At 41.2% G+C, this 72,089-nt stretch overlaps 1 protein-coding gene across 2 annotated transcripts; it reads right to left on the reverse strand.

Moving 5' to 3' along the window:
* Window positions 1-4,904: 4,904 nt before the first annotated feature.
* On the reverse strand, window positions 4,905-39,238 carry LOC309662492 (cyclin-Y-like protein 1; the record flags this gene model as incomplete). 2 transcript variants are annotated; one of them, XM_082465248.1, is made up of 10 exons in its annotated part: window positions 4,905-5,825; window positions 7,385-7,547; window positions 10,829-10,995; window positions 14,821-14,940; window positions 15,913-15,964; window positions 18,166-18,201; window positions 21,749-21,849; window positions 27,906-27,940; window positions 29,826-29,900; window positions 39,013-39,238. In XM_082465248.1, 10 exons carry the CDS (start codon window positions 39,236-39,238, stop codon window positions 5,709-5,711), a joined length of 1,092 nt encoding a protein of 363 aa, XP_082321374.1. In that variant the 3' UTR covers window positions 4,905-5,708. The 2 variants fall into 2 exon arrangements, with proteins under 2 accessions (XP_082321374.1, XP_082321375.1); XM_082465249.1 differs by lacking the exons at window positions 15,913-15,964; window positions 21,749-21,849.
* Between the last annotated feature and the right edge of the window lie 32,851 nt (window positions 39,239-72,089).

Here is a 72,089-nt window from a genome sequence, read left to right on the forward strand (position 1 = left end):
CTTCAGCTCCAGGAATTGAGATGAATTTGGGATCCAAGAATTAGGTCTTTTTGTTCTGTTTTAGTAAACTTTTAGAATGATTTTAGGTTTACAGAAAAGTTGCAAAGATATATCCGTTTTGCCCTAATATTAACATATTATCATAGCACATTTGTTAAACTAAGAAGTCAACATTAACGCACTACTGTTAACTCCAGACTTCATTTGGATTTCACCAGATTTTCCACTGATGTTCTTTATCTGTTCTAGGATTCCGCGTTGCATTTAGAGAAGCTTCATTTCTTACAGGGACTTTCAGCCCATGAGAGGCAGGTGGTCTGGAGACCACATCTTGAGAAACACTAGGACATGTCAAGGGCTGAGGAAGGTCAAATTGCCCCATCCTCACCACCATCCTGGTGGTGGGGGTGTTGGATATAGAAATTTGATTTGAAGAGTTGGGATGGAATCCTCTCCCTTAGATGAGAGGGGTTACCTTAAGAAGTGAGGCATCTATTCCTAATGCCAGATGAAATGAGTTTTGGAGTTTGGAAGGTGGGGTTGCTGCCTAGCCTGAGGAGATACATCTAGGGATGTGGGCAGATCAGGGGAGTGAGTGCAGCAAATTGGGAACAACTACTTTGTGGGAACACAGGAGGGCTCAAGTAGTTGATTAAAGGGGATTACAAGGGGCCAGTTAGCCCGTGAGCCATAGAAATCCTGTATTTCCTGGAACCTGGTGATAGTGTTTTAGAAATGGCTCATAGTAGTAACCAACATCAAGCACTGCCACATTGGACACGAGCAGAGAGTCAAAGGGTGAAGCTGAGATGACCTTGTTGAGAGAGGGCAGTGGGAGGTGGACAAAACACTGATGCCCTGCGTTTGGAAGAGTCGGTTCCCACAGTGAGGAGATAAAGGGCCACCATCTGGGGAGCTAGAAGTAAAGGTCAGTAGAATTGAGAACGGTAAGATGAAGGAATAGATGTTGTAAGAAAAAGCTAGCAGAGTAATTTGAGGTCTTGAAGTAGAGATCGACATATTCTTGAGGACCTTAGGTTCTGAGGCTGTCACTGACTTTCTCTAATCACATTCAAATTATTTAGCTGCCCTCACAGCAGTTAAGTAATCACCTAACCTGTTCCTTTTTTTTTTTTTTTTTTTTTCTTTAAAGAACATTCACCTCTTTTCATTTGACTCTGGATTTCTCTTAATTTCTATACTACTTCACTTTCCTGGTTCTTTCTGCATGTTAGCGATCCTAAACCATAAACTGGTATTCATAACATTTCTTTCACATGAAGTACATGTTATCTCATCTGCCAAACCCATTTAAAACGGACTAGTGGAAATTGCCTCAGAAGCCAAACAGATTGCACCTGTGTACAAGGGACCAGGTGTCTCTGAAGGGCTCCTAGATCTTTTGTATTCTTGCTGGCAGGGTGTCAGGCTGGCCAGGCTGGTGAGTGGCTAACAGTTAAGATTTTAGGTGATCTAATCCTTAACTTGATAGATGCTGGGTGTAATCTACAGATTCTGCATAGAAATTAGCACTTACCCCTGGGAGAGCCCCTACCAGCTGTCAAGTGCTTTACCAAATAGCTCTATACTCAAGAATGCGGCTTCTGGGTGAGGGAACAGTCGTAGTCATTTTACATGTGGTTAGAGAGAAGTCTTGGGTGATGAAAGATTTTAGCTAACCTACACGCTATAGGTAAACATTTCCAAAAACATTGCATAACCTGAATACAGAGTGAATTGTTTTCCAGTAAATACTGGCTTCAGCATTTTTCAAAAGTCAAGGAATGGTATATTTTATAGAATGGGAAAACTAAGAAATGAAATTTGACCTGTTGTAAAACTAGGATTTAGTGCTGTTGAATTTCAAGAATGGGCATACAGGGTACATTAGGAGTAAATGTGAAAGCATAGGGTCATGATGGAATCTGATACAGGGTGGAAAAAATTTCTCTTAACCAGAAACACTGGGCCCTAAGAAGTTGTCTTAGGGTCAACCACATGAATTTAACATACAAAAATGGCAATTTAATTTGGTTCAAACATACATTTCAAACTTTTGTCTTTTCCTTGTAAAGAATAAAGTTCAGTTCACGGTATACCAGAGTTAAAATTGCACAGATGTCAGTATTCCAATAGAGAAAAATAATTTTTCTTAAAAAGCGAAAAAATAAAATTTGAGTTCAGGTAGTCAGATATTCTTTTATAGTCTTACTACTTTAGGGAACAAACCCTTCCTCGGTATAAAAATCTGGAAAAACATGCCATAGTTGCCACCCTATTAATAACTAGTTTCCATGCCCCATATTTGTTGGAGAACCTACTTTGTGATGTTTAAATTTTTACCTTAAGTTGCCTCAATTTCCCATTTATTAAAATGGCTGTATTGCCTCTAGAATTAAAGCTGAAGGGGAAAAGCAATTTTTAGCGATTCCCCTTATTCTACCAACTTGTTCTTGAAGCTACAGTCATGCCCAATGTTCCTACCCCCAATTTTTTTTTTTTCAAACCTTCGACCACTCGAGATATGTCAGCATTTCTGCTTAGTAACTGGCATATTACTACGCGGTGCAAACTATTGATATAAACAGTGACTTGTGATCGATTTTTTTTCCCTTCTGTACTAAATCAGATCATTTCTCCTCATCAGCAACTTAACAAGAACAAAGTTAAAGATGTGACCTTAGGAAGGTAACTAAGGTGGAGGAAATACTACGGCAATACTATCAGGACTGATGGAATATTGCTCAAGTGCAGTGGCTAGGGTCTAAAAGAAACTTTAGAGATCTGGTATATTTCCAACTGAATGTTAAGTGAAATAGCATGTTAAAGTCAAATTACGTGGCTTGTTTAAAAGTCACCCTCTTAACAGCAACCACAATTCTACTGCTTCCTGTTCTTCCATTTTCTTTCCTGTTCAATTGCTTGAAACCCTCAAACAACAAGTTCTGATTCTACAGTATTCCTGTAATTCCTTTCTCCGTGGATTTACCTACTTTTATCTTTCAATGTGCATTTCCATCTTGGCACCATAACAAACAATTCAAAAATGCCATCTAATGCATTATGCCACTGAGCACTGTAGCCAGTGATTTTAAGTGGACTAGATTATCTTCAGGTTGAAAAGAGCGTAAGCTGAAGAAATAAATGTCTACATCTTAACTAAAGGCAGGGGTCAAAACAACTTATGAATGGTTAGTTGGAAAATGCTTTAAGGCCCGACTATCAGAGCTGACTGAAAACATTTGAGTTAGGCAGAGTTGTAATGTTATGTGAACAGTGAGAAGTGTTACAAACACAGTAGCCATATATTTTAATTAAAACAGAGTTTATTAGCTTTTCTTTTAATATAAACATGAGGAAGAAAAACCACATAAGTTGTAGCATTCTTTTCAAAATAAAACTGCAATCAGTACTTGAATTTCCAAGCTCCAAACTCCATAAACAATATTTTTTGAGGTGGTAGATTGTAGTATTTTATATACCATAATTTATCATTTATGTCTCTGTCCCTTAAAAATGATGGAACCTGCAGCACTCAGTATAATGTGAAGCCTTGCTATAAAGAGAGAAAGTACTTCTGGCCCAGAAATGCTTTGTTTACAGGCAAAATTCCTAGGATTACATTTGAGAAGGTAGGAGGAGAAAGATTTCACATAGTTGAGAACACTTTTTTTTTTTTTTTTTTTAATATTTCAAGTTTAGGTGACATCGTTACCAATCTCCAAAAAGACTGATTACTGGACCTCCCTGCCTTTTAAAGCCTGAGGTAAGGGTTCCTAAGGTTTATATGTTTCCTCTTACATAGAACTTGAAGTGAGACACCTACAGCCAGGTTAACACACAGGATAGAAAAGCTGTTTCGTATCACTTACTCTCCTGTCACTACTACTAGGGTCCAGTTCTTTTCAATTTATTACATGTGAATTAACACTGTTGTTCATAATTCCTTCACCAAATCTAGAAAAAAGAAACTTAGGTGATCAAGCAGGTAAGCAGCCCAGCCTTGCAAAGGACTATTTTAAAAAGAGGAGGGGAGGTATCCCCTCAAGTCTTAGTGCAATTTTAAGCTTTGATACTTGTAGAAGTATAAATGCCACAAACTTACGAAACATCATTTGAAAGTTTAATCGAATTTCTTCTAAACTCATTTAGTTTTGTAAATTTTAAACGTTAAGCGTTTATTGTTTTATTTTTTATTTTTTAAAATTTATGTATTTATTTATTTATGGCTGTGTTGGGTCTTCGTTTCTGTGCGAGGGCTTTCTCTAGTTGTGGCAAGCGGGGGCCACTCTTCATCGCGGTGCGCGGGCCTCTCATTATCGCGGCCTCTCTTGTTGCGGAGCACAGGCTCCAGACGCGCAGGCTCAGTAATTGTGGCTCACGGGCCTTCCCAAGCCAGGGCTCGAACCTGTGTCCCCAACAAGAGAGCCTGCGACAGTGAGAGGCCCGCGCACCGCGATGAAGAGTGGCCCCCGCTTGCCACAACTAGAGAAAGCCCTCACACAGAAACGACCCAACACGCCATTAAATAAATTAATTCATTTAAAAAAATAAAAAATAAAAAAATAAAAGCTTAATGTTTAAAATGTACAAAAGTAAATGAGTTTAGAAGAAATTCGATTAAAGTTTCAAGTGATGTTTTGCCAGTCTAGCATTTATACTTCTGCGACACTGTTCTGGAGTATCCAAGCACACTATATTAAAGCTTAAAATTGTTTTAAGACTTTTGGGACACCTTCTATTTCATCACCGGCTTGTTAATTACTGGACCACCATGTTGGCTGGAATTATGAAAATATCCTTTAACACAAGTACATAACAAAGAGGAAAATCATCACAAAATCAGAAGCACCATTATAGTTAACAAGAAATGCAGCACGGACCCAATAGAAGGAAATAACCTACTTTCTCTGTTTATGATCGCAAACATGCTAATATGCTAATAAGTACTGCCTGCAAAGAATTTGGATGACATGTGTTATTCAGCAGCTTTTTGGTTTAAATTGATTGCCAATAATGACTAGCAGCTTCAATGATATAGTAGGGAGGAAGAACCCTGCAAAACCTAACGATGCTACAACAGTCTGTTCCGAAGTTTGGCTTTATGAGTTGTTAGGAGTCCCATGTTTTTTTTTTGGTTTTTTTTTTGTGTTTTTTTTTCTTTTTTGTTTTTTTTTGTTTTTTTTTCTTTTTTGTTTTTTTTTTGTTTTTTTGGTTTTTTTTCTTTTTTTGTTTTTTTACTTTTTTTTTTTTTTGGAGTCCCATTTTTTGATGGTAATACTGCACTGATTCTAAAGGAATATGCAGCAGTATGGGACAGTGAGGTAAGAAAAACATAGAAGTTATATAGCTAGTGTCTTTAAAGTCTAAAAATTTAAACTATTAATTAAAAAACCTCACATAGCTCACAGCTATCAGATATCTGTGCGTGGATTGGGAGCAGATATCTGTGCGTGGATTGGGAGCTTTTAGCTTTGGAGTGGTTTTTGTAACTCTGTTTACAATAAAAAGGACAGAAGAGCGTGTTACATTGACGAGGTCCCGTTCTCTCCTATGAGCATAATCTTCGCTTGTCCATGAGTCTCTTGAATTCAATGTCTTTCTTTAAGGTGAAAATACTAACTTTGCTGGTTTCTGAGCAGGAGAGGTGATATTTCTCCAGTCTTTGTTTCGAGGGGTTTATGATGTTACAACCCCTCACTTCTCCCTTAAGAGAGGATGGCATTGGAGCGCCGAATACCAATGAAATGATCAGCGCTGAAAGACCTTCTCATAGCAGCTCTACACACGTCTTTGTATTTGTCGTCACACAATCTGGAAATGGCCTAGGAAAGTCAATCAGGTAGAACATAGGTATAATTAGGGGGGAAAAAAATGTTCGGACCTTAAAAAAACAAAAAAAGCATCATTGATAAGCCACACATCTCCATTCGTTTAGATAAGTTCATAGTTACTGCTACTTTGGATAGCTGATATCTACACTAACTGACAGTTCCCTAAGGTAATAACCTTTAAGGGCTATGATTAGATTGCTGGGGCAAGGGGTAACTTGCCCTAATAACTTAGAGTTACTTAAAAATTGGGTTCCTAATGATAGGCTCCTAATAGCAATATCATCTGTTACCTACACACGTGATCCTTAAACGTAATGGACATACACTTGGGCAAAATCAGTGTTTACTCAGCTATTCAACTTCTCTTCAGTTTTCATTAGTTATTACATACTCTAAGAAAATTTTAATCAGGTAGGTATGTGCTGAAGGTAGGAGAGGTCTAATGACAAGCGCTGAAAGGTGCTATTTCACTTGCACATAAATTATGGTAGAAAAACATCTTATTCTAAAGTACCACCAAGGTACCACAGAAAGTATCAATTTTAAATGTGTTCATTTCAGTTGTGAATTTTGCTGTATACCCACCAAAAATCATAAGCCATAAGTATTACGTTGTTCCATGTACGTTACCATTTATATTAAAAACTCATGTACTTTCTACATCCAGTATCTGAATCCACATTATACCTTCCAAGTATAGGTCTCTCAGGTTAGCCACGGATGCTTTGTCTAATAAACTCATGGGACTGAACTGTGATACACACACACACACACACACACACACATACACACACACACACACACACACACGAACTGCAAGCTGAGTAAAAAACAGTTAAGAGGGAATTCCCTGGTGGCGCAGTGGTTAAGAATCCGCCTGCCAATGCAGGGGACACGGATTTGGGCCCTGGTCCGGGAAGATCCCACATGCCGAGGAGCAACTAAGCCCGTGCGCCACAACTACTGACCCTGCGCTCTAGAGCCCGTGCTCTGCAACAAGGGCAGCCACTGCAATGAGAAGCCTGCGCACCGCAATGAAGAGCAGCCCCCGCCCGCCGCAGCTAGAGAAAGCCCGCGTGCAGCAGCGAAGACCCAATGCAGCCATAAATAAATAAATACATTTATTTATTTATTAAAAATATCAAGACAGTAGAAATAGTCCAAAACATCAATTATTAAAAAAAAAACAGACAGTTAAGAGTGGTAAGTAGATTCTGTAGGTACATCTGATTAGGGATACAATTTTAAGAAATTATTCATGTACGGTTATATGTAAGTGTAGAGGTTCAAATGGAAAACCATTAAGAACAGATTAAATATGATTGAAAGTATTCTGAATTATGGTTACAGAAGAGACAATTTTTTTTTTTATAATGTGGGATCCCTGTATAAACCATAAAAGACACAGGAAATATGATGCCAACGGGTCAATAAGCTCTTCAAACTGTTAACAGCTTTCCATTTTCCTAATCACTGCTTAATATAATTTAGCTACAGGTGTGGCTTCGGTGGCTGACAGAAAACCCCAGTTAGTGATTTCACAGCCTTACCTCTAAGTTCTGTGCTCTTTCTTTGCTAAGAGGAGTGAATAGAACATTCAGGTTGTTGTCATCTGCTAAGGAGCGAAGGTCAAAGTAGTATTTGGCATACACACTGAAAGGAACATTAATATTAAACTGAAGTAGCTCCACGAAGTGCCTTTCCATCTCATTCCTGGGGGAGGAGGAGAAGACAAAACCAACACAGGACAATTTTAGTCAACTGGGCTATCTTCAAAAATACCATTCTGAGCTACTAGGATGGCTCTAAATACTGTTTTGAAACCAATAATGGCTACCCAGCTGGATTAATACCCTAATGTGCAAACAAGGTACAGCTATTTGTGGTCCTTTCTGCGTCCCAGCACTTTGAGTCTGGGACAAGGGGGAAGAGGTCATGGCCCTCTTATGCACTCATGCTGCTGACTCAGGGGCTCATTCTTCAGAGTTCCATTAGTGCAGCTGTACGATTCATGCTCCACACTCACTCACGAGGCCCCGCTCTAGTGATCAGTTGAAAGGAATGATGTATGCTGTTTATTAGCTCTGAAGAACTTGCAGACATTTTCACCGGGCTGGTGACAGGAAGGGGCTTACTGAAGTAGAGACGAGCCAACAAAAGGAGTGGGCACATCACCACGGCAACAAATGGATCCATCGAGAGCCACTGCTATTATCTCTGAGGGGGGAAAACTCTTGAGGCAACAAGGATTCATCTCAAGTAAATAAATAAATAAGCTACATTCGATGGGAAAGGGAATCCCCCCACCCCCACCCCCACCCCGTGCATGGGGCTGTGTCAAAGGGCATAATGCAAGTTTCTGTTCACCTTAAAACCTTACTAGGGTGAGTTGTCGTCACCATGACAGGACAGGATGCACTTTTTAAGCTTAGGAAGGCAGTAAGATTATGTCTCAGCTAGACTAAACCCACTTTACGATACGACCTCTGATAGAGCAGTTGTTGCCCCCGGTGTTAGGAGAGCAGCCCAGAATGTTCAGACCTACCGCCCCTTGCCAGGACAGACTGCACACGCCCACAGAGGGCGAATTCAATGAAGTGGGAAAGTAGAGTGCTGGGAGCAGGCTTCTGCTATATGACCATATCCAGCCATTTGCTTGCCAAATGTTTAAGTAAATAAATATAAAGTTAGAGTAAATCTTACCACTTTTCACAGCAATCACTTTAGAGAGTTGATTAGATAAAAATGATAAATACCCAAACAAACATGCAAGTGGCTTATTTTACAATACATTTGGTTTCTTGGTTTTCAAGTGTTAATATTTTATCCATTGGATAAATCAACAAATGCTCCATGTTCTCCTGTATGGAGAGCAGAGTATGAGCAGAAATGAGGTTTCTCATTTGTTGAACTTTAAACCTAACTGAACCTACTTCCAAAATTAATTTCCTGTTCATACGGCCAGAAGTCTATAGAAATGTAAATCAGATAATGTTTTGATAATCAGCTAATCAGGACTTAATTTACTACAGGAATAAATGCACTTCACTATCCCTTTTATATTTTCTCCACTAATACATTTTAATTGTGTGGAAATACAGTACTTCATAGGATTAACATGTCTATTAATAGAGCTTTAATCACTGAAGAAAAGCATTATGCCTACAGAATATGCATCTTCTGTGTTTTTTGCTGTTTGTAAATGGCTAGGTGGCTGAAGAGCCTACCACTTACAGGCGCAGCAAACTGTCTGAACAGCAGCTGCTCAGTTTAACTTACTCTTTTGAAGGGAAATATATATTTAACAAGACACAGAGATGTTAGAAAGTTTTAAGGAAAAGCTGATAGACAGCAATTTTTCAATTCAGACTCAAAATGAGACCATTACAAATAGTAGTCAACAGCAGAGGGATGAAACAAATGTGTATTAAACACTTTGTTGTAATGCTTTCCAACTCCCAAAGATCATAAACAAAAGCAGCCTATTATAAACATAACTCCTGGTGATTCTCCGTTCTACACAGAAAAGCGTTGTTTAGAATTAGTTTCTTCATAGCTGGACAGTGCCGCCAATGCTCCTGGGCTCAATGTCTATGAACACCCACACGTTTCCCTGCATGTTCTCGGATGTTGTACCTGGAACCAGAGCCCCAGTCAGCTCAGCTGCAGATTCTGAGAAAATTTCAGCTGCCATCATGGCAGGGATGGTGTTCACGATTACAAATTTTCCTTCCTTCAAGGGACCAGTTCAAAGACTGATGATAGTGTTGGTCAACGTCACTTTAGTTTCTGCAACTTCCAAAAGTACTTCTATTCATTTCAAATTCATTATCTGCTGTTCCACTGTTTGCTAAGATTGCTACCAGCAATATCACCACGACCACCTGGTTTACATGATCACCAAAGTGGGCATTTTCACCAAAAGCCACTTTGACAGCTACTGACAGTCACTGGTCCCTTCTCTTAGTCACAGCTTTCCTCGCTTCAGCTGTAAATATGCACTTTGGTAATTGTGAATTATCTAGGGTAAGGGGCAAAGGTAACAAAAACAAACTCTTGCCCCTGCCTGCCATCTTGATCGGCCGCTGCTGTCCAATATAATCAAGAGGTGTCCTTTCACATTTTCCTGAATGCCACCCACAAAGACAGGTTCACTGTCAAGCGGGCACTTCGAGAGTCTGCTGGAATTACCTCTCTGGCTCATCCTGCTTCCCACCCTTGGGGCCCTTCACCAGAGCCAGATTGGAAGCCTGGCGTTTCATGCCAATGTGAGCGTGCCATCTGTGAGGAGAACCTGCCTAGTTAACTCAAGGCCCCACAAAGTGCCGCTGTGTTTGCTGAGTGCCCTGGGTGAGGCCCCAGGGATGCTTCCCGGACAACCTGAGAGGTAGGTGTTTCCTAGCTCAGCAGACTTTAGGGGAGGAGACAGGAACACAGGGATCTGAAACCTTTATATGTGGCTACCTGTACATCATAGTTTCTGTAACAACAGAACCTCAGATAAAAAGGAGAAAAAGACCAGCAAAAGCAAATACACAATGTGTGACTCAGGTTGAAATTATAACCTGTCAGTAGTCTAGAGGCCCTAAGACCTTAACAGTGGCCACTTGCTTCAAAGACCAGGCATGTGCCCCTTAAAAATGGACTGGACCTGGTAGACAGCTTTAAGAAAGCTGTCAAGTTACTTACTGTACCATGTTGCTCTGGTAGTGAGCTTGTAAAATGTTTGGCAAAAACCACCAGAAAAATAATTTCAATTTCTCAAGCAGAATATTACAACAATAACACATCAAGACCTACCAATGAATGAGGGGAAATACAAATTGTTATACTACAGCTAGATAGAAAGAAGGCTGTAATTTTATGTCTATTTCAGCTCTCTGCACAAGGTAACCTTTCTTAAAATGTAACATTTCGTAAAAATGTAAACTTTATGAGAGCAAATGAGGTATTGGAAAATGGTTAGAAAGTTCACGGTAACCTTACAAACTCACATGTCCTCAACTGTAACGTCCTTGAGGATCTGGCAGTCGTCCACATTCCATACAGCCCGATCGTCCCAAAACTCGGAGGCAAGAAGAATGGCTCCCAAAACAATTCTTTTCCAGTTAGTGGGGCAAATGTCGATCTCAGCATAAGTTAAAAGCCTTTCTAAGTAAACCTGCAAAAGTAGAGCACTGATCTTTGATTTTCGTTCAGTTTAAGTGCTGTGATAAGAATTGTTAGGAATGACAGATTTCATCTCTTTTTGACACCCCTTTTATTCCTAGGTTCTACAAAGACTTTGCTCAGCCAAGCCAAGGCCAGAGGCCAGGTCACAGTTGTAAGTCAGATATTTCTGTGAGTCTGATATTTCTACTCTGCCCGTGTGAATTTCCAACCCAATTTTGGTCACAGGAATGAAAGGACATCTCAGCAAAGGGCATTCTAAAGACACGCATTGTATTATTACCTTCCCACTTGTCAAGGGCAGCACATACAGCCCAGTGTCGACTTCAACTGTTCAGTAAATGCTTGAGTGCCTATCACGTGCAATGTTAACTACAAGACTGGTGGTGGTTGCATGGCGATTTTACATAACGCTTGAGTGTGTAAAATTCTGGTAAGACTGAGCACATCTTTACCTTCTCTTCAGAGTCAGTCACCAGTCCTTTTGTGGCATGAACTTGAAGATAAAAACTGGTGGTCAAGAGAGCCTCCCAGTGGCTGCTGCGTGGCACAGCAGGACAGGCAGTACAAAGGGGCTTTACAACTGTCAAGTATTCCCATATTTTAGTGCCTTTTGAAGGAACACACATGCATACAAAGGGTAGTCCTTTTCATAGCCCCAATTTTTCACATCTCCATTATCATTTCATTATTCATTTCTGTCTTACATAATCTGCAGCTTAGTCAATTCTTTTGGTTTTAAGGTGGGAAGACCTGCCTGTGTCTGTATCCCTGGGGCTCCTCTAAACCTGCCGGTTTGTGAGATGATTTCACGGTTTCTTTTACATGTATCAAATGTCTACCCTACAAAGAACTGGATGGAGTTAACAGCTGAGCAAAGATTAGAGAGGTAAGCTGTGATTTGTTGTTACCTCTGTAGAAGAGTGTATATGCCATTTGACAAAAAGAAAAATGTCCAGTTTGAAAGAGTCTGTTTACTCTCTGAAGGGTTATCAGATTGACAGCTCAGATTCGCCCATGCCCTCCAAACTCTACTGTGTTTTCAAACACGGGTATTGAGATTATATGTTCTTAGTGAAATTCGGCTCCCATTCCCCAAAGAACTCAGCACTCTCTAGTACCCTAAGAACGACTCTCCCCGCAAGGTTCAACTCTCTACTTTATGGGACTCATCAGAGGCACTGAAACGACACTGGCAATCTCTCAACTTCCTCTCACCTTTGTACTGGCAAACTTGGTACACGTGCTGATATTCATTTATCCCACTTGCCCTCCTGTCTCGGAGGAAGCGAGATTTCTTTCTTTTCACTGAAGCTAACTCTCCTATGAATGAAGTTGATCCCACCTCACTTCTGCAGAGCACTGTGCCCACAGTTAGTCTCCTTTTGAACAACTTCTCCCTCTCTGTCAGAGGCTTCCTCCAGTGTGAATGCTTCCATGTCCCCAGCCTGTCCCCCACTGCCCCTAGACGGCGTCCTCAGGCCTGAGGCCAGCTCCTCATCTCCCATCCTCTCCTTAACCCACTTCAGTCAGCCTCCTGCTGCTACCACTCTACAGAGACTACTCTTGCCGTGGTCACCGGTGCCTTCACACAAACAACCCAGAGCTCTTCGTCCCAGAGCTCCACTCCCCAGGCCTTCCCTCATAAATGAAAGAGCACTGCCACACGCCCAGTCGCTGAGACCAAAAACCTGCACTTGAGTGTATCCTGCTCCAATCTGTTAGGACTTCTTGTTATCTCTACCTTCACTGGTACCCTGACCGCTTTTCTGTCTGTCACTTCTGACTTGTATCGCTGCCACTGCCTAACTTCTCTGCCTCCCAACAGACTACAGTCTGTTCTCCCCAAAGCAGCCAGGAGAGCCTCTTCAATTAAGAGTACTTTATGCGCCTGCTCCAGATCTGCCAGAGGCTTCCCATCAAACAAATACCTTCTTCCCGTGGCCTGCAAGTTACGAGGCCCTGTGCGGTACGGCCTTGTCCTTCCGTGACCTCATCACCTATGCTCTTTCCCTCATTCCCCGCTCGGATCACAATGGCCACCTTGCTTTTCCTTGAACACACAGAACAAGTTCCTGTCTCAGAGCCTTGCACTTGTCCCCTCTGCCCGTAATGCCAGCGTACCTGATCTTCCTCAGTTCAGCCAGGTCCTGGGTTCAAACATTACCTCTTTAAAGAGGCTCTTCCTGAGCTTTCTAGTAAGCCCCTCTAATCACTTTATCCCTTTACCTTGCTTTCTCTTCATGGTTTTTACCACCACTTGAAATAGTCATCTTTTAAAAAACACTCATTAAAAAAAAACACTTATACTTTGCTATACACCTGAAACTAACACAACACTGTAAATCAACTGTACTCCGATAAAAAAAAAAAAAAAAAAAAAAATTTACGTCTTCCACACTTGCTCCATAAAGGCGAGAACTTTATTTATCCAACTTGTTCTCTCCTCCACCCCCCACATGTAGAAAAGTGACACAGAGTAGGTATTCAGTGACATGGTATTTATGACATGAGCAACTTCTTGGTAGCATTTAGCGTTTGGACCATACTCTCCTTCTTGAACCTCTCCTGGTGTCTCTTAGGGTTCTCTGCTGGGTTTCCTACCACTGTAGCCACTCCTCTGGGGATCTGTCCCTTAAGTGCTGACAGTCTCTAGTAGGATCTATCTTCTACCCACTTTTTATTTTACATACTTTCTCTGCATTTGAACAGCTACACTTAATTCCCTCCCTCTAGCTCAGATTCATGCTCCAATCCCATATATTCAAATGATTACTAGACACTGCCATTCTGCTGTCTCGCAGGTACATCAAGCTTAACTTGGCTACAAAGAAATGCCCCTCTTCCAACCCAAATACTCTCCTTCCTGCATTTCCTAGCTCTCCATATGCAAGCACCATTCCTGCCTCTCTCAAGCATGTGCTAAGCACTCCAAGTGGCCCGTAGCGCCAAGAAAAGGCCTGTGTCTGATCCAGTACCCACTGAGGGGTCTCTTTTCAAAAGGACAAGCCTCCTGTCCTAAATTCTGCCTTGATAGGAGCAGGCAGTGAGTGGCCTAAGTATTCCTTCCCTGCAGACCACGCAGCTGACTTTCCCCCCTACAGGTTTGCTATAGGGAGGAGTAAAACAATCCCAACTACCTCTCACTTGAATATGATTTATTATTCAAATGATAAAATCTTACCATAGGAATTAGGAATGGATGACAAAAAGGTCCTTACACAGCTGTAGCTTAGCAGGCTAACTAGAGTAAAGCCTTCTGAAGTCCTACTGGCACCCTAGTCCTGGGCAACTTCACATGCAGGCAATAAGAGGACAGCAGGGATGGTTAACACCATTATCCATTATCCAAGGAACAGAGAACTGAGGGCAGTAGTTCTCAGTCAGGACACACATCAGAACTGCCTAGGCAGTGCAGTCTGGGACTCAGCTTCAAACTGCCCGGAACCTGTTTCTGCCTGTGGACCAGAGCGCTCAGTGATTGCCCCGCCCCATCACCACCACACGCGTCGTCTGTGTGTGCGTGTGTGCACTGTGCGTGCGTGTGTCCCCTCAGGTGTGGAAGGAGAAACCAGAAATCTCTCCTGCTGCCTTTAATAGCAATTGTTTTGTGATGAGAAAAGCAATGGCAACGTTTTAAATCATAATGATGATTAAAGCTCAAATGTGTATACTTTACTTTCTTTTGATAGGTTTCTCTTAATAAAGTTCTAATGATCGTTTCAGGAACCTACTTTCATTTGGGAAAAACAGGACCATACCATGTGTACAAGACAGAAATTTCTACAGATGCTTTATGAAAGAAAAAATATCTTACCAAAGTTACTACTGCACCTTCAGCAGTTAGCTGTGCGGCACTAGAAAGAGTATGAACAAATCCGTAAATGAATTTGTGTTCAGGATCATGCTCGAAGTATTCCTCTGGAATCTTTTCTCGCTGAAGGGAGAAAAAATGCAATTTAAGTATCCACGGAAGAAAAATACTTAAAAGTACCCTTAAGATAGCAGTCTTCACACTTGGGCCCACGTGCCCCTTAAAATAATTCTGATTGGGTGACATGTCTTGTAGTCTTTTAAATCTAAACAATGGGATCCTAAAATACCACAGTGATCCAGTACTCACCACCATTCATTAAAGAAAAATACAGGCACAACCGCAGAAAATTTATGTATTTCCACGTTCCTCCCCACAGAATTCTAACCAAATGTAAACTATTGGGTTGGCCAAAAAGTTCATTTGGTTTTAAGTAAAAATAAAAGACACAGTTTTCATTTTCACCAAGCATTTTATTGAACAATATATTCACTAACCAAACAAACTTTTTGGCCAACCCAATACTTTTAGGCTCAAAAGTCTTGCTGATCACCATATGTCATACTTTTCTGTAGTCAACTTTGAAAACACATTTCCAGTGTCCTGTAACCATAAGGCTCTAAGAATGTGCTGTCCTGTACAGCAGTCGCCAGCCACGTGTGGCCACAGAGCACCCGGAGAAGTGAATTTTAAAACTTTGTCATTTTAATTCGTTTAAAATGTAAACAGTTTTCTAATTTTCTTCTTAGAGGCCTTATCATATTAGGTTTATTTACAAATATTTATATTGTTTGATGCTATGGAACATCATCCTTTAAAAAGATACATTTTCTGTTACTTGGGTATGTTTACTTACCTGCTCACTATTCACACAAAGTGCAACTCGGTTCATATCCATCAACCCCTTATACAACACGCCTTCGGGAAAATGACTAGACACAACATGGCGTGGGGAAGAAGACTTAAAGGAAGATGAATTTGACTTCGAGCTGGAGGAAGTAATTTTCTTCTAGTAATTAATTTCAAAGCAAATCAGCATGAAATAAACACAACTGTATAAGAGAAAAATACCACTTCAATAAAACTGACACTTACTGTGAGTGGATGTAATCTCTCATCAAAAATATCCAAGGATCTATCTGCAACTCTATAAAATAAGAATGTGCATTTAAAAAATTAATTCAGGACTTACTATCTTAGTAAAATATCGGCTAGGAGTAGAGAGAGGGGTAGAGGAAGCTTAACCTTCAACGAAGCAAACAGTTTTATAAATTCTTCTCCTGGATTCCACCCTTAGAAAGGTTTCCTGACCTATTTTTACTCAGCACATCAAGTTCTGTGAAACCTTTTCTACAACAACCAGCCAGAGTTGCCTCTATAAGCACTGACCCTCCCTAACAGGCAATGCTAGTAAACCAATATATTTTCACCCCTCTAACCTCACACTGGAATATGCAAGAACATTTTATGAAGCAGTGGTGGTGGGCAATAAATTCTTCTCACTTCAATCAATGTGAATATGAGATTCATGGTTTTTTCCCGTTTTTTTCTCTTTAGTTCTTTATATCCTTATTGTGTATTTCTTCTTGTCTCTTTTAAATAGTTTGAGTTAAAAATGTAATTGTCTTTTTATTTTAAAAGAAACCAGGCTTTTTAATTTAAAATTTCACCACACTAATACACTGCGCTCATTTGAACAGCGGTTCTCTAAATGTGGTCTGCAGGCCTCTGGGATTCTCCCCTATCCCCTCCTTCAGGAGGCCCAAGAGGTCAAAACTGCTTTTATAAGAATACTAAGACACTACCTGCCCTTCACATTGTGTGACATTTGCTATGGATGTATAAAAGCAAAAGTGGGTAAAACTGCTGGTTTCTGAGCATGAATCAAGGCAGTGGTACCAAACTGAATTAGAAGTCATTCAATTATTCACTGCCACTTGCAGTTAAAAAATCTGCTTGAAGAACATCCTTGATAAAAGAGTAAAAATTAATAGTGTTCTTAAACCTTGGTCCTTCTTTTTAATATTCTGAATAAGTGGAAAGTATGCATTAAGCACTTTTACATACTGAAATATGGCTGTGTTAAGGAAAAGCACTTGTGACTTGGCGGTAAGTCATTTTTTTCATAGAACACCATCTTTATTTGAAACACTTTTTTCATCGAACACCATCGTTATTTGAAGGTACAACTGACACAGTCATTCTTTCAAAAATGAACAAAGTGAGCCTGTCACTTCAAGGAAAATAACTCTAAAGTTATTTGTTGCCAATGATAAAATTCAAGCCATCAAGCTAAAAATATCAGGAGTTTTGGAAAACTTCTACCTTCGATTGTGAACTTGACAACTTCTCAACACTTAAAAGACTTTTCTGGTAAGACTGGTGGTGATACTAACAAAAGTGAGTTTTTGACACTGTCTAAAGAAATGTGAACCAATACTTTCCAAATGACCAATGTATAATATTATAAAGTCAGGTACAGGTAAAAAGATCTACTCAGTATGCATGACAGATCAATGGGTATTAATTTAACATAGTATTTATTACAAGTTCATTGATATGATTTAGAATTCCATTTTAACTAATTTAAGAAACTAGCACATGCAGACTTTTGGTACAGTATCAAAGAATATACCAAATTATCTGAAGGCTTTAAAAATACACCTTTTTCCAACTATATATCTGCAAGCGGCTGGATCTTCTTCATATTGTTTCTTCAAAACAAATGACTGAAGACAGAATAGATATGAGAATCAGCTGTCTTCTATTGAGGAGATACTTTTCTCTCAATATTTTTTGTTGTGGAAAATAGTTATTTTTCATTAAAAAAAATGATTTATGTTGAACACTGGGGTTCCCAATCAGGGGTGATTTCGTCCCCCAGGGGACTTCTGGCCATGGCTGGAGACAGTTTTGGTTGTCGTAATGTGGAGGGAAGAAGGTGCTACTGGCATCTAGTGAGTAGAGGCCAAGGGTGCTGCTATATATCCTATAACACACAGGACGACACCCCACAACAAAGCATTATCTAGCTCAAAATTTCAGTAGTGCTAAGGCACACCCTGTTTTAATATACAATGAATTTAATTTTTTAAATTCTCAATTTCAATTTCTAATACAGTAAATTATCAATATAACCCATATAAACAAATACTCTTTGGGATGCTCAGTAACCTAAGAATTAAGGGTCCTAAGAGAAAAATAAATGATTCACTTCTATATTGTAATAAAAGCACTCTAATAATAAAAGCTTATGCCAGTAACATCTATAGTTATTACCTAACACTAAACTTGATACCTTGTAAATTAATTAGCTGGAATAACAAGATAGGTTTCAAAAGAGCTCACCTGTTCTTGATGTGGTAATATATTGCTAAGGTCATACTGTGGAGGAAAAAAAATACATTGTCATCACTGATTTTTATCATATCAGGCCTGAAGACATTTTTAAAAAGGGGTTAGCAAGGAGGGAAGACCTTCCAGAGGCCCAGTGGCCCCGAAATCCTCGAATTCAGAACAGTACCACATGGGTGCTTTCCCCCTTGTTTTAGGTTCTTCAGCTTTTAGCAAAATTAGGAGACCCAAAATGCTAGATATGCTGTTAGAAGGCATGTTTTGGTTGATTATTATAATATATAAATTATTACATATGTCCCCTGTCATTTGTCCTTCTACCCACAAAACCTTCTGTCCTGTACAAGTTATATCTATCTATACACATGCTTAAATTTAAGCCATATAGTAGTTTGTGTGTGGGGGTGTGTGTGTGTGTGTGTGGTTGTTTTGTTAGCCCCTGCATTTCAGTTGATTTAGTTCGCTATCCACCTACCCATCCGTTTTCCATTATTTCCCTAAAAGTAAATAATAAAAGTGCTCTATACCAAAATGATTTCAAATCACTTTTACATAATTATTAGAAAATTTAATAGCAAAATTTTATAGCCACAAAACTGATGATAGGTCTAGCTATCCTGAAATAAGCAGTGCTAATAAGACAGCATAATACTACACAGTATCCTATTAATGACAGGTATTTCCAAATTATTTTAAATAAAGTATTAACGAACAGATAGATACAAGTCCTTAGGTAGTCTTTTTTAAGTTACTATATTCCTAAGTTATTCACAGATGTTGTATATTAGGCAACAAAGGGGTTCTCTGGTTAAGTTATATGCTCCCCTTTGTTCTCAGTGTCTAAAATGAAACTCAAAATAATTGAGGGAAGGCAAATCTGAATTTTAGAATAGGTCTATAGAATCTTAGCACTTGTATAAAGGCCTGTAACACCGTTAGCATCAAAGATGGATACTTCTATAGTGCTTCCAAGTTTCATCTTCAAATTGATTTTAAAATCACAGCATTAGAAGTTTTATGATGGAAAGGACCACTGAACCGTAGATGACATTTAATTAAACCACCCATTTTACAGATAAGGGAACCAAGGCTTAAAACTGACTTACCTAAGGTCCCACTAATTATCAGAAGCAGTTCTCTTTCTCCTGCCCTCTAACCAAATAGTGGCTCCCAAGCTCAGCTGCACACTGGGATCATCTGAGAAGCTTTAAAAACTGCCTGGCTTCTGCTTCAAGATGTTCTGATTTAACCGGCACTGGGTATGACTTGGGCATCAGGACTGTTTTTAAAGATCCCCAGATGACTGCAGCGTGCAGCAAAGTTTAGGGATGAATGAGTTAGGGTTAAGATCGGAGAATCACTCGGGATGCTTTTGTCCATATAATCATGCTTCACATCATTCCCCATCTTGTCAACAGGTGTGTGTGCGTGGGTGAGAGAGAGACAGACAGACAGACAGACACACAGACACTGTGTCTTGGAGGCGGGGGCAGGCGGGTGGACTTTGTGCATCCAGAAACATATATCTTGAAAAGTTGCATAAGTGATTCTAATAAGGCTCACCTACCCCACTGAGAACAGCTACCCCACTGAAAACTAACCCCATGATAAACATTTTCAAAATCATTCCTAAAAGCCAATTGGCCCTATTAATTTTCTCAGTAAACCTTTATTTCACCAATAATGAATGTGATGAATGATCATTTCTAAAACTTCATGAGAGCAAATTAAAATTTACTGTACTTCCAAAAATTAGACTAGGTCGGGAAAAAAAAGGATGAAACCTTCTTGTCTGAGCAAGGTAAATCTTTTTTTTTTTTTTAATTTTATTTAATTTTACTTAATTTGGGATGCATGGGGTCTTTGTTACTGCGCGCGGGCTTTCTCTAGTTGCCAAGAGCGGGGGCTGCTCTTTGTCGTGGTGCGCGGCCTTCTCACTGTGGTGGCTTCTCTTGTTGCACGGCACGGGCTCTAGGTGCGTGGGCTTCAGTAGTTGCACACGGGCTCAGTAGTTGTGGCTCGCGGGCTCTACGGCACAGGCTCAGTAGTTGTGGCGCACGGGTTTAATTGCTCTGCGGCATGTGGGATCTTCCCAGACCAGGGCTCGAACCTGTGTCACCTGCGTTGGCAGGCAGATTCTTAAACCACTACACCACCAGGGAAGTCCCTGAGCAAGGTTTACTTTCAAAGTACTTTTGAATTATATACTGGACATCAGACTCTTTTGAATTCAAAAGAAGCTGCGACTCTAGCCAAAGTAGAGTGGGTTTTGTACCCACAGATTCAGTGTCTTGGCTGAAGAAAAACATTGAGTGATTATGTGATAAGTGCCCAAACTCAGGACTTTAGAGATGGGGCTCAGTTTTTGCTGAAACATGACTTGACTGCAACTATTATTGTAAGCAAGAGAGGAAAGTTACATTATTATGACTGTGAACTTGCTGTCTTTAATTAAAGTAGAAGTTACTGAGAATTTAAATAGCTAAAAAAAAAGCTGGCACATTAAAAACCAATTAAAAATACAATTAGCTTATAAAATTAAGACAACAAATAAAATTAAGGATAAGGACATTAATATTTTCAAATAGCATTTCCCAAACTGTGTTCTGGAAAATCAACATTCATATCCTAAGGAGATGTTAATGTTTCGTGGACAACCGCGAGGGAGGAGGCAAGAAGCTCTGCATCCCGTTTGGTTTTTTTCTCTTAAATAAGCTTGAAAGGTTCATCATTAGGGTGTTTTGAAAGTGCATCTCCAATTGTGGACTATGAGGTGCTCCCAGAAATTAAAGAATAGTTTCCATCATCATGACACTGTTCGTGTCTCCTTAAGTATAAGCCTGACCACAGCCATGTTTCCGAAACCTCACCTCTTTTATTGTTCTCTGCTGTGAGTGATACAGTGTGTTGGAGATATATATATATAAACAAAACTTAAATGTGTCTATTAAGTTAAAACCTCAGTTGAACAAATTTCATCTACAAAGAAATTAAGCTTGAGTGTGTATTTCTTAAGACTGGTTTGATATATTCTCCCCCTCTTTGGGGGACAGGAAGGAGAAGTAAAATTTCATACAGAAAGAGTGCAGGAAAAAAAAAAAAGCACAGTGGGATAAATCTGACAAACTCCAATTAAATTTAAATGCAGATTCGCTTTGGTGCCAGCAGGGGACAAGCTGTTCCTTCTTCTAAGAGCAGCTTCCAAAGTAGTGCACGTTGTTTGAGGACTACAACTCATACAGTAATAATTGTCTCTAGAAACAGCCAATCAAAAGCACCTCTCTTTCTCACTGTGTTCAACAATGGCTTAGCAACAGAAACGCGTCAAATAAAGATTTATACTTTTTCTGGGATTTCTTATTTGCTAACTGGCTTTCCCTTCTATCATGCGCTCTAAGATTAAAATGGAAACTGAAAATTCATATTTAGGTCCTTGAAATCAATCTATAGTTGACACCAGTTTTTTAACCTGATCACTGAAAAGGACAATTCAAATGAATGAACTTATGTATGGCTAGGATGCTTTTAGCGATAAGGGGGTCTGTCACTCAGCCCTTGGCAACCTACTTGTACTCACCATTTTACTGTGGTTCTAAGATTAGGCTGGCTGACCGTGCTGTCATCTAGAAATATTGTTGAGCATGAGCTATACTTTTTAGTAAGCTGCCCTGGAGATACCTGAAGGGGAAGGGAAATAGAAGAAAATGTCACAGTAAGTTAAACCTATCAAGTGTGTGTTTTTCCTCGGTTAAAATGTCAAACGATAAAGCATTAAGATTTTTCTTACACTCCATGAACTGCCTGAGTGTGATATCATGTGCAGCTCTATGGGAAACCTCTATACTCTGACTTCCACAGACGAGCTTTGAGAAATGGGTTCTAAAATGCTGCCTTGATATAGTACCTATAATCAAACCTGGCAAGCACCTATTATAAATTACCTTTATAATAATGTAAAAAGTTTAGAATAAGATTTCAGGGTTTTTTCCTTAAGCAATGAAATGCAGCTGAGATTTCCTATTTCTATTCATTTACTACAATAAAACGTAATGCTTTATGTAATACCGATGTAGGAGCATTTCACTGCAGTAAATGAACACCAATAATAAATGTATTAGTTCAGGAGACAGTGTGACGAAACAAACGTTTTCCAATCAGAGGCTGGGCATGCCAGGGCTGCTCTATCACTAAAAAGCTGGGGGCCATAAGTCTCTCTGGGCCTCAATTTCCTTATCTGGAGGACAAAAAGGTACTGCTTAAAGATTCTCTCGCATCCAAAAAAAACGGATAAAACAACTCTGAGAATTTAACTTCTCACTTCATGTTTAAGTAAGACTGCCATGACATTACTCAAGTGAGAACCTCAGAGAATACTTGCCATTCATTTCAAAATTGTACTAATTCTGTTCTACGTGTTATTTGACACTCCTGCCTCACCCATGCTGCTCTCTGCCTGCAATGCCTTTTTCTTCCTCCTGTCCCAGCAAGCTTGACCCCATCTGCCTCTAGGATCCCTTTGCCAGCAGGCACACCACAAAACTTCTCACTTTCTGCACACTCACACATCTAATTTACCAACTGTTCCATGGTCTCAGCTGCTTGCATAGTACCACCCTCTTAAGTAAACAAGCTTCTCCAGGTTAGGAAGATTCTTCTCCTACCTCCAGCTACTGAGCACAGAATCTGGGACAAATTAGGATTCGACAAGTGTTTGAGAAATTATTTAAGATCAGTTACAACTGGAGGTAAATCTTACTAAAGGTACAAATTCGTGAGAATTTATCTACAGTGGTGTTGGATAGGTGACAAAGAACTTTTTGAGACCCTCTAGAGAATGAACTATCTTTAAAACACTTTAGAAGTATCCATTTATTTGTGAAGAGCCCATGAACACGGCAATAGTCAAATACTAAAATGGCCTAAACTATGTTAGGACAACTCTGTTCCTTAAAGTAAGGCCAATAACCAAATCCCAATCACTGAAAGCCACTGGAAGGAAGAGTAGCATTCTTTAATACCACAGAATACGAACAATTTTAAAGCTGGGTTTTGGTTTTGGTTTTTGTTTGTTTACTAATTCAGATGAGCCTTCCTTCCTCCTATTCATATAAAATAGTTTTCACCATGCTGTCACACTCTCCCATCAATGTCCTCCACAAATACATGAAAGGTGAGGCACGGAGAAAATCTAGTTGATGCTTTTTAAAATACAGAGCATTTAAATAAAAATTGCCAGTATCCAATAATCAGAAATATCCAAATGGCATATATAAAACACCATTTTGCTTGTTTCAGATGCTTTATGCAAAGCCACTTATTCCTTATTAACAAAAAGTTCTAGATGTAACATGTTTGAAACAGTATCACTATTTGGAAGACTAATTTCTCCTTCAAGCTAGAAATGTTTTAAACTAAAACTCTGATATGGTCCTTAAGCTATTTGGTTAATGTGTAATTTTAGAATCTCAAAAAACAGATACAGCATGAAAAATGAAAATTCACTCATTCAAATACTTTGATTCTAAACGAAGCAGGTTATCTTTTAAGGTCACTACTATTAGGGTATAATATGACATACACTACACGTAATAAAAGTCAATTCTGACCAAAAATCTATATATATGAGGGGAATAAAAATAGTAAGGAAATGTACCAAAATATAGACTAGTTGGTAGAGCTTTGGGTGCTATTTATCCTGTTTTCCTCTATTAAAAACTTTTTTTTCTATTATGAATGTATATTGATTTGTCTTTGGAAATATTACTGCTAAAACATTTAAAATTTTTAATTAGATGTGCTCTATAATCCTATGGGGGCTCATTTAAGTTGTATCAGCAACTTACAGTCTACTGGCTCGATCCTACAAAAGAAACACTTCCACAGGCCTACTCCTGAAACTATTCAAACTTTCCAGCATCTAGTGTTCACTAAAGGATGGCAGAATTGAAGCCTCTGAGCAAAGCCTAGATATGTTAGCTGCCAGCAGATTACTTTCCTCTCATCTTGCTTGAAAATTTAAGATAACTGTCCTTTATGATTAAAGCTTTACCATTGCTGGCTCACAACCTCAATAAACTGCACTGACACACATAAGGGTATAAAATGCAAATACAAAAAAAAAAAAAAACAAGTAGCAAAAAACACTACTGACAGTTTAATGTTCATAGGTATTATTTCAATTGGTCACTGAAGAAGAGTATTTATCTTCATTCAGCACTAAGGACAAAATACATGGACTTTTACAATCTTTATAAGGGGAAAGGTTGCTTAGTAGACTGCAGGTTTAATGGTGAAGACTAGAAAATAATCATACCTAGGAGGCTAGTAAGTAACAACCCTCAAAGCTTATCATTAAAGGTCAAGTACCTGTTGAAATCCTGCCCCCACCCAATGACTCTTCCTATTGTGCCTACTGCCTCTGATTTTAACCCATTAAAAGAATAAAGCTGGAGAGAGCGAGAGTACGAAGTGCGGCAACCCGAGTCATGGCAGGACAGGCATTTAGAAAGTTTCTTCCCCTCTTTGACCGAGTATTAGTTGAAAGAAGTGCACCCGAAGTTGTAACCAAAGGAGGCATTATGCTTCCAGAAAAATCGCAAGGAAAAGTATTGCAAGCAATGGTAGTAGCTGTTGGATCAGGCTCTAAAGGAAAGGGTGGAGAGATTCAACCAGTTAGTGTGAAAGTTGGAGATAAAGTTCTTCTCCCAGAATATGGAGGCACCAAAGTAGTTCTAGATGACAAGGATTATTTCTTATTTAGAGATGGTGACATTCTTGGAAAATATGTCGACTAAAATAAGTCACTATTGAAATGGCATCACGTGAAGCTGCCCGTTCCCCCAATGGCATCACGTGAAGCTGCCACTGAAGTTCTGAAATCTTTCATCCTGTAAATAATTTCCGTGTTTCTTTTATAATAAAGTAATGATATCCAAACTAATGATATTCATTGTCTCTGAAATTTCGTTTTCTCTGTATTGATTTAAACATTCCCAAATAAAAGTATATAAATGAAAAAAAAAAAAAAAAGAGAGAGAATAAATCTGAAGTTCACTTTTTTCTTCCCCCTTTTCACAAGTTTTGGATACGTTTATTAAGAATCAATGACTTTCACTGAAAAGTCTGTAATACTCCATCTATGTTGCACATTAATGGACAATATGGTAGGGTGAGTGGTTTGAATAGAATTCATACTCAAGGCCTTAGTAGAAAAGTATAATATTCTAATTATAGGTATAATCAAAAATATTGTCTGAATTAATATCGTTAATTATATTGCATTAAACTTCAAACTCAGAACCTATATTCAAAGAATAAATCTAAGTTTGAGTAGACTGACCACAAATCTATTTCCTCTCCCCCTTCTTTCAGATATCATCTCATTAGAATTAAAGGCATTTTTTAAAAAAGCTATACATAAGACAGGATAAACAGCAGATGATTTTTAATGTTTGAAAGGTGAAAAGACTAGATAAAGGAGTGGTAACTGACATGGCAGAACAGAGGAAGCACAACCTTGGTACCTACAGAGGCTGACTAGGACAGGAACAAGAAAACCAGTTTGTCTTACAGAACCCAAGGCAGGCTCAGAGTTCAGAGGCGTGGTCCCCAAATCCTTGCAGTGAGGCCCATCAGTTAACGAGTTGTCCAAGTGATGCTTCCAATTAGATCTTAACAGACAGCCAAGGACCATCACACGTTTGAGGGAAGCCCCCAACAAGTAAGAGATCAAAACAGGAAGAAGGAATGGGACTTCCCTGGTGGCGCAGTGGTTAAGAATCCGCCTGCCAATGCAGGGGACACGGGTTCGAGCCCTGGCCCAGAAAGATCCCACATACCACAGAGCAACTGAGCCCATGCGCCACAACTACTGAGCCTGCGCTCTAGAGCCCATGAGCCGCAACTACTGAAGCCCGCACGCCCTAGAGCCTGTGCTCCGCAACAAGAGAAGCCACTGCAATGAGAAGCCCACGCACCCAACAAAGAGTAGGCCCAGCTCACCGCAACCAGAGAAAGCCCACGTGCAGAAACCAAGACCCAATGCAGCCAAAAAATAAATAAATAAAATAAAATATAAGGACGCTTTAAAAAAAAACAAAACAAAACAGGAAGAAGGAATTGATGGGAGTGATAAAAACTCAGGAGCAAATGAAAACTTGAAATTGCATCAGTGAAAAAAAGAATGACAGGATATAAGAGAACTCTATAAATTGAAAATAAGGTAGACAAAACAATATATTCAATAGAAGGATTAGAGCACAGTCAAGGAAATCTCCAGGAAGCAGGACAAAAAGACAAAATGCAAAGCAGGAGGGGAAAAAAGTTAGCGATCTGGTAAGTCTAAGACTTCCAACATCTGAATAATAGGAACCTGGAAGAAAAAAACAGAATATCAAAGAAACACACCAAAAAGGTCTATACCAAACCAAATTATGAAATTTCAAAATCCCAGGGAGAGGGAAGGTACTAAAAGGTTCCCGAGAAGGAAGGGATGGGGGAAAATGACTAAAATCGGTCATGTACAATGTACCATACAATGTCAACAGGTTTAAGAGCAACAGTGTAAATGAGAAGATGAGAGGGAAATGTCTTTAGAACGGCAAAAATTAGTTTCAACTGAGAATTCTATACTTTATCAAATAGAAGGAGTTTCAGAGAGGCTAGATCTCTCTAAACTTTCTGCCCATGTGCCCTTTTCCCAGGAAAATGTGCTCCAGTAAAACAAGGAAGTATAACAAGACAAGAGGGAAACAGAATCTAGGACATAGGGGATCCAACATAAGAGAGCAGAGTTATGTGAGATCCCAGATGACTTCACACAGATATCCCAGGAAAAGAGGCATAGAGCAGGCCTAGGGGAACACTAGTCTATATGGGAGTAGGAAGACAAAAGATTGGGGCAAAGTGTCTCCAAGAAAAAAATGGAACAGATGTGGCTTAGTAGACGGAAAATAGTTTTCATAGGCATGTGACAAATGTTAAAACATTTGGGGAAAAAAATAGCTGTTAGAAAACAGGCAAGTGAATATAGTCAGGAAATTAATTCCACAGAAAAAATGAAGAATGTGAAAGCAGGGAGACCGGGCAGGGAGCTACTTACTGCATTTGGCTGTGTGAGATCACGTTGGCTAGGAAAAGGGGGATTGGGTTATCCTAGAGAAGTGCAGAAGTGCTCCAATTTCATTAATATTTAAGAAAAAGAATGAAGGGTGTACAAGGAGGAGGCACAGTCAGAGAACTATATGGCTCAGCAATGCACAATATTTGCAGAGTCGTAGTAATGTAAACATTGATTCTGATTTAATAAAAACTGATACATGTTGAGGGAACACAGGGAGGGAAATAACGTCATGGTGGAGCGAAGAAGCTCAGCTTTCACCTGCTATGACAAGAAGTCAATGGACAGTGCTAAAAATTAACTTACCTGTTATACTTTTATTACTTTGGTTAAAAAATAAGATCAAAAAAATAAGGCAAAAGAATTTAAGGCAGATCTTTATACTACAACCGTATTAGTGAAATTTAACGTAAATGTCAGAACCCTTAAAAAATGGGCACTACTAAGTCAAAGACTTTCCTGAATCCATTTGATAATTAGGAAAATAGAGATTTAGAAAATCTACAAAAAAGAGGTCCATGCTAACAGTATTGGATCCATCATATTTTTAGGAATCATGGCAGACATATTTTTAATTCAAACTATTAATTTCTTAACTTTTCAACTGTTTACTTACATGGTTGAAATGGTTGCTCCTCCTCTTTTCCCGCACTAAGAATAAAAAAAATTAACTGATGAATTCTGATACAAATGCCATAGAAAAATAAAAGTAGTCACTAATTATCTGATGGATTACCAATAACACAATGAGATAGAATTCCATTCTATTTTTTAAAATAATTTCCAACAAAATATATAATTTAAATCACCCAGCAAGATGAGTCCTATAAATAAAATCTAAAAACTTAGTTTCACTTTTTTGACCTAATAGATATTCTGTATTAGGCACAAATGAAAGACTCCCCATTTACAAAAGAAAAGGACAAAGCAAATCAGGCCAGGTGAGAAACTTAGCTAATAAAAAAATGTACCTGCTGCATAGCTGAACTACTAGCCAGGAGTATTTTCTCAGTCTTCATTTACACACAGCTTACTTTAATTACCACAATCTACAGATGACGACTCTAAGAACCAGTTTCTGGCCAGGCACTCGTCTCCGAACGCACCAGGATCTCTGGAAGCATCCTGAACCACTTAATGGTAACCTACTCAAATACCTTACTGAAAAAATACACAACTGGAAAGTAACCTATGTTAAACGTAAATTTTAAAATGAGTGTGCTGACCTAAATGAACATATCTACAGCACACAAAACGGTTTTGCTCCAACAAAGGCCAGAAGAATAAAAGCCTGAAGAGGGTCTTAGGCCACACTCTTGCTCACATTGCCTCCTTTAACTCCAGACAGGCATCACAGGCACGGATTCCTTAAGGCTGAAGAGAGAGACAGGCATGGGACAGCTTTTCTTTTACTGTCTCCAGAGCCCCTCTACATGTGAGCAGCTCATGGCTCTGGAAGAAACTGAGAAATAGAGCAATCCTAACCAGAAAGGAGTGGCTCAAGTACACACACTAGAAAAATGCAAGTTAGAAACCCCAGGAGCTTCCAGGTTGGTGAGCATGTAGTACCCTTGCAGAGGGCATCAAAGCTCTGTGCCCTGTCCCCATGCCTGGCCCTATGCATCTCTTCCATCTGGCTGTTCCTGAGTTATATCCTTTTATAAAAACCAGTGATCTAACGGAAAAAAACAAAAAGCAAAACAACAACAACAAAAAACCAAACCTCCGTTTTTTATTGTGCTGCATCACTTTAAATATTATGGAATGTTCACTTCTTGTATTCCTGCTCTCGTAATCAACTGAAAAACTTGGTCACGTATGGCTTTTTAGCAAATAAACTAGGATTTAACATAACATTCAGGAAGACAAGCAGGCAAGCAGGAGTGCAAAAAATTCTACGGTTCTGATTCTCATCTTAAAACAAGGAGGACACAGGAAATGTATATGAGTTTCACATGCTGAGGATAATCTTCTGGAAAACCCCATATGGCATGTTGCTCTTATTACCCTGGCACAGCACTACATTAGGATGAGAAAGTTTTGAATAGCTTAAAAGTTCTGAGTAGCATAAATCTGGATGTGAGATAGGCTCGTCTGGTTGAACACTGTGTAAAACAGGGCCAAAATCACAAGGCTCAATTCCCACATATAACAACTGATTTTTCTGATTTGACCAAATGAAAACCTAACTGTGACCTAAACCCTATCATTTGTCTTTAACATATGTGCTCTTCGGAGCAAGGGGAAAAGGACAAAGTAGCATGGAGAAATAGACCACATCTAAATCATGTGGCCAGTTGACTATGTTGATAAAGAGGTGGCAAAATGTATAAACAGATAGTCTAAGTGTTCTCCTCCCTAAAACACTGACAACTAAAGGAAACTGTATCATCAACATATTAAAATAAGACAAGTGAATACATAAAAAAGTGAAACATTTAAACCACTGTAAGAGTTTTTCTAAATACCTCCTATAATACACAAAACAAAAACAGTTTTCACTCTTTTTCTCAGGGAAAAAAAAGCATTGCCTTACCATCTGTTTGAGATTTGCTCGGAAAAATGGTGCTTGCCCTTGGGTGGTCAGAAGGGTTTGGTTCCAAAGCTAAGTCTGTATAGGAAGAAGAGAAAAAGGTGTGGTGATTTAGTTGAGTAGAAAAATACATGATTTTAAAGATAGCTACACATTGATTGAAACCACTTATTAATAGTCTTGAGAAGAGCTTTTAGTAATGACAAAAAGGCAATTTTAGTAAAGGCACAATATAAAAATTCTATTGGGAAACAGCAAAATTGTAGAAACTCTCCATACATGTGGAGAAAAACCATGGCTATGTCTTAGACTTCTTTAACTTGCACCTAAATAATCTATGCCATTTTTAGATGAATCATATATGTGACTCCCCTCCTATTTATCAATTAAAAATTCAGTCACCCTCTTTTAAAGCTGATATTACTAGCACATTCCAGGAACAGTCTCAAGAAGCAAGTTATGCTGTGGCCAACTACTGTCAGATACCAGCTCAATATATCAAATATGCCAAAACGAAGTGAGTTGCTTTTGGCAAATGTTCTTCAGACAATCAAATGGCTAATTCTAACTCCATTCAACAAATGAACTCATTTCATTGGCTGTGGTTTATCTGGGGGCTATTCATCATGGCAGATTTAAGAGGACTACATAAAAGTTCAATGTTCTAATCTAGAGGAACACTTCCATGAGAGTGATTTTTAACTTTGCCCTCTATTTCCAAAGCTAAACTCACTTCTTCATTCCACGCTGCATGATTAATTTGGGGCTTCAATAAGAGTACTTTCTGGAGCAGATCATAGGGCTACTAGAAAAAAATTTTGGCCATACCTACACGAAAAGGTGGGTCTGCCTGTAGCCCACCTTGCACCAAGGTGGGATAGCGTCTTCTATTTAGGCAGAAATACAAAACAAGCACAAGCTACCACACAGGATAGTAAGGTTGTTGTTTCAAACAAACAAACATAAAAGCCCTATGACACTTCCTCAGCAAAGTCCATCTCAAACCATTTAACCAATCTTTTAAGAAACTGGACCAAGATTCAGATAAAGAGTAATGGTTAAGGCAATTATTTCCCAAACCACATAATAACTGATCTGTTTTTGAAAGATGGCTTTGATGGTCAAAGTGAAATACAAATATATCCCTGCCTCTTAGAGAATCCAAAGAATACACACATTGATATATTAAAAACTAATTAGTCTAGTAGTGAATTCTGTCTAACCCAGCATTTCACAAATGTATCTACCTAGAATCCCCTTTTCCCACCCAGAAAGAATGTGGCACGAACAGTAATTTTGGACTTCCCGTTTTAACAGGAATCTGAGCCATCCATTTTAATGTCATTGCCAGCACTAGTAATTTACAGAGCTAAACCAACTGCTTTGTTCTTCATGAAAATTCCTTCACTGAATTTGAAGTTTATCAAGCTGCTTTTGGAGAAAATATTCTATTCAACATTTTTATGTAAAAGACCCATACAATTATTTTAAAGATTTTTTCTCCTACATATTTGAAAAATTAAGACAATGGGAAAATAAATTATTTCAGCTGTACACAAAATGGCAGGCAGAGACTTTCACAGCTGCCTCTAACCTATAGCTTCCGAAAGAATTCATGACTACTTACCTATACCAAAAAGAAAGTAAATAGACTACATTTGAATCTAAAAAATAAGCAGAAATGTTTGCAAAGTAGCTGTCTTATTTATCAGTGTCTATGGCATGGTAAAACTTAACAATTTTCAATGGAAGTCCAGGAAAATTAAGTGCCAGAATCAAAGAGAAGCAAGCTTTAACACACACACACACACACACACACACACACACACACACACAGCCGCCAAACCAAGATGTGCTACTACAGATCTAAATACAAAAGTCAAGAAGGCTGGGATAAAAGAAATGACAACATGCAAAAAAAAAAAAGTAAACTTAGCCCAAGTGACCAGAAAAAAGCTGGCACTCTCCCTACTCTATCCTAGGGGGTTCAAAGGTAGGCACAGGATCCAGGAACGGCCAATCAATCACAGCTGTCCTGGGGCTTGCCAAGAAAAGAGAAAGGCAGAACTGTACTCTAGGATCCTTAGCTAGTCTTGAGCTGCTGGACACTCCCCTTGCTATCATGAGGGGAAAGGCTTTTCAGGAGACATCAACAGAGGAGAGCAGAACTGAGGAGATCATTTAACTCCTGGGTCAAGTAGTGCTTAACTCTGTGATGTTCTTTTAACTTGCAACTGAAGGAGACCTGGTTAATCAGCAGTACTGATGATCACACTAAAGGTGGGGAAAGGTAAAAGTCACTTGCTCATTCCTTTATCAAATATCATGAACAAAAATCTGCATGAGACAAAACGATGCTCTGTTTAAAAGTTACACACAACCATTCACAATCATTAACACACAATGATTCACAACTGTTACTTTTAGTTGCTTTTCTTATACGTTAAAAAAAGCTCTAATTAGTGTACAATTTATGTCTTCTTGTTACTAACAAGCGCTCTCCACCCCACTGTTGCATATTTATTGTTTAATGAATACACACTGGCCCATCAAGTGTTATTCCTATACTGGACTTAGCCAATCCCCTATTGCTGGGGATTGGTGCTTACAAAGTTCTATTCTTAAAATATTATGAGGAAAATCTTTATGTACATAGTTTTTTAAAATAATGGTTTTATCTCCTTAGCAAAGATCTTCGGAAGTGGAATGACTAAGCCAAAAGGTTAGATCACTTTCACGGCTCCATGTACAATGCTAAATTGCTTCCTAAAGAAGGTGGGGGGCACATTAGGGTATAATGCTACCAATCATGACATTTTGATTTCCTACCCTTGCTTTGGATACTTGAAAAAAAAAAAAAAATTCCTACTGATATGAATGAGGAACCTCACTGTAGATCTAATTTGTATTTCTTCTGATTACACAGTTTGACCATTTTCCCACAGTTATCAGTGTTATTTCCACTTTGGTGAGTTGGCCTATCATTTGAATGTACTGTAAACACCAGGGCCCTACTGCTGTCAGTTTGCATGAGGTTTTCAGAAAATATTAATCTTTTGTTTATAGCCTATATAACTAACAATTTTCTATATAACTTGCACTTTTTGCTAATGAAAAATACCACATCACTATCTTATAGAATGGACATGTGAGCCATTAGACAGTAAACTCATACATACACACAATATTTCTGCACTTCCCATGAACTATCTTCCCAAGAGCCTAAGGAGACTATGATAAAACCTACCACACTCTTCACTATCACAAAGGTAAGACTGCCAACTATTAAGCAAAGCTTTACCACCCACCATCCCTCTCATCCCTCTCCCCACCACATGCACACACAGTAATTTAGAGACTTCAGGGAATTACTGTGCATTCAGGAAATTACATGGATTCTTCCGAAAGTTATTTCTTTAGAAACCTCTAAGAATGTTTTACCCAGGAGAAATATTCTTGAGCTCATGATTAGGGGTTATGATTAAAACTGTATTTTAAGACCCATCATTTTTGTATTATCAATTTAAATTGCAACTTATTTGACAGCATGATAGGTCGATGTAGAAAAAGTATGATTAAAAAAAAATTAAACTCGGTCTTCATGTAAACATTCCTCAGAGGAAACCTGTAAAACACCACCGACACTGAGTACTGTTTTTCCTCCAATCTAAGATTCTACCAGTTGTTAAGATCCATCTCAATTGCAGTTGTTAAAAGTGTGAAAACATAGGCAACTTAGAACAAATGAAATGCATTACTGAAGGCTAAAAGTGTTAAAACTATGCTATCAAACTGTCGATAAATGATTTGTCCTTGTTAAAATATTAGAGGGAGAGGGAAGTGACCAAGAAAGCATCTGACAGAAGCAGCATATTTCAGAAAGCGATTAATATCGACATATTGATTTCAATATATTCCAAATAAACAGGAGATGTCAGCAGTTTCTGGGCCAACTGCTGAGCACCAGTTTACTTAACGGTAACCACTGCATTTACTGAACTGCCCTAGCATCCCTATACTGTGCAGTGTATTAGTTTTATGGCTCATAATACAAACATTACAATCTTTACAATTACCATGTAAACTGATGATTTCATCTCTGAGTCCACACTTTCCACCGCAGTCAGGGAGTTCCTGCCAGCCAGCCCTGAGCTGGGCTGCCTCACCAGCGGGTACACAGCAGGCTCCTGCACCTGCCAGGCTACTGCTCACCCAAGCCTTGATCCTGCTTTCCTAGCTTCGGACAATCCTGGCTTCCAAACTTCCCAGCTCTGGTTTCCAACTGCTTCTGTACCTGCCTCTACCCTGGTTCTCACTTTTGCCTTATTTTAATCCTCAATCAGTGTTACAGTGATCATGACTGAGAGGTGACACATAGGTAAGTACACCTGGCTTTATATATTTCTAAAGAGCACTTTACTCAGTTTCTTGGACTTTTAAGAACCTTTCTGGGTTGCAAGTTACCTTCATTTCATTTCACATTACGCAGTGTTACTGTTTTAACTCTTAAGTTTTATTACTTTAATACACTAAAACAACAACAACAAAAAAGGCTGAGAAAAAAGGTAGTATTCCAAAGAAGCTCACATAATGTCAACAATAAATTCTGTTCCTATATGCCATGCATTTGGAATTTACAGTCCTACTCTCTATCAATACTCATTTTTAAAACCTTGGACAACTCAATTTATACCTAAGAGAAGAATTCCTACACTACCTAACTCAGAACATGGTGAGAATCAAATGAAATGCAAGAGCAATCTATATACTACAGCCTATTTTAGACCCTTATTAATATCGCTTTTTTGTTCAAGCCACTGTTGGCTCTCACCTGAGCTACCGCACCAGCCTCCTAACTGGTCTCCCTCTCTGCTTCCTTCCACCCTTACAGTCTATTCTCACACAGTAGCTGGTCTGATCTCCCTCCGCCCTCTCTACCCCCCTTCCCTTTTTCTAAGAATTAACATCATTCCCCTGCATATAATCCTTCAATGGTTTCCCATTACAATTAGACTAAAATTCATATTTTTTGGTCAAGGCCCACTAGGCATACAAGGTCTTAATCCCCCATATTCCTCCTGGCATTCATTCACTCAGCTGCAGCCACCCATCTTTCTGTCCTTGGCACGCATCAAGCATATTCCCTTCTTAGGAACTGCACAGAAGCCTCTTCTCCCACAGCCTCACACGGCTCTCTTAGGACTGCTCATGGGTCGCTTAAGGAGAGAAGCTGTCTTTAACCACCCCTTGTAAAACTGTCCTCCTCCCCAGCCCATCACCTTCATTTTCTTTCTTAGTGTTCTCACTACCTGATGTTATTCTTGTGTCGTCAGCCCCCAGGCACCTCTAGAAAGTAAGGACCTGAGTTAGGATACGGGTTTTGTCTTGTCTAACCACTGTTTGTCCTGCCTCTGGAATGGTGCCTAATAATCATGTTTCAGTGTACCCAAAACCAGTTAAGGTTTTCCCAATTTTCCCACATCATCTAAGATTTCTTCTAATGCTGTCTTTTGATGTGTCTGTCACCTAGGACCAGAGTTAATTTCAGATCTCTTAGAGTAGTAGTTTAGTTACTCAGAATCAAAGACACAAGACAGGTTACCAAGAACCACGAAAACCTAAAAGAGGAAATCTAATGTTCAGTGAAAAATCAATGGTAACTTTAATTTGGAAAAAGAACATTTAATGTTAAAATACCTTTACTACAAAATGACTCACCCTATGAATTTAATTAAGTCGTAAGACAAAGTGTACAATCAGAATGCTATAGGGAAGTATCAATACAATGCATCAGTTTTTATCTGTGTCCCCTGAATAAAGCATTATAATGGGATTATAAAAGATGCTCAACCATAAAGGCTGGGTAAATGAATTATGCTCCAAGGTTATTCGATGGCCCAGTAAACAGTTGGTAAAAGGCAGGCTGTAGAGCTATGCGCAGTTGCATGGAAATACATCACCCTGGAGCACTCTCTAGGTGTCAGCACAGTTCCAGGAGCTTCATGTTGTTACTTTTCTTTATAACACAAAGTTACAAAGTGGCACATAAAGAACAATCCCATCTTTGTAAAATAAACACAATGTTATGTTTATATGCATACAAAAGGTTCAGGAAGAATCAACACCAAAATATTAATAAAAATTCTGGATATTCTGAGTGTGAGTGAAGGACTTTTCTGTGTTTTCTCAATCTTTCACATCAAATGTTCATTAATACTGTCACCAAAAAAAGGAAAGACCTGTTGCTCAGAGGTTTTTCCACATCATATTGCCAATTCCTTCCCTACCCACTCTTCAGGGGGATGGGAGGTAGGGGTCACTTGAGAGAGCACCTTTCACCAGAAAATTAGCAAAGCTCCTAAGGTCAGAACATAAAGGCTGTATGAAAAGTTGATGAATAAAAATAAAATCAGATAATAGGACCGTAGCATCTTCTTTTCTATTATGACACTACCATCAGTTATATTAGATATACTGTTAAAGACAAAGTAGTAAAAAATTCTTTTGAGTCTATCTGAAATCTATACTACGTTCTTAGGAGTTACTTTTTTGAGATGGCTTGAAGAAATCATGTTCTTCTCCAATGTTTCTGAAGAACAAGACAGAGCATCATTTATGTACGATTTTCTCTAAGTAACCAAATAATTCTTCACTGTAGAAAAGCCAAAATGTTTTATATCTGAGTAGGTATTTCTCAGTTTCCAGGGAAACTGATACAAAATTGTCTGAAATAAAGACATGAAGAGCAAACTTCCAATGTGCCTGTACTTTATATTTGGTGTTCTGACCTTGTTTCTATGGAAACTTAATTAATAGGCAAATGCTGAAATTGAGGTTTCTCTTATCACTTTATCGAATGCCCCCCCAAAAAAGACAAATTGAAATGAAATTTTAACAATCATGTTAAACATAAAAAGGTAAATTCTGTACTCATGAACTCTATTTTTCCAGTTCCTGATTTAGCACTCCTTCCTTATCATACATAGTCGTATGCTAAATGCTTAGTACCTTACCTGCCCGCTTACCAGCTTCCCCTAATGTCCCTCTGTCCAGGGCATTCTCGGCTTCAATTGGATTTCACCAGAACAAACTCTTTAAATTATATCAACGTGTTTACCTGACTGATAAATTTAGGCTATTTCATGACTTCTACTTTTATTCATATCCATTGCAATGTATGTACAGACAGAGAATGGAGAGGTAAATGTTGCTTCTGAGTTGTGTACAATAAACTGGAATGGCAATAATCAAAACTGGAGTATGCTGAGATAGGCCTAACTTATGGATAAATTATAATAAAATATAAGGTGCACTCTAAACAGTTTCTTAAGCATCCCAAGAACTGAATTTGGCATATCTACCACCTCCCAAGTCTGTCTCTTTTGTTCAGTAGCTGTGTTACACAGTCATTTCAGATCTCTAAGTCTTGGCTTCTTCATCGGCAACAGAGGGAGAATATATACGGGCCTTATTTGTAGATGGAAGGGCCGAGTGAAATACACAAGAAAATGCATTGTAAATCTTAAAAGAATTCTATAAAGGTCCAATTTTCGTCTCTCATCCTACACTAGCCAACTACTAACTGTTTTTAAAAATCATTTAGAGGCTTACCTTATAGCAACAAGCAGAGAAGTTTTCACAAGTACTTACATGCTTTGTGTTTAAAGCTACAATTAATTCACATAATTTGTTCATTCTTTCACAATATCTAACGATTCTGAAAAGGGAGTACTTTCCACTTACAAAGCCACGTCCATCATAAGGGTGAATCCACAGGCTTCATTATTCTAACTTTTAAAGAAATTAAATAAACCCAACTAAAATTTAAATAGAAGAGCTGTAAGACATTTCGTCTATGAAATAATGAAATAATCTCTGGCATTTAAATGAAACAAATGGGCCAGTGGGGCTTTAACATCTTTATGATACAATGTTTTATACTTCAAAGAACAGTCTTTATTAAAGTGCCACTATGCTACCCAGAATTTTTTTTTTTTTTAACCTAGAGCCATCCCTTTCCAAAATTCTAGAGGCAAAAATCAAACATTTCCTCTCTTCTCTCTCTCCTCTCCTCCCCGACAACACCCACCCCCAGCCACTTAGTCTACAGAACTTTTACCTGAACATTCCTAAAGTTAAATAGTATTCTACTGGGGGGGGGGGCGGAGGAGGAGGGAGCCATGGAGACATTTTTCTGCAGGATGGATGTGGTATGTTAACTCCCAAACCTTTATATTACAAATTACAATCTGAATTTGTTTTTTCTCCTTTGAAACTTCTGTCCAGCAGTCTCAGGAACCACCTCACCCCTCCCTTAGAACAGGCAACGTGCAAAAGAAGTCGGTTAAGGCTGTGCAACTGAAGACATACTTGTGTCAAAGTGGGAATTTAAAAGTAATCAGAACTCCATGGGGTCTCCTTTGGTAAAGAAAAAAAACCCAACAACTATTCTCTGCAGCCATGGCAGTAACGTTTCACACCGTTCACAGTTATTTTAAGCCCCTCTCCCACCATTTTCTTTCCTATCGTGTTCAAATTATAGTTAGAAGGGATAAAGTAGCTTCTATCAGGGCGACTGAAAACATTAAAATCCAAAGAATTTTAGTTAAGAACACCACACTGACTCTGTCCATCTCTATTTTGAATTTAAATGACAAATCCTCTAATGTTTGTCTTAATTGTCTCGAGTATCAACTACCTTAAGGAATAGAAATCTGTCATCAGGCCCTTACCTAGTTCCTTCGCTTAGGTACCATCTGGATAGGGAGACGGGATGGATACGCCGAAGTTAGAGTATTTAAGTTTGCATTAAGAAAAGAGAGACTACACCAGAAAGTCTCTGCTAAGTCCCACGAGATGTTAAATAGAACCACGAACAGGAAGGGCCGCGGATTGGAGGGTCTCAGGCCGGGCTGGGAAATGGGAACGGGGGAAAGAATTGGGCATTCGGGTAGGGAAGAGGGAAGGAGACTGGCCGGACGCGACTGGTAAAGAATAAGGGGTGGGGACGCCAAGCAGAGCCAGCCTTCGTCCCCGGTGCCCAGCCCTGGGAGAGCCAACTCCGGGCAAGAAGGAGCCCTAGGCGGCGTCTCCCTCCCGGGGGACCCTGGGGGCGGCGGAGGCCAGAGGTAAGCCCGAGAGCAGACGGCGCCGACCCCGCGAGGGGCGAGGCGCGCCCGCCGCTTCTTACCTTCGGGCATCTCCCGGTCGCTGATGTGCTGCAGGTGGTGGCCTTCGCCACCTGCGAAATCCAACTCGGCGGGTTCCACGGTAGCCGCCGCCGGAGCTACTGCCACCGCATTCCCGGCCGCCGCCTTGTAGACCTCAGACTCGCAGTCCGGCTCCGCTGACCCCCTGCGCCGGCCCGACTTGGGGCTGGCATTGGGGGACAGGCAACAACACAGCGAGTTCCCCATGGGGCGCCTTCACTCCTCGCCGCCGCCGCCTCCGCTCGTCCCCCAACTCTGCCGAGCACAGAAGCCGCCCCCTCCCCCAACAATGGCGCGGCGGGCACTGGCAGCCCCGGGCTATGCCGGGGCTGTGCCGCACATGCAGACGCGACTTCGCCCGCCGCTCTCCTGTCCGCCCAGCCGCCGGGGCCCCGGGCAGGGGTACGGCCCCGGCCGCACCCCTGCCCAGCCGCTGGGCCCCGGGCAGGGGTCCGGCCCCGGCCGCACCCCCGCCGCTGCCTCCCCGGAACCAACTAGTCTGTGAGGGCGGTGACCAGACCCGCTTATTTAAAAGGGCTGGGAACCAGACAAGCGCTGAGACGCGCAGCCACTGAGGGAGAGAGCGCAGCCGGAGCTCCTCCTCCTTCCGCTGCCACCTCCCGACTGAAAGTAGCTAGCCCGGCCGGCCCTTGCCTACCGGAATGTGTCCTTCGGTTACCTGGTTACGACGGACCAATCACGACCAGAGTTCCCTCCACGCGCCCTCCTCAGAGCGCAGGCATGTGACTCACAATGCCCCGCCCCCGCCCGCGGCTGCCCCGCCCCCCGAGCGGCGCGCCCCAGACTCTGGTTTCCATTCATCTCTCGCGCTCCGAGCTTTCCGGTCCTGCGGGAAGCGCCGCGGGAGTTTGTTAATCGAAGCCGTCCTGAGTCAGTGGGCTCTGTAGAAAGCCCCTGTTCGTAAAATGCCAGTTCAGTTAGCAACTCGCTTTCACTGGGTCCACAGTTGACTCATTTGATGTATTGCTCAACGAACTTAGTTTCACCCCAATTTTTGACCGTTTTTTATAACTGAATGCTCCTCCTGTCTTGCCTTCCAAAGAGTGTTAGTTTCCGCCTACAGTTTAACCATAGCAACCCCCGGGGCCCTGGTCCTACTCTCAATAAAGAGCTGTGGCTGTGTCTTGAATGAGACTCGAGGACACGTCACCCCTCCACTTCCTCATCAGCAAATTAGGGACCAAACTCCCCCCTCCCACCTCTGAGGCGCTGGGATTCAGCAACTCGCTTTTCTCGCCTGTTGCTCTCTTCCACGGCAGGAGTTTCCAGGTTTCCCTACTTTAGCCAACAACAACGCATAAAGCACGATTTTCTCATACAAACTTGAGAGTCACAAAGTGAAGTACCACGGTCTTGATTTGATGAAGATGATAACGATAGTTAACATTTGGCAAACACTATGCGCCCGCCCCCGTTCCAAGTGAGGTACTCATTTAACCCTCGGGAACAAAATCCTCAGAAACCTTCATTTTACAGATTTTACAGACGCTAAGTCACGTTCCCAAGGTCACATGATTGCTCAGGGGTGTGGCCAGGATTTGATCCCTGATTGTGTGGATCCCCAAAGGCACCTTATTGTGATCATCAGAAAATAAAGGTCGAAGTCAAATTTGGTTGGAAGTGGCATAGTGTATCAGGATTTTCTTTTTTTAAGGAGGAACAATTTTTTGATGTGGATTTTAAAATACTTTCCCTTCATTCAACATTGATTAGTCCCTCCTACATGCCAGGCACCCGTGTGTGAAAAATAGTCCTGCCCTCAGTGACCTCAGGCACGGTGAGAAAACAAAGGCTTAGAAAGCCCAACAGTCTGAGGTCACACTGCTGCAAAGTACTTAAACCTGAAATTCAAACCTAGATCTATTAACCCCAAGTAGATGCTGGGGTAAAGAGCTTGGTTTTCTTCCCAGAAACATGAGAGCCATTGAATGTTGTGAAGTTAAGGAGTCACTATCAGGTGGTTTGTAGTGAGGTCACGCTTGAGAATAAGTAGGACTGATGGAAGCAACAAAACCCATTAAGAGACTTTATATTCATCTAAGAGAGGAGTGAGGGCTCAAACTAAAGGCAGTGGCAGAGATTGGAGTGGAGGGAAAGGATCTGAGGTCATCTGGGAGGTAGAATAGAAGTGCTCAGTGACTAGATATGGAGCGGGAAGGGGAAAAGAGAAGCAAAAATGGCTGCTAGGGTTCTGGCTTAGGGAACTATGTAGAGTGTGGTTACTTTTTCTTAGATAGTGCAGGAAAAGGAAGAGGTTTGGGAAGGAAGATCATTTTGGGTTCTGTTAAGCGGAACATGGAAATGGAGCTCTCTGGTTGAAAGTAAGCCTCTGCAGGCTAAGTCCATTTTGTGATATCCCAACTTATGTTTTCAAAAATAACACATTAGATTAACCAAGATGGCGGAGTAGAAGGACGTGCTCTCACTCCCTCTTGCGAGAGCACCAGAATCACAACTTGCTGCTGGACAATCATTGACAGGAAGACCCTGGACTTCACCAAGGAGGATACCCCACGTCCAAGGACAGAGGAGAAGCCACAGTGAGACGGTAGGAGGGGTCCAATCAGAGTAAAATCAAATCCCATAACTGCTGGGTGGGTGACTCACAGGCTGGTGAACACTTATACCACAGAAGTCCACCCACTGGAGTGAAGGTTCTGAGCCCCACGTCAGGCTTCCCAACCTGGGGGTCCGGCTACGGGAGGAGGAATTCCTAGAGAATCAGACTTTGAAGCCTAGTGGGAATTGATTGCAGGACTTTGACAGGACTGGGGGAAACAGAGACCCCACTCTTGGAGGGCACATACAAAGTAATGTGTGCATCGGGACCCAGGGGAAGGAGCAGTGACCCTGGGGGAGACTGAACCAGACCTACCTGCTGGTGTTGGGGGGGTCTCCTGCAGAGGCGAGTGGTGGCTCTGTTTCACCGTGGGGATAAGGACACTGGCAGCCGAGGTTCTGGGAAGTTCTCCTTGGTGTGAGCCCTCCCAGAGTCTGCCATTAACCCCACCAAACAGCACGGGTAGGCTCCAGTGTTGGGTTGCCTCAGGCAAAACAACCAACAGGGAGGGAACCCAGCCCCACCCATCAACAGTCAAGTGGATTAAGGTTTTACTGAGCTCTGACCGCCACAGCAACAGTCAGCTCTACCCACCACCAGAGCCTCCCATCAAGCCTCTTAGATAGCCTCAACCACCAGAGGGCAGACAACAGAAGCAAGAAAAACTACAATCCTGCAGCCTGTGGACCAAAAACCACAGTTACAGAAAGATAGAGAAGATGAAAAGGCAGAGGGCTATGTACCAGATGAAGGAACAAGAAAAAAACCCAGAAAAACAACTAAATGAAGTGGAGATAGGCAACCTTCCAGAAAAAGAATTCAGAATAATGATAGTGAAGATGATCCAGGACCTCGGAATAAGAATGGAGGCAAAGATTGAGAAGATGCAAGAAATGATTAACAAAGACCTAGAAGAATTAAAGAACAAACAAACAGAGATGACCAATACAATAACTGAAATGAAAACTACACTAGAAGGAATCAATAGCAGAATAACTGAGGCAGAAGAAAGGATAAGTGACCTGGAAGACAGAATGGTGGAATTCACTGCTGCGGAACAGACTAAAGAAAAAAGAATGAAAAGAAATGAAGACAGCCTAAGAGACCTCTGGGACAACATTAAACGCAACAACATTCGCATTATAAGGGTCCCAGAAGGAGAAGAGAGAGAGAAAGGACCAGAGAAAATATTTGAAGAGATTATAGTCGAAAACTTCCCTAACATGAGAAAGGAAATAGCCACCCAAGTCCAGGAAGCGCAGAGAGTCCCATACAGAATAAACCCAAGGAGAAACACGCCGAGACACATAGTAATCAAAGTGGCAAAAATTAAAGACAAAGAAAAATTATTGAAAGCAGCAAGGGAAAAACGACAAATAACATACAAGGGAACTCCCATAAGGTTAACAGCTGATTTCTCAGCAGAAACTCTGCAAGCCAGAAGGGAGTGGCATGATATACTTAATGTGATGAAAGGGAAGAACCTACAACCAAGATTACTCTACCCGGCAAGGATCACATTTAGATTTGATGGAGAAATCAAAAGCTTTACAGACAAGCAAAAGCTAAGAGAATTCAGCACCACCAAACCAGCTCTACAACAAATGCTAAAGGAACTTCTCTAAGTGGGAAACACAAGAGAAGAAAAGGACCTACAAAAACAAACCCAAAACAATTAAGAAAATGGTCATAGGAACATACATATCGATAATTACCTTAAACGTGAATGGATTAAACGCCCCAACCAAAAGACATAGACTGGCTGAATGGATACAAAAACAAGACCCATATATATGCTGTCTACAAGAGACCCACTTTAGACCTAGGGACACATACAGACTGAAAGTGAGGGGATGGAAAAAGATATTCCATGCAAATGGAAATCAAAAGAAAGCTGGAGTAGCTATACTCATATCAGATAAAATAGACTTTAAAATAAAGAATGTTACAAGAGACAAGGAAGGACACTACATAATGATCCAGGGATCAATCCAAGAAGAAGATATAACAATTATAAATATATATGCACCCAACATAGGAGCACCTCAATACATAAGGCAACTACTAACAGCTCTAAAAGAGGAAATCGACAGTAACACAATAATAGTGGGGGACTTTAACACTTCACTTACACCAATGGACAGATCATCCAAAATGAAAATAAATAAGGAAACAGAAGCTTTAAATGACACAATAGACCAGATAGATTTAATTGATATATATAGGACATTCCATCCAAAAACAGCAGATTACACGTTCTTCTCAAGTGCGCACGGAACATTCTCCAGGATAGATCACATCTTGGGTCACAAATCAAGCCTCAGTAAATTTAAGAAAATTGAAATCATACCAAGCATCTTTTCTGACCACAACGCTATGAGATTAGAAATGAATTACAGGGAAAAAAACGTAAAAAAGACAAACACATGGAGGCTAAACAATACGTTACTAAATAACCAAGAGATCACTGAAGAAATCAAAGAGGAAATAAAAAAATACCTAGAGACAAATGACAATGAAAACACGACGACCCAAAACCTATGGGATGCAGCAAAAGCGGTTCTAAGAGGGAAGTTTATAGCTATACAAGCCTACCTAAAGAAACAAGAAAAATCTCAAGTAAACAATCTAACCTTACACCTAAAGAAACTAGAGAAAGAAGAACAAACAAAACCCAAAGTTAGCAGAAGGAAAGAAATCATAAAGATCAGAGCAGAAATAAATGAAATAGAAACAAAGAAAACAATAGCAAAGATCAATAAAACTAAAAGCTGGTTCTTTGAGAAGATAAACAAAATTGATAAGCCATTAGCCAGACTCATCAAGAAAAAGAGGGAGAGGACTCAAATCAATAAAATCAGAAATGAAAAAGGAGAAGTTACAACAGACACCGCAGAAATACAAAACATCCTAAGAGACTACTATAAGCAACTTTATGCCAATAAAATGGACAACCTGGAGGAAATGGACAAATTCTTAGAAAGGTATAACCTTCCAAGACTGAATCAGGAAGAAACAGAAAATATGAACAGACCAATCACAAGTAATGAAATTGAAACTGTGATTAAAAATCTTCCAACAAACAAAAGTCCAGGACCAGATGGCTTCACAGGTGAATTCTATCAAACATTTAGAGAAGAGCTAACACCCATCCTTCTCAAACTCTTCCAAAAAATTGCAGAGGAAGGAACACTCCCAAACTCATTCTATGAGGCCACCATCACCCTGATACCAAAACCAGACAAAGACACTACAAAAAAAGAAAATTAGAGGCCAATATCACTGATGAATATAGATGCAAAAATCCTCAACAAAATACTAGCAAACAGATTCCAACAACACATTAAAAGGATCATACACCACGATCAAGTGGGATTTATCCCGGGGATGCAAGGATTCTTCAATATACGCAAATCAATCAATGTGATACACCATATTAACAAATTGAAGAATAAAAACCATATGATCATCTCAATAGATGCAGAAAAAGCTTTTGACAAAATTCAACACCCATTTCTGATAAAAACTCTCCAGAAAGTGGGCATAGAGGGAACCTACCTCAACATAATAAAGGCCATATATGACAAACCCACAGCAAACATCGTTCTCAATGGTGAAAAACTGAAAGCATTTCCTCTAAGATCAGGAACGAGACAAGGATGTCCACTCTCACCACTATTATTCAACATAGTTCTGGAAGTCCTAGCCACGGCAATCAGAGAAGAAAAAGAAATAAAAGGAATACAAATTGGAAAAGAGGAAGTAAAACTGTCACTGTTTGCGGATGACATGATACTATACATAGAGAATCCTAAAACTGCCACCAGAAAACTGCTAGAACTAATTAATGAATATGGTAAAGTTGCAGGATACAAAATTAATGCACAGAAATCTCTTGCATTCCTATACACTAATGATGAAAAATCTGAAAGAGAAATTATGGAAGCACTCCCATTTACCATTGCAACAAAAAGAATAAAATACCTAGGAATAAACCTACCTAGGGAGACAAAAGACCTGTATGCAGAAAACTATAAGACACTGATGAAAGAAATTAAAGATGATACCAACAGATGGAGAGATATACCATGTTCTTGGATTGGAAGAATCAACATTGTGAAAATGAGTATACTACCCAAAGCAATCTACAGATTCAATGCAATCCCTATCAAATTACCAATGGCCTTTTTTACGGAGCTAGAACAAATCATCTTAAAATTTGTATGGAGACACAAAAGACCCCGAATAGCCAAAGCAGTCTTGAGGGGAAAAAAATGGAGCTGGAGGAATCAGACTCCCTGACTTCAGACTATACTACAAAGCTACAGTAATCAAGACAATATGGTACTGGCACAAAAACAGAAACATAGATCAATGGAACAAGATAGAAAGCCCAGAGATTAACCCACGCACCTATGGTCAACTAATCTATGACAAAGGAGGCAAAGATATACAATGGAGAAAAGACAGTCTCTTCAATAAGTGGTGTTGGGAAAACTGGACAGCTACATGTAAAAGAATGAAATTAGAATACTCCCTAACACCATACACAAAAATAAACTCAAAATGGATTAGAGACCTAAATATAAGACTGGACACTATAAAACTCTTAGAGGAAAACATAGGAAGAACACTCTTTGACATAAATCACAGCAAGATCTTTTTTGATCCACCTCCTAGAGTAATGGAATTAAAAACAAAAATAAACAAGTGGGACCTAATGAAACTTCAAAGCTTTTGCACAGCAAAGGAAACCATAAACAAGACGAAAAGACAACCCTCAGAATGGGAGAAAATATTTGCAAATGAATCAACGGACAAAGGATTAATCTCCAAAATATATAAACAGCTCATTCAGCTCAATATCAAAGAAACAATCACCCCAATCCAAAAATGGGCAGAAGACCTAAATAGACATTTCTCCAAAGAAGACATACAGACGGCCACGAAGCACATGAAAAGATGCTCAACATCACTAATTATTAGAGAAATGCAAATCAAAACTACAATGAGGTATCACCTCACTCCTGTTAGAATGGGCATCATCAGAAAATCTACAAACAACAAATGCTGGAGAGGGTGTGGAGAAAAGGGAACCCTCTTGCACTGTTGGTGGGAATGTAAATTGATACAGCCACTATGGAGAACAATATGGAGGTTCCTTAAAGAACTAAAAATAGAATTACCATATGACCCAGCAATCCCACTACTGGGCATATACCCAGAGAAAACCATAATTCAAAAAGACACATGCACCCGAATGTTCATTGCAGCACTATTTACAATAGCCAGGTCATGGAAGCAACCTAAATGCCCATCAACAGACGAATGGATAAAGTTGTGGTACATATATACAATGGAATATTACTCAGCCATAAAAAGGAACGAAATTGAGTCATTTGTTGAGACGTGGATGGAGCTAGAGACTGTCATACAGAGTGAAGTAAGTCAGAAAGAGAAAAACAAATATCATATATTAATGCATGTATGTGGAACCTAGAAAAATGGTACAGATGAGCCAGTTTGCAGGGCAGAAGTTGAGACACAGATGTAGAGAATGGACATATGGACACCAAGGGGGGAAAACTGTGGTGAGGTGGGGATGGTGGTGTGCTGAATTGGGCGATTGGGATTGACATGTATACACTGATGTGTATAAAATTGATGCCTAATAAGAACCTGCAGTATAAAAAAGCAAACAAAACAACTAATACTAAACTTTCATTGGGTTATTTGTATGGAAATATGTTAATATAAATGTTTCAGACATTACATGAAATTTCTAAAAATCTTATATTTGTATTTGTATGGAAATATGTATGGAAATATGTTAATATAAATGTTTCAGACATTACATGAAATTTCTAAAAATCTTATATGTTCTGGTATAATGTTATATGTAATAATCCTAGTTATTACTTTAAAATGTATATCTCAGAAATAACTAATTTTCTTGTCAACTGCATTATTATGAACTTTCATCAAATCTTTTACCGTGGTCATTTTTAAGGCTTTTGTCATTTACAGACAGTTCTGGGTGTACTCTGATGATTTTGCAAATATGTTCCTATAAAAGGGTTTCATCTTCAAGAAATTCATGGAAAAGACTCTGACATGTACAGGTTTCTGGTAACTGACTGTACTGCTGAACTGAATGAATAAGCATTTTCAGAACTCTGATGAAAAACTTATGAACTCATAAAAGTGCTAACAAAAGATCAAGATGAAAAAAAACAATTAATTACATGGGACTGAGTGAACTGATGAGGATGAGTATAATTTTTGTGACTTTCTGTCTGAATTAAAAAAAAAAAAAAAAAAATCCCACAAGGACTCAGAGGCAAAGAATATACAAATCAATTTTCACTGCAAAGTAAAGGAGCTGTTACAGTGGAGGATTACTGGACTGAATGTCAATATTATGACATAGTATGAGTGTGTTTCATGTTTGGTAATGGCAATCATTGTTGCTTTTGTTGTGGTCATCCATGTACAATGCTTGGTGTCAGTCTATTTATCTCTTGTAAAAATAAAATACAGTGTGTGTGTGTGTGTGTGTGTGAAAAAAAAAAAAAGGAAATGATATAAATGTGACTATGAATGAGTGTATTCAATAGTTAAAATGATCTATTATATTAGTGATATATATTGTGGAATTAGTATTGTTTTTCTCTAAAGAGCAATGTGGAATAAAAGTTATTTGTTTCCTTTAAAAAAAAAAAAAATAACACATTAAATCAATTTAAAAATGTGATTGGGGAAATTCCCTAATGTTGACGGCTAAGAATATCACATTTTTCATGGAGCAACTTGGAATCTATGGTTTTAGTAAATGAGGCATCCTATGTAAAATAAAACTGGTAAATGAGAGCTCTACCCACCACCAGAGCCTCCCATCAAGCCTCTTAGATAGCCTCAACCACCAGAGGGCAGACAGCAGAAGCAAGAAAAACTACAATCCTGCAGCCTGTGGACCAAGAAACACAGTTAGAGAAAGATAGACAAGATGAAAAGGCAGAGGGCTAGGTACCAGATGAAGGAACAAGAAAAAACCCCAGAAAAACAACTAAATGAAATGGAGATAGGCAACCTTCCAGAGAAAGAATTCAGAATAATGATAGTGAAGATGATCCAGGACCTCGGAATAAGAATGGAGGCAAAGATTGAGAAGATGCAAGAAATGATTCACAAAGACCTAGAAGAATTAAAGAACAAACAAACAGAGATGACCAATACAATAACTGAAATGAAAACTACACTAGAAGGAATCAATAGCAGAATAACTGAGGCAGAAGAACGGATAAGTGACCTGGAAGACAGAATGGTGGAATTCACTGCTGTGGAACAGACTAAAGAAAAAAGAATGAAAAGAAATGAAGACAGCCTAAGAGACCTCTGGGACAACATGAAACGCAACAACATTCACATTATAGGGGTCCCAGAAGGAGAAGAGAGAGAGAAAGGACCCGAGAAAATATTGGAAGAGATTATAGTCAAAAATTTCCCTAACATGGGAAAGGAAACAGCCACCCAAGTCCAGGAAGCACAGAGAGTCTCAGGCAGGATAAACCCAAGGAGAAACACGCCAAGACACATAGTAATCAAACTGACAAAAATTAAAGACAAAGAAAAATTATTAAAAGCAACAAGGGACAAACGACAAATAACATACAAGGGAACTCCCATAAGGTTAACAGCTGATTTCTCAGCAGAAACTCTACAAGCCAGAAGGAGTGGGACGATATATTTAAAGTGATGAAGGAGAAGAACTTGTAACTAAGATTACTCTACCTAGCAAGGACCTCATTCAGATTTGATGAAGAAAGCAAAAGCTTTACAGACAAGCAAAAGCTAAGAGAATTCAGCACCACCAAACCAGCTCTGCAACAAATGCTAAAGGAACTTCGTTAAGTGGGAAACACAAGAGAAGAAAAGGACCTACAAAAACAAACCCCAAACAATTAAGAAAATGGTAATAGGAACAAACATATCGAAAACTACCTTAAATGTGAACGGATTAAATGCTCCAACCAAAAGACACAGTCTCGCTAAATGGATACAAAAACAAGACCCACGTATATGCTGTCTACAAGAGACCCACTTCAGACCTAGGGACACATACAGACTGAAAGTGAGGGGATGGAAAAAGATATTCCATGAAAATGGAAATCAAAAGAAAGCTGGAGTAGCAATACTCATATCACATAAAATAGACTTTAAAATAAAGAATGTTACAAGAGACAAAGAAGGACACTACATAATGATCAAGGGATCAATCCAAGAAGAGGATATAACAATTATAAATATATATGCACGCAACATAGGAGCACCTCAATACATAAGGTAAATGCTAACAGCTCTAAAAGAGGAAATCGACAGTAACACAATAAGAGTGGGGGACTTTAACACCTCAATTACACCAATGGACAGATCATCCAGCCAGAAAATTAATAAGGAAACACAAGCTTTAAATGACACAAGAGACCAGATATATTTAATTGATATTTATAGGATATTTCATCTGAAAAGAGCAGATTACACTTTCTTCTCAAGTGCACATGGAACATTCTCCAGGATAGATCATATCTTGGGTCACAAATCTAGCCTTGGTAAATTTAAGAAAACTGAAATCATATCAAGTGGCTTTTCCAAACACAACATTAGGAGATTAGAAATCAATTACAGGAAAAAAACATAAACAACACAATCACATGGAGGCTAAACAGTACATTACTAAATAACCAAGAGATCACTGAAGAAATCAAAGAGGAAAGCAAAAAATACCTAGAGACAAATGACAATGAAAACATGATGATCCAAAACCTATGGGATGCAGCAAAAGCAGTTCTAAGAGGGAAGTTTATAGTAATGCAATCCTACCTCAAGAAACAAGAAAAATCTCAAATAAACAATCTAACCTTACACCTAAAGGAACTAGAGAAAGAAGAACAAACAAAACCCAAAGTTAGTAGGAGGAAAGAAAACATAAAGATCAGAGCAGAAATAAATGAAATAGAAACAAAACAAGAGCAAATATCAGTGAAACTAAAAGCTGGTTCTTTGAGAAGATAAACAAAATTGATAAACCTTTAGCCAGACTCACCAAGAAAAAGACGGAGAGAACTCAAATTAATTGAATTAGAAATAAAAAAGGAGAAGTTACAACAGACACTGCAGAAATACAAAGGATCATAAGAGACTACTACAAGCAACTCTATGCCAGTAAAATGGACAACCTGGAAGAAATGGACAAATTCTTAGAAAGGTGTAACTTTCCAAGACTGAACCAGGAAGAAATAGAAAATATGAACAGACCAATCACAAGTAATGAAACTGAAACTGTGATTAAAAACAAAAGTCCAGGACCAGATGTCTTCACAGGTGAATTCTATCAAACATTTAGAGACCAGCTAACACCCATCCTTCTCAAACTCTTCCAAAAAATTGCAGAGGAAGGAACACTCCCAAACTCATTCCATGAGACCACCATCACCCTGATACCAAAACCAGACAAAGATACTACAAAAAAAGAAAATTACAGACCAATATCACTGATGAATATAGATGCAAAAATCCTCAACAAAATACTAGCAAACAGAATCCAACAACACATTAAAAGGATCATACACCATGATAAAGTGGGATTTATCCCAGGAATGCAAGAATTCTTCAATATATGCATATTATTCAGTGTGATAAACCATACTAACAAATTGGAGAATAAAAACCATATGATCGTCTCAATAGATGCAGAAAAAGCTTTTGACAGAATTCAAAACCCATTTATGATAAAAATCCTCCAGAAAGTGGGCATAGAGGGAACCTACCTCAACATAATAAAGGCCATACACGACAAACCCACAGCAAACATCATTCTCAGTGGTGAAAAACTGAAACCATTTCCTCTAAGATCAGGAACAAGACAAGGATGTCCACTCTTGCCACTCCTATTCAACATAGTTTTGCAAAAAACTATGTAAATAGTGCTGTCAGGTAGTGCTTCTTCTTTGGAAGAAGAAAAAGAAATAAAAGGAATAGAAACTGAAAAGAAGAAGTAAAACTGTCACTGTTTGCAGATAACATGATACTATACATAGAGAATCCTAAAGATGCCACCAGAAAACTACTAGAGCTAATCAATGAATTTGGTAAAGTTGCAGGATACAAAATTAATGCACAGAAATCTCTTGCATTCCTATGCAGTAACAATGAAAGATCAGAAAGATAAATTAAGGAAATGATCCCATTCACCATTGCAACAAAAAGAATAAAATACCTAAGAATAAACCTACCTAAGGAGATAAAAGACCTCTACTCAGAAAACTTTAAGACACTGATGAAAGAAATCAAGGATGACACAAACAGATGGAGAGATATACCATGTTCTTGGATTGGAAGAATCAATATTGTGAAAATGACTATACTACCCAAAGCAATCTGCAGATTCAATGCAATCCCTATCAAATTACCAATGGCATTTTTTACAGAACTACAACAAAAAATCTTAAAATGTGTATGGAGACACAAAAGACCCCGGATAGCCAAAGCAATCTTGAGGGAAAAAAACGGAGCTGGTGGAATCAGACTCCCTGACTTCAGACTATACTACAAAGCTACAGTAATCAACACAATATGGTACTGGCCCAAAAAAGAAATATAGATCAGTGGAACAGGATAGAAAGCCCAGAGGTAAACCCACACACCTATGGTCAACTAATCTATGACAAAGGAGGCAAGGATATACAATGGAGAAAAGACAGTCTCTTCAATAAGTGGTGCTGGAAAAACTGGACAGCTACATGTAAAAGAATGAAATTAGAACACTCCCTAGCACCATACACAAAAATAAACTCCAAATGGATTAAAGACCTAAAAGTAAGACCAGACACTATAAAACCCTTAGAGGAAAACATAGGAAGAACACTCTTTGACGTAAATCACAGCAAGATCTTTTTTGACCCACCTCCTAGAGAAATGAAATAGAAACAAAAATAAACAAATGGGACCTAATGAAACTTAAAAGCTTTTGCACAGCAAAGGAAACTATATACAAGATGAAAAGACAACTCTCAGAATGGGAGAAAATATTTGCAAATGAATCAATGGACAAAGGATTAATCTCTAAAATATATAAACAGCTAATGCAGCTCAATATTAAAAAAAAAAAAACACCCAATCAAAAAATGGGCAGAAGACCTAAATAGACATCTCTCCAAAGAACACATACAGATGGCCAAGAGGCACATGAAAAGCTGCTCAACATCATTAATTATTAAAGAAATGCAAATCAAAACTACAATGAGGTATCACCTCACACTGTTCAGAATGACCATCATCAAAAAATCTACAAACAGTAAATGTTGGAGAGGGTGTGGAGAAAAGGGAACCCTCTTGCAGTGTTGGTGGGAATGTAAATTGATACAGCCACTATGGAGAACAGTATGGAGTTTCCTTAAAAAACTAAAAATAGAATTACCATATGACCCAGCAATCCCACTACTGGGCATATACCCAGAGAAAACCATAATTCAAAAAGACACATGCACTCCAATGTTCATTGCAGCACTATTTATAACAGCCAGGTCATGGAAGCAACCTAAGTGTCCATCGACAGACAAATGGATACAGAAGATGTGGTACATATACGCAGTGGAATATTACTCAGCCATAAAAAGAAACGAAACTGAGTTATTTGTAGAGATGTGGATGGACCCAGAGACTGTCATACTGAGTGAAGTAAGTCAGAAAGAGGAAAACAAATATTGTATATTAACGCATATTTGTGGACTCTAGAAACATGGTACAGATGAACCGGTTTGCAAGGCAGAAATAGAGACACAAATATAGAGAACAAACATACGGACACCAAGGAGGGAAAGCGGGGGCAGGGTGGTGGTGGTGTTGGGATGAATTGGGAGATTGGGAATGACTTATATACACTAATGTGTATAATATAGATAACTAATAAGAGCAAATGATTTTTCCAAATGTGCTATAACATACACACACACATGCACGCACACACTGTCTCCTGTTTGTAATCAATTCTATCCCACCTGGATCTTTTCTTATTAATCCCCCTCAAAAAAAAAGAATTAAATGATAGTCATTATTCTAGAGATATGAGTATCCTCCCTATTTTTCTCCCGACCTTACAGGTGAGTCACACAAAGAAGTTGGTACCTGCTCACCGTCGCACAGAGTCACCTGAGAGCATCCAGGCCCCAGACTCTGGGGTCACAGAGCCAGGGTACAACCGGGCAGCTGATGGTCCAGGCAGCCTCCCGAGACGCCAAGCTGAGCACTTATGATTAACACATACGGTATTCTCGGAAGGTCGTGTCTCTCTCCCTCATAACAGCCATAAACATCTGCGATCATGTTTTCCGTGTGTCACTCTTTTCCTGCGCACACAGCCACAGCCGCACCCCCAGCAACAAGCAGCAGTCACCACTCGGGGCAGGAAGGAAGCACCTGTCGCCCGCCACTCACGCCCCCCTGCCCCGCCCCAAAGCCTGCGCTTCCAGAATCTACCTCCGCTAGTGGTCATGGGTGGGGGGAGCTGGGGGGTGCTCACCGGCATGCACCTTGTGTCTGGACGCCTTCTGTCCTGCTTTGTCCTCTCAGCTCCCAGCACAGCTCCTAACAGGTGCTCAGACTTTGCTCTGTTAGTGATGTACACGCATAAATGGTGTGCACGCAGGTGCAGGTACGTACACATCTGTAACCACAAAGTACTTTTCCAAATGACATTTAAGTTTACCTTCATAAAGTCCTGACCCCTTCAGGAAAACCCTCACGGCTGTGGAAAAGGCCAGCTTGGCGCCACTTCTCCTGGCTGCCCTCCCCGGCAGGAAGGCAGTGAAACCTCTGGCGTTTCTAATGCCACAAATGCAGAAGCTGCTATTTGTCTACCTTGTCACACAAGCCATGACAGCCTGGATCTATCACCAAGATGACAGGACTAGCACTGCCTATGTCGAGCCCACACACCTTCCCCAAAGCACTGCTGCCGCCTCAAGGGGTCCGAATGTCCCCAGGTTTACAGTTGAGGAGTAATTTCATGCTCCTCGGCACGTAACAAAAACTTAAGATAATTATAATGTGAAGAGTCAACTAATGGAGCCATTTGGTAAAGTATAATTATCTGAAGAGAAATCATTAAGGATAATATTCAGCAGGATAGAGATGAGAAGAGAATACGGTATATTTTACCATTAACAGTTATGCTGATTTGTAAAATTGATATCAAAATGCAGCAATTATAAAAATATAAAGGCACAATTTTATTCAAACCCGAAATAGCTAATCAGGGATTCCCTGATGGCACAGTGGTTAAGAATCCACCTGCCAATGCAGGGGACACGGGTTCGAGCCCTGGTCCAGGAAGACGCCACATGCCGCGGGGCAACTAAGCCCGTGCGCCACAACTACTGAGCCTGCGCTCTAGTGCCCACGAGCCACAACTACTGAGCCCCCGTGCCACAACTACTGAAGCCCGCACGCCTAGAATCTGTGCTCTGCAGCAAGAGAAGCCCACGCGCAGCAACGAAGACCCAATGCAGCCTAAAATAAATAAATAAATAAATAAATAAATTTACAAAATAGCTAATCATAAATATAAATTCTCAGTACAAGAGCCAGAAACAGAACTTCCTCCCTCTTACAGCATGACATACCATTAATTCAGATAAATACTTATGATTCAACAGTGCGTATCAGCTGTTACGTACCAGGCATGTAATTTATTCACCCAGTCTTGCGTCTCTTTCTGAAAGAAAGGGGAACTTCCCCCCTCACTCACAAGCAGCCTCACTGGCAAAGCTGCAATCATGCCCTTTCCAAAGGCAATCATTGACTTAGACTGGTCCATATTTACACCTGAGGGTGGGATGAGGCCCATAAAGCATACGGGCACCAGATACCCAGACAAACGTGGGTTCTGAAAGCAAGAGAGAAGGGGCCCGGCTGTGACTGGGAATGAGCAGGGCTGATGGAGGCTGGGACAGAGGCCAGGGACGGGGTCAACGTCCAGGGAGAGACGAGAGCGTGAGCAAAGGCCCTGAGGCGGCCTCAAGGGCACGAGCACATCAGACAGAGACATGAGCTGGCTGGGTGGTGCTGCCGTTGTCTGACATATAAACACAGAGAGAGAGCGGGGTTTCGGGATTCAGATTAGGCGGAGGATCTTGGAAGTGTTAACTGGACAGCCAAGCGGGGCTCACCGAGGCACCGTGTTGGGCATCAGTGGGTTAACCAGAGGCAGGTGAGGCCACCTGGAAACATACAGCGAGAAAAGAACCTACAGCAGAAGGTCTGTACACCGCACTCTGAAAGGCAGAGCAGAGGACCAGGTCCCCAAAGAGCCGGAGACGGAAGGAGGAAAAGCAGAGGGTCGGGGAGGGAGGCGTGCCAGGTGAGCCGTCAGCAGCTCAAACCCCTTGGAGGTGAAGCCAGAGGGGCAGCACGTCTGGGGACACGGTGGCCTAAGTGTTGCAGGGACAGAGGTGAAGATGGTCAGCTGGGGGCAGGGACCACGAAGGGACAGCTCCCAGGGCAACACACTCGGAGGGAAAGAGTCAGGGAGGTGGGTTCAGCTCCCCTGCCACCTCTTGGATTCTGACTTAGCAAGGGAAGCTGGTCTCCCTTTAAAGAAGACCCGACGGCCACCGCACTTAGTTTCTGAAAGTCGTGTCATGCAAAATGTGTGCGAACGTTGTCAAATGTGACATTTATTGTCAATAGAAAGTGTTGTAATTCCTGATAGGAATAATTGGCAGTTATGTCACACTTTATAAATACAGATTATTCTCCTAAACACTAGCTCAATGAACAAAAATGTCCTAATGTAGAATCTGGGTGCATCCATGTGGTTATATTCTTACTGATATGAATTCATAAAACAGACAATAAAATATACACCTGCTGAGAGCATTCACATTCATTCTAGAAATGGAATTGGATTCTTACAATGATTTGTCATTCAAACTACTTCGATTAAAATACAAATAATTACAGTTACTTCTCTTTTAGTCAACGCTTAAATGCAATTACCACTCACTGGAAGGGGAGGGGAGTCAGCCTTCAAGTAAAATCAGCACAAGAAATAAAACAGTATGAATGCTAATAACACCATGAGATTTACAATACTGAACCTTACCATTTATATGATCGTATTTATAATAGTACAATTCAGCGCCATAATACAATGGTATTCATCCAAATTTCAAATGAATTTTGGTGCCTATGAAAACTAGAATTGCTGTCAAATGTCAACAGTTTAGAGTCAGATTTATTCACTCAGAATAATAAGTGTGACTGTAAATAACCTGCAGACAGTGTTGAGTGCAAAGCGCCGAGACTCAGCCGCTCTGGAAACTCTCACAAGGTCATCGCCGGTGCCAGGGCTCCACGGCAGGGCAGCTCGGCGCCCACACGTAACTGGCCTTTTCTAACTGTTTCCAACAGGGCCTGCTGAGTGGTCCGCTAAGCAAGCTAAGAGTCACATTCACTTTTTAAAAGTCCTACTTCCTTGCTTCATTAAAAGATAGCTAGTTAACAATATTTATGGATGTAAAACTACAGCCTCCGTAGAAAACAGAAACTGTCTCACCAATAATTTCAATTGAGAAATCACAACAGCATAATATTCGCCACACTTTTGCAACAGCCTTGAAGATGAAACGCAAGAGAGGAAGGAGGTGAGGCTGCGGGGAGGCCGGAGGGCGGGCGTCCAGGGCGCCGAGCCTCCGCTGCTCAGCGCAGAATGAGTGGGGACCTCGGTGGCCTGGGGGAAACTGACATCCAGTGTTCCCTGAAAACAAGCCCAAAGCTCTCCAAAGGTACAATCTGAATGACAACATGCAGTAACCAGCTGATACTAAGGAAAAGCACACGCCAGTCGAAACACAAATACTTTTTTCCACGAAATTCGCATGCACTTTTCCCCCAAAAGCATTTCTTGAACCTGCCTTGGTACATTGCAAAAAATACAGGTAGATTCTAATTAGCGAGTTTCTGAGGATGTCGGAATCAGGTCTGAAGTGACTCAGAACCCAGACCACAGGTTCTTCGGGCGAGGGGGAGGCAGGGGACACACGGTTCCCCGTCCCCGTCCCGCCTGGAGCGGCCACCCATCACCCGTGTCCACGTGCCTCAGAGCGAGTGTCTGCTCTGAGAAGGACAGCGCGGGGGCCTGGGGTACAGAGACGGACCTCACGTGCCTGACGCCACCTGCTTCCTGTGGTGGCAGGCGAGCTGCTCTCATAATTCTGCAGCTGGGGTACCCGTGTGACAGAGAGGGAACCGGGCTATAAACTCACTGACACGAGCTCCCTCCCTCCACCCAGCGATAAAGCAGCTCGACGTCTCCGTCTGCCACTCACTCCCTTGACCGAACTCACATCAGTGCTGCCCTCTTGTCACCCTTCGTAAGTGTGTCTCCTGGGACATCTAGGGACATGGAACTAAATTAACGTTGAAATTTAAAAAGCCACATTTATGTTTATGTAGCTATACAGACATGTAGATATAAAAGGTCGCTGTTCTACACATTTGGTGAAATACGGCAATTTTTACATCTGGTATTTTCAATAAATAAGCACACTTTTTAAACTTGGATCTTGGAAACCTATCCAAGATAGGAAACCTATCTCCTGGTAAAGTCAGGTAATTCCCCATCTTAAAATATGTGAATCTTGCTTATGACATCATAGAGATCATCAGAAATTCTACACTTGAAATCAAAGATGAGTCAGCAAGGATGAGAAACACGTGACAAAAGCCTAGAACAAACGGACATCCTTCCCCAGAGGTTACCTGTTTCCTTTAGCTCCCGCGACAACTCACATCTCTAACTAGATGACGAAGTGGTGACATTACTAGATGCATACTTTAAATGACCTGACATGCTCTCACCTTCCAGTCGCCAAGCTCACCGTGAGAACTCACATATGACTGGCTCTCCCAGGCTTCCAGCCCCTCGACTGAAGCAGTGATGTTAATTAAAAACAGAAAATTGCGTTCAGCACAAACCAACAGCAGTGTTTGAACAGGAAAGCAGGACACCTTTACACACTGCACTGGCGGTTCTCCACCCAGGGGTTTAACCACAGGGACACAGGAGACTCAGGGACACAGGTATACGAACTGGCTCAACTTAGGGAATACATGTAACAGGGTACGGCTACCTAAAACGAAAGAGAAAAAGAAGTTCCAATCCTGAGCAAGAGACATTCAAATGTGGCCAAATTCTCATGATTCAAACCAGCAGTCATAAAGAACATGTTGTTTTTCTGACTTCAAAAAAATGTTTACAACTAGAAATATAATGGGTTTGAAACGATTTTCTTGTATGTCATCATTTTTCTAATTAGAAGCACTAAGTTCTCCTTCTTAACTGAAATGATTAAATAACTCTGTAAACTCAATGATGTTATGGACAGTTACTGATAAGAAAAGCAGCAAATCTGCATGCTTGTCTAGACTCCAAGGATTCAAGTGAAAAATTTATGGCCATCAGAGGTCCACAGTGCAAAGATGTTTAGGGCCATTTTCCAGCCAAGGTTCCAGCCATGATTGTGAGCTATGAATGTTCCTGTTTTAAAAGACACATGTGTAGACAGAACAGTTAACAGATTTGTTATAAATGAGCAAGAATCTGAGCTCTGCTGTAGGCTGGAGCACGCAGCATCTGAGCACACCTGATTACTTAGGACACCGGAGGGACCACTCCTGCTATTACGGGATCCATGTTACTATTCCAACACTTGTCCTTTGGTGCTGACAGAACTTCCTGGCTGGAACACAATCATGGCTGGAACCTTGGCTGGAAAATGGCCCTAAACATCTTTGCACTGTGGACCTCTGATGGCCATAAATTTTTCACTTGAATCCTTGGAATCTAGACAAGCATGCAGGTTTGCTGCTTTTCTTATCAGTAACTGTCCATAACATCATTGAGTTTACAGAGTTATTTCATCATTTCAGTTAAGAAGGAGAACTTAGTGCTTCTAATTAGAAAAATGATGACATACAAGAAAGTCGTTTCAAACCCAGTATGAGGCACATAGGATGCATCTTATAATCAAGGTTCTTATTACAAATAAGCACTAGTTACAGCCTCAGCAAATGGGGTATGGAGCCCCTTTCTGAGCCCCCAATTTAGTATCTTAATGGAGTCAACATTTAGCACCCTGGAGAGTACTTATTTGAGAACCTGCAGTTGACATATTTTTTAAAAACTTAAGTTATTGTCAATAACTCGTCCACGGAGTCAATTATGCAGTATGATCAATCCACTTGGTTCTTCCACTATAATTACGGTGGTTACACACAGGACGGCTGCAAGAACACCTCAAGCAGATGCGCAGCTCCTAACCAGCGAGCGCATGGCCGCAAGACTCCAGGCAGTGACAGAACTCCCAGCCTCTTTCTTAAGCACTTGACTTCCGACTACCCCAAGCACGTCTTCCCGGTTTAAGGAAAACTGCTCCGTGACAAAGTACTTTACACAATCAGCACGGAACTTCACATGAAATTTAATTTCAAGATTTTGTGGAAACACCCCAGAATTGTATAACTTGATGGAAGAAGCAACTGTCTCTACATAAGCTTTTTTTTTTTTTTTAAGAAAATCATACAGTCATTAGTACTGCCCTGGTTTAGAAGCATCCTGACACACAGGAATTTATAAAAGCCTTCAACCCATAGTCTCCGAAACATTTCTCTGTTATCCTGAAAAGGACTGCTAGACACACGCCGGTTTTTACTGTCGCTCCCGGGCTTAGGGAGTCTGTGAGGACAAACCCGAAGGGAGGCGGTTCCAGCCGGATTAGTCAATCAGTCGGGGAGCCTCGGCTGCGGTTCCTAAACTGTTTCCAGAACACTCGGTTATGCTGGGGGTGGCGACGCGAAGGCTTCCAAGAACTTTTCGTTTTTGACTGAGCCACATTTCTGTTTTCCCCCAACAGTTAAGTTATTTAGAAGTAAGAGGGTGGAGGGGAGTCGTCTGGGGCAGGGATAAGAAGAGATGTCACACAGACACGCACGCACGAATCGGTATCACGAACTGGGCGTCCAGAGCTGAGCTGTCCCCTAAGTAGTGGGGCGCTCGGCCGGGGGGGCCCCCAGCCCGGGCAGAGGCCCCCCCCAAGACGGAGAGGAGCTCAGGAGGACGCCCGCCGCGGCCCCCGAGGCCAGGAGCCGCTCGCAGGGAGACAGGAGGGGCGAACCCCCAACCCCCAACCCTGGAGAACCTGATTCCCACGGGCCACGGAGCCGCTGCACCTTCACGACGGGGAAAGGCAGACCCTACAAGTTTCCGTCTGGGATGCTGGGCCGGGAGGACGGAGGGTCAGGGGGTCTGCGCCCGCCCGCCCGCCCGCACGAGCCGCCCCGGGAGATGGAGATGGGGACGCAAGAGGGAAGGGGGCGCCGGGTGAGGAGGGGGCGGAGGATGAGGAGGGGGCACGGGGAGGGAAGACGGGTCGCGGAGGAGAGACAGGGGCGCTGAGAAGGGGAGGGCCTGGAGGGAGAAAGGGGTGCAGAGGGGAAGGGGGCGCAGGGAGAGGAGGGGCGCGCGCAGAAAAAACGGCCGGGAGGTCCGGCACTCACCCTCGCGGGCACTAGCAGGCGGCCGGGGCGCCCGCGGGGGGCAGCCGGGGGGAAGGGTCCCTCGGCGCTCATCGCCGCCCACTCGGCGGGACCAACGCTCCGGGCCGCGCGAGCTCAGCGCCGAGGACCCGCGCGAGCCTCCTAGGGCCCCGCGGGCGCCACGTCCACGCCCCTCTGCGCTTCGGCGCCGCTCGGGCTCGGCTCGGGCTCCGCGGGCTGCGGCGGGAGGAGCCGAGCACCGCCCACCGCCCGTGAGCACCGCCCACCGTCCTGAGCACCGCCCACCGCCCGTGACCGCCGCCCGCCGCCCATGAGCACCGCCCACCGTCCTGAGCACCGCCCACCGCCCGAGACCACCGCCCCCCACCCTGAGCACCGCCCACCGCCCGTGATCACCGCTCGCCGCCCGTGAGCACCGCCCACCGCCCTGAGCACCGCCCACCGCCCGTAACCGCCGCCCACCGCCCGTGACCGCCGCCCGCCGCCCGTGACCGCCGCCCACCGCCCTGAGCACCGCCCACCGCCCGTGACCACCGCCCACCGACCTGAGCACCGCCCACCGCCCGTAACCGCCGCCCGCCGCCCGTGAGCACCGCCCACCGTCCTGAGCACCGCCCACCGCCCGTGACCACCGCCCCCCGCCCTGAGCACCGCCCACCGCCCGTGACCGCCGCCCACGCGACGCGCCCGAGAGGAGGGGCGCGCGGCTGCCGAGGGGCGGGACGCGTCCCGGGCTGCGGCGCTCCGGGGGAGAGCGGGAGAGGTGATAGCCTCTGGGGGCTGCCGCTCCCCCGGGCCGGGGCCGAGCGCTCCTGCCGCTCGGCGGCCCCTCCCCGCCCCTGCTCCCCGGTGGATCTGACCTGGGGCGTCCCCCCGTCCGCAGTCGGGTGCCTCCGGGCCTTCCCCTCCCTCGGAGGGTCGCAGGGCAGCTGCCTGCCGGGTCCCTGGGGACCCCTCCGCCGGGGTCTCCCCGTCACGTGGAGCTGGTGCTGGACCCTGGGGACTGTCCAGAAGAGGAAAGGACGCCTCTCGCGCCCGCGCGCCCCACCCGCGCCCCGGGCTGGCGGCTCGGCGGCGCCCGTGTCCTCGCTGCGGACCCGGCGACGCCCCGGGGCGCGGGGCTGGGCGCACCTCCGGGCAGTGGGGCAGCAGCCGGTCGGCGAGTCCCTTGCTCTCTCAGGACAGTATCAGGCTGCGTAGACTCAAGTCATCCTCGTTCAAGCGTAAATGAAAGTTTGGCATAAATCTCAGGAAAACACACACACACCCCCCCCCCCAAGCTACCAACCTTTACGAAGGGCGTGGGGTTTCCTCCCTTTCCACATCCCGCGTCTCCCGGTCCCGCAAACTCTCAGGGGCGCAGACGCGCGCGGCCTTTCATCTGCGGAAGCCCGTTCGCTGTCCTTCCGAGGCGGGAAAGCGCGAAGGCCGAGGTGGCAGCACCGGCGTGACCCGTCTCTGCGAGTGGGACGCCTGACGCATGGCGGGCAAGTGGCGGTGGAACAGACACGAGAGACGCTGCTCCTTCTGACGGTAACCTGGTTTTTTCGAGCTTTAGCGGGAAATAATGGATGGATAACAGTGTGTAAATTTAAGGTGTACAGAGTGTTGACTTGATCCACTTATACCGCCATGTGATTACCACCCTCGGTTAGCTGACCTTCACCAGGTCACATAATTACCATTTCTTTTCAGAAGTGGGAAAATATTCAGAGCAACTTTCAAGTGTATAATACAGTCTTGATAACTAGAATCACCATGCCATACATTAGACCCCCAGAATGTATTCATCTTATAACTGGACAGTTTGTACCCTCTGATCAACACCTTTGCAGACCCCAACTCCCCAGCCCCTGGTACCCACCCACCTACTCTGTTTCTCTGCGTTGGGCTTTCTTAGATTCCATATTGAAGTGAGATCATACAGCATGTGCCTTCCTCTGACTTAACGGAATGCCCTCAAAGTCCATCCATGTGGTTGCAAAACGGCAAGATTTCCTCTTTCTGGTGGCTGAATAATATTCATTATACGTACATATAATATACATACATATACACATAGGCACATATATATCACATATATACATATATATCTGACATATATCACAATACATATACATACACACAGGCACACACCCCCACGTCTTCCTTATCCATTCATCCGTTGCTGGACACTTGGGTTGTTTCCATGTCTTGGCTATTGTGAATAATGTTGCAATAAACACGGGAGTTCATATACCTTTTCAATACCCTGTTTTCCTTTGGTTATACACCCAGAAGTGGGATTGCTGGGTATAATAATAATTTTATTTATTTTTCGAGGTACTTCCATGCTGCTTTCTCCATCTTCCTATGAGCAGAAAACTAGTGTGTGTTTTTATTTTATTTATTTATTTTTTTTAAACTGAGGGATTTTTTTAAAATTTATTTTATTTATTTATCTTTGGCTGTGTCAGGTCTTCGTTGCAGTGTGTGGGCTTTCTCTAGCTGCGGCGAGCAGGGATACTCTTCATTGTGGCGTGCAGGCTTCTCATTGCGGTGGCCTCTCTTGTTGTGGAGCACGGGTTCTAGGTGTGCGGGCTTCAGTAGTTGCAGGACCTGGGCTCAGTAGTTGTGGCTTGCGTGCTCTAGAGCGCAGGCTCAGTAGTTGTGGCGCACGGGCTTAGTTGCTCCGTGGCATGTGGGATCTTCCCGGACCAGGGCTCGAACCCGTGTCCCCTGCATTGGCAGGTGGATTCTTAACCACTGTGCCACCAGGGAAGCTCCTTGTGTGTGTTTTGAAAACCATATTTACTACAAAAGAAGTGTGTTTGCATACGCCATAATTTCTCGATGTTGTCTAAACTAGAAATTCACTAAAGAGTAAAAAAACTAATAATTATTTAAGAAAAAAGAGCATCACATGATCATTACCATATTTCTATTTTTAAACCTGATATTAATATGAATTACAACTAAAACTTACAAGAACTACATTGTAGAGCAGGTATCACTTTTTCCCAGTCTTCAGATAATAAATTTTACTGCTAAATTCATATTGTTTAGGAAATTTGTTCATATTTGTGTGCTAAGGAGTTGAAGTGAGTACTATTTTTGAGCTTTTTTGGAAAAAGTGATATTTCACTTTAAAAAGGATGGTGTGATATAATCGACACTAATATGCTACTCAAAGAACGGGAAGGGAAGGAGGGAGGGAGGGAGGAAGGGAAGAGAAGAAGGAGAAAGGAGAGAAAGATTCCACAGCAGTGGAGGGGGATTCCTGTAGGAAACCTCGCCCAGGGGAGCCATGGCTGTTGGAGGCCCTTGAGAATCGGCCCATCCTCGGAGGACTCAGAAACTGACCAGGGCTATAGCACCAGGGTCCTGGGGCCTGTGCAACTGCAGGATAACGCAAGGGCTCTTAAGTCACGGTCCAAGAGTGGGTTTTAGGCAGGTGATCAGTGAATGCCTATAACTGTATGTAAATATTTATATCTTTTACCGCTTTTTTTTTTTTTTTTTTTTAAGATTATGGGCACAGAGCCACCTAGTTCCTAATGTGTTACCTAACACTCTTTTTTTTTTTTTTTTTTAATAAATTTATTTATTTATTTTTGGCTGTGTTGGGTCCTCGTTTCTGTGCGAGGGCTTTCTCCAGTTGCGGCAAGCGGGGGCCACTCCTCATCGCGGTGCGCGGGCCCCTCACTGTCGTGGCCTCTCCCGTTGCAGAGCACAGGCTCCAGACGCGCAGACTCAGTAGTTATGGCTCACGGGCCCAGTCGCTCCGCGGCATGTGGGATCTTCCCAGACCAGGGCTCGAACCCGTGTCCCCTGCATTGGCAGGCAGACTCCCAACCACCGCGCCACCAGGGAAGCCCCCTTTTACCGCTTTTAATAGTCAATATTTTTTTCAATCATTCACACATTCAACAACAATTGATTGCTGACCGATGTCTAGATGCCTTAGTAGATATTGGGGATGTGATGAATGTAAGACCACCAGGTCCTCACGGAGCTCAGAGTCTAGTGGGTCACGGACATAAAATTACTGCCTCCCTTATTTGAGGGATTACAGACATTTTATTACCCATGTAATAAAAATGTCCTTCCCAAATCAGGTTCTTAGCTAACGTGTTAAATATCTTTGAGAATGTATGAGTGAACTCAAAACTGATTATGTCACCGTATCCTTACCTGAGTAAGAATATTTGGAGAAGATATTAAATATATCGAGTAGGCATTGTAATATTCAAATATGTACCTGAATTTTTAGAATGGTCTCCAAATAGAAATAAACCATGAATATATTTAGTTTTGACTCATAACCAAGTCCCAAATCTTATCTTCAGTTATATAAGTGTACAGAGGCTCTGAGGAGAGAATTGGTTTCTGAACACAAAGATACTTTGATTCTCATAGGCTTAAGAAAAATGAATAGAAATTTGAGCAACACGATACGATTCTCCTCAACTTTTGCTGTGACAAAAACAATTATGAGGCTAGTTTCTCATTTAATACTTTCTTTTTCTTAATAAGTACATTAGAAATGTACAAAGTGTATGAATTTTGAAAAGTTTGAACTTCTGATTTATTTACTTTTTCTTGCAGAAAATTGCTTGCAATCTACAGGTTTTGGTTTTCTTTTTTTATAAGAAAGTGCTTTAGTAAAACACCCACCTACAACCAAGAATATGGGATTCTTTTGTTTCATAGTTTAATAAGATAATCATTCAGTTACCTCCTTCCTTATTTATTAAAAAATATGCGCTGGACTTGTGTTATGTATCAGGCTTGTGCTACACGGGACCAACACGATGGTGACACAGACCACATGCTCCGGTCCAGTGTGCAGAATACAACACAGGAAGCGTAAGCAGAAACAGCGGGAGCCAAGGGGTTTGGCATTAGTTGGCAAGTGAGTACGGGATGCCCGAGATTCTGTCCAGTCTCCTCAGTCTCCCCTCCCTCAACGCCATGGTCCTCACCGCCCACATCTGCCCCACCAGCCCCAGGAACCAACCACCTGCAGTCCCACTGTCAGTACCCCTCCCGCCAGCTCATTTCCTCTGCACGTCCCCTGTGTCTCACTCTACACTTACAGCCAAATAATCTGCTGGCAACCACTGGCCCCTCCCTCAAAAATGACTTCAATTTCTTCCTTATTCCATTTAAATTATAAAATCCACCACTGTCCTCAGTCTCTTACAAACATTCCTAACTTCCCCCAGTTTTTCTCGCTGTCATGACTTGCCTCGTGAAACCACAGACCTGGTTAAGCCCAACTATCCACCTGTCCCTTACCTTTCCCCAAACACCTGAACCCCATGAGGGAAAACCACAGAGCCCTGCCGACCGGTCTGTTTCCATCCAGGACCACATCTCAAGCAGGCACGCAGTCACTCCTGTGGTTCGGCCACCCCTCCTGGTGGGCTTGACTTCCAGGCTCTAAAACAACTTCCCTCCTCCCTCCTTCCCATATTCTCTCTCTCTCTCTCTCTCTCTCTCTCTCTCCCCCTTTCCCTCCACCTCCATTCACTCTGCTGCAGATATTCTCTCTAATTCAAAGAGAAACTAGAAACAATTAGATAGGAGCTACCTCATGTGTCTCCCACCCTATAATCAAATCCGCCCACCTTCTGTTCCCTCCACAGACACTTCCTGCTGCCCGTCTCAGGGGACATGCCCTGCCTTATGGAATAGTCCGCCCCACCCCAATTGCTAAGGAACCTGTCACTTTCCCCTTTTCCTGCAGTATCCCTTCCTCCCCCCCATACCCCCTCCCTCATCCTCCGGAGGAATTGCCCATTTTCAGCTCCCTCCCACACCAGATTCTCAAAGAGCTTTAACTCCCCACCTCAGGCTCTCCTCCATCCTCTCCAGCTGGCTTTATCCACCTGCCACCAGGAGTCAGCCTCCTTCAGGGCTCCCTGACAGCCCCCCTCCACCCAGACATTCAGGGTCCCGCACGGATCTGATCAAACTTGAGTGAATATCAACCTGAAAAATCAATTAATGAAAAATGACGAAGTCTTTGTAGTTACTTGAAGGCCCAGTTACAAGTTGATCCTCAGAAAATGAAAACCAGAGTTCTTTTTCCTGGAAATTTTAAGAAAGGGGCCAACAGTCAGGATTAACCTGGACAAAGGGAAACATATACTTTCAGTTCCATTGCTCCTAAGCCAGGTCAGTGGTGTTTCCCTGCTCCTCTTTGGAGAAGAAGGCCTGGTCTCTGCGTCTTCAGAAGGCACAGCGGCGGAAGAGGCACCGTCCCTATCTGCTCACAGGACAGCTCTGTGGGCAGCCGTGCACTTACCCGGTCATTCCAATAACTTTCAGTGCTGGTATCATAGTCCCAATCTGAGGAAGAAAACCAGGGCTTGAGAGGTTGATATGTAAGCCTTTGACTCAGCAATACCACATGTATGAATTTATCATAGTACGTGATAAAAAGAATTGGGCACACACACACACAGATACAGCACTGCTCATTCCAGCCTTACTAAGACAGAAGAATATCAGAACACCATCTTTATACATAAAAAGGGATTAATTAAATAAAATGTCATCCGTACACATTTTTTATGAAGCTGTTACCAAGAATGAGGTATATTTACATTTATGTCTAGTAGACAGAGTCTACAATATGTTAAGAGAAAACAAAGTTATAAAATGTACATACTGAATAATACACTTTATGAGAAAACGTAGTAGCATTTACGTAATAGAGCATGCATGTAAGTAAGGTGTGCTCTGGGGCAGGCTCAGGAGAACCCCAAGTCCTCCGGGCGAGGAGAGGCGTGTTGGCAGCCTGGCTGCAGTCAGGGTACCAGCGCCTGAGAAGGAGGTGTGTGTACGCGCGTTGGCATCTGTACTCCCATAGACGTGGGGATGGTGGCTGCCTTGGAAATGTATGTGATTATGAAGAATACTTTTATCTCATCCTTCATAAAATTTGTAGTTTTCACTTTTCAAAGAGAAAAACTAGTACCTGTATATCAATACAGTTCTATATGCTATCAGTACCATATAGCTTTATATGTAGTATACATATGGTGAATACTACATGATAAACACTATACAGAAACACGTTTTTTCCTTTGGAAAAAATACATGTGAATTTATATTCAACTGAACTCTACAGCAAGTTTCCAAACATGATTTAGTGTGCATACTGTTTCATTGGGGACTATTACTTACAACTCCTTATGAAATTTTATGTAAAATACAGATTTTTATTTCAAGTCATTTATTTTCTTTGACTTTCATTAAAATATCAGTATTTTGTAAGTCTCTCTCTATACACACACACACACACACACACATATATATATAATATGGGAAAAGTGGCAAGTATTTAACACATCATGAATGTTTTTGCACAGAGAGTGAATATCAATTGGGATTTTCTCCAAAAACAAAGATTTTGGAGCATCTCGGGAAACTCTGAACTCTCTGATCCATGGTGAGTGGCTACAAGATATTGACAAGCTTTGATTCCCCTGTGAACCTCCGAAGGTTAATTTACCCATAGATCCACCCAACTGAATAAATACTCTTGAGATTGTTTATACAAATCACCACCACAGAAGTAACTCCCACCTCAGACGTGGCCCAGCCGTGATGCTTACTCCCCACCTGGTCCCGGAGCTGGTCCCTCACTTTCCACTTCCCTGGTGAGGTGACCTGGGAAGAAGGATGCAGGTAATTTGCAGAGGTCACCTGGTCTGAGGGCAGGGAGGGAGTCACACCCAGTAGTCACGTTTGGAGCCCCGGCTCTGAAACCCCTCCATATTGACCCTGGAGGACACGCATTTTTCAACACGAGATTGTGAGGTTTAAAAGAGACAATTCCCTTTCTCTTTTAAAAATGACAGTGAGAGTAGATTTATTTTTATTTTAAAAGTCCTTTTGATAAAAATAAAATAATATGTTTTAAAAAGTCATAAAATATATGCCAAATATACCAAATGCAAATACTCAGTTGTTTTACTCTCCCATTAAATTTTTTTAACATCCTTTTTTTCATTTTTTTGGAAGTATAGTTGACATACGATATTATAGTAGTTTCAGATGCACAACAAAGACATTTGACATTTATTTACATTACGAATTGATCACCACTATGTTTAGTAACCATACGTCACCTTGTAAAGTTATTATAATATAACTGACTATATTCCCTGTTCTGTGCATTACATCCCCATGACGTATTCATTTTATAACTGGAAGTTTGTCCTTCTTAATCTCTTTCACCTACTTCACTCATTCCCCCACCCCCATCCCCTCTGGCAACCATCTGTTTGTTCTCTGTGTCTGAGTCTTTTTTCATTTTGTATTGTTTGTTCATTTGTTTTGCTTTAGGCTTTTCTTTCAGATTCCACATATAAGTGAGAACACAACATATTTGTCTTTCTCTGTCTGACTTATTTCCCTAAGCATAATACTCTTTATATCCATCCATCCTGTCACAGATGGTGAGATTTCATTCTTCATTCTTTTTTATAGCTGAGTAATATTCCATTATTAATATTCTGGCATATATAAATATATATATATATATTTCACACCTTCTTTGTCCATTCTTCTGTTTATGGGCACTTAGGTTGCTTCCATATCTTGCCTATTGTAAATAATGCTGTAATGAACACTGGGGTGTGGATATCTATTAGAATTAGAGTTTTCATTTTCTTCAGATAAATACCCAGAAGTGGAATTGCTGGATCCTATAGTAGTTCTATTTTTAATTTTTTGAGGAACCTCCATACTGTTTTCCACAGTGGCTGTACCATTTACATACCCACCGACAACGCACAAAAGTTTCCTTTTCTCCACATTCAATCCTGAGAGATTTACCAGCCTTTATTTACTGACATGTACATCACTACTTGTTTATTATTTTATTTCTACGATTATAATTTTTCTCTAATCTACGTATAGTTCTGTTTCAGTGGGATTTCTAAAAGGATGGAAAATGTGTGAATGATCACCCTGTCATATTCTAGGATTGTTTTTATTGCTTCGGGTTTAGGTTGATAGGCTTGAGCTGGTAATACACAACTCCTCTTAAATAATCGACATTGGTTTGTTGAGGGACTTTCTTTATATCACAATAATTCCTCTTCTTTTATCTCCATGCCCATCCCCTATCTTACATGCATATTTATTTATATATGTATTTCTTTAGAATTATGTAGTGGGGGGTGTGTGTGTGGTATTTTGCTATAGAAATCATTCTATTTCTAACATTCTCCACCTTACTATGTTTTTAGAACTATTTTTCTAAACCTAGTAAAATTTTATTTTATTTTTTATTGGAGTATAGTTGCTTTACAATGTTGTGTTAGTTTCTGCTGTACAGCACAGTGAATCAGCTATATGTATATCCCCTCCTTTTTGGATTTCTTTCCCATTTAGTTCACTGCAGAGCATTGAGTAGAGTTCCCCGTGCTATACAGTAGGCTCTCATTAGTTATCTATTTTATACATAGTATCAATAGTGTATATATGTCAATCCCAATCTCCCAGTTCATCCCACCCCCTATCCCCCGTGGGTATCCATGCATTTGTTTTCTACATCTGTGTCTCTATTTCTGCTTTGCAAATAAGTTCGTCTATACCATTTTCTAGATTCCACATATATGCAATAATGTACGATATTTGTTTTTCTCTTTCTGATTTACTTCACTCTGTATGGCAGTCTCTAGATCCATCCATATCTCTGCAATGGCACAATTTCATTCATTTTTATGGTTGAGTAATATTCTGTCGTATATATGTACCACATCTTCTTTATCCATTCCTCTGTTGATGGACATTTAGGTTGTTTCCATGACCTGGCCATTGTAAATAGTGCTGCAATGAACATTAGGGTGCATGTGTCATTTTGAATTATGGTTTTCTCCAGGTATATGCCCAGAAGTGGGATTGCTGGGTCGTATGCTAGTTCTATTTTTAGTTTTTTAAGGAACCTCCATACTGTTCTGCATAGTGGCTGTATCAGTTTACATTCCCACCAACAGTGTAAGAGGGTTCCCTTTTCTCCACACCCTCTCCAGCATTTAATGTTTGTAGATTTTTTGATGATGGTCATTCTGACCAGTGTGAGGTGATACCTCATTGTAGTTTTGATTTGCATTTCTCTGATAATTAGTGATGTTGAGCATCTTCTCATATGCCTCTTGGCCATCTGTATGTCTTCTTTGGAGAAATGTCTGTTTAGGTCTTCTGCCCATTTTTTTGATTGGGTTGTTGTTTTTTTTGAGATTGAGCTGCTTTAATATGACATATAAACAATGCATTATCTCAATTACTTCATAAAATTCCACTATTTTACTTATCTAATTGCCAGATAAATAAATGATAAATCTTTAGTTTATCTATGAATTTTGCTGCTATAGCAACCTTGTGATTAAAATCCCTTTCACTTTGTCTCCTTGTGGATGCCTGAGGAGCGTCTTTGAAACAGGTATATCACTTAGTATTAACAAATTACACAGAAAATCCTGTACAAAATTTATCATTGTTGTTCATCCTTCCCACACATTAAAAAAATCCAAACCCAGCCTTCAAATCTGTCTCATAAACAATCGCTTTGCTTGCCCAGCGATCTTTTTGCCTGTTGCTGCCATTCTTCCAAATTACTATACTTCAGAATTTCAGATAATGGGAACTTTGATTGTAAAATGAGTCAGTGCAACAAATAAAGAACAATGGAAAACTCATTGCAAATTTATTTCTAAAGAAGGAGGACATGAATTTTGAATGTTGAAAGGTGTTTACAGTTTTTGTGAAAAGGCTTCAGAACATGGAAGCTTAACTCCTTTTCTTAAGTGGTCAATGATTTGAATTAAAAAAGTGGAACCCGAAATGTTGCACTGCTCTTTC

The sequence above is a fragment of the Balaenoptera physalus genome (assembly GCF_965194825.1).
Source record: "Balaenoptera physalus genome assembly, chromosome: 6".
Lineage (NCBI taxonomy): Eukaryota > Metazoa > Chordata > Mammalia > Artiodactyla > Balaenopteridae > Balaenoptera > Balaenoptera physalus.